Source organism: Eschrichtius robustus, chromosome 6 (assembly GCF_028021215.1).
Source record: "Eschrichtius robustus isolate mEscRob2 chromosome 6, mEscRob2.pri, whole genome shotgun sequence".
NCBI lineage: Eukaryota > Metazoa > Chordata > Mammalia > Artiodactyla > Eschrichtiidae > Eschrichtius > Eschrichtius robustus.
Genome location: NC_090829.1, coordinates 141,389,445 through 141,461,187, shown reverse-complemented (window position 1 = coordinate 141,461,187; position 71,743 = coordinate 141,389,445). Strand labels below are relative to the sequence as shown.

The window sequence follows — 71,743 nt, the reverse complement described above, 5'->3', positions numbered from 1 at the left end:
GATCTTGTGTGCCGCAAATAAGACCCAACACAGCCAAATAAATAAATAAATAACAAATAAATCTTTAAAAAAATAATAAAAATAAACTCAAAATGGATTAAAGACCTAAGTGCAAGACTGGAAACCATAAAACTCCAGAAGAAAACATAGGTGGGATGCTTTTCTTTTTTTGGCCGCACCATACAGCATGTGGGATCTTAGTTCCCCGACCAGGGATCGAATCTATGCCCCCCCTGTAGGAAGTGTGAAGTCTTAACTACTGGACCACCAAGGAAGTCCAGGTGGGACACTCTGACATAAATTGTAGCAATATTTTTTTTGATCTGTCTCCTAAGGCAAAGGAAACAAAAACAAGAATAAACAAGTGGGACCTAATTAAACTTAAAAGCTTATGCACAGCCAGGGAAGCCACTGACAAAACAAAAAGACAACCTACGGACTGGGAGAAAATATATGCAAATGACATAACCTATAAGGGGTTAATATCTAAAATATATAAACAGCTCATACAACTCAATGTCAGAAAAACAAACAACCCCATTAAAAAATGGGCAAAAGATCTGAATAGAATTTCTTCAAAGGAGATATACAAATGGCCAAAAGGCACATGAAAAGATGCTCAGCATCATTAATCATCTGAGAAATGCAAATCGAAACCACAATGAGATATCACCTCATGCCTGTTAGAATGGCTATGATCAAGAAGACCATAAACAACAAATGTTGGGGAGGATGTGGAGAAAAGGGAGCCCTTGTGCACTGCTGATAAAAAGGCAGGTTGGTGCAGCCACTGTGGAAAACAGTATGGAATTTCCTCAAAAAACAAAAAATAGAACTACCATATGACCCAGCAATTCTACTCCTGGCTATATATCTGAAGAGAATGAAAACATCAATTCAAAAACATCTATGCACCCCAATGTTCATAGCAGCATTATGTACAATAGCCAAGATTTGGATGCAACTTAAGTGTCCATTACCAAATGAATGGATAAAGAAGATGTGGTATATATGTGTGTGTATACACACACACACACACACACACACACACATACATATACATATACATGGAATACTACTCAGTCATAAAAAAGATGGATGGACTTGGAGGTTATTATGCTAAGTAAAATTAGACAGAGAAAGACAAATATTGTATGGTATCACTTATACGTGGAATCTAAAAAATAAAATAAGCTAGTAAATATAACAAAAAAGAAACAGACTCACAGATATAGAGAACAAACTAGTGGTTATCAGTGAGGAGAGGGAGTGGAGAAGGGACAAGAGAGGGGTAGGTGATAAGTACAAATTATCATGTATAAAATAAATAAGCTACAAGGCTATATTGTACAGCACAGGGAATATAGCCAAAAATTTATAATAACTATAAATGGAGTATAACCTTTAAAAATTGTGAGAATCACTATGTTGTACACATGAAACATATAATATTGTAAATCAACTATACCTGAATAAAAAAACTTTTTAAAAATTTTATGCAGCCATTTTTACTAATTGTTTCCTTTGTGGTTTGTGAGCTTTATTTCTTACCACACTCCATGTTTTCTTTTAAGATTTGTTTTTAACATTTACATTTTAATTCATCTAATATTTAAGTGTAAGAAATGTAGTAAGAATTCACTTTTGTTCTGATTTCCAGACAGATGTCTAGCCTGTTGCCCCACACCATCATTTCTTGAATGTCTGCTTTTCTCCACCTTTATCTTATACTAGGTTTCCGTATGTTTCTGTTTCTGAACTCTTTATTTCATTATATTGTTCCGTCTATTCAAGCACTATTATCAGGCTCTTTTAATGACTATAGCTTTATATCACAATATCTGATAGAGGTAGTCCCTTCTCATCATTTTTTTAAAATCCTTTTGTTCTCATGTATTTTTCATATTCATAATTATATGAATTTAGTATGATCTTGTCAAATTTCCAAAAAACATTACTCTTGACATTTTTACTAGGAATACTGTGATTATGTACATTAAATTAGGGAGAATTTACATCTTTATCACCTTGGTCCTTCTTATATAAGAATACTATATGTCTGTCCACTTACATAAATCTTTTATTTCTTTCAGTAGTTTTAAAGATTTTTTCATATTATTTGTATTAAACCTGTATCAGATGTTTTAAATTTTTAGCTGATATATAGTTAGTGGGATCTTTTCATCTATTTTCCAAGTCATTTCAGTTAACATATAGAAAAGATTGATTTTTATATCCATTTAATAGCCAATAGTTTTATTGAATTCCCTTTATTTTATACTGTTGTATGGGGTTTTATAAATTTAAAATCATGTTACCTGCACATAATAAATGATTTGCCCTTTCTTTTCCGATATGTATACGCATTATTTCTTTCTCATGTCTAATTTCATTGGCTAGTACCTCCAGAGCAATATTAATTAGCAGAAGTGATCGTTGGCATCTTTATCTAAATCCTTACAGTAATGTAAATTAATGTTCCACTGTTAAGCATGAGATTAGCTTTTAGTTTGAGATATGTATTAATATTTCTTTATCATATTGGGAAAGCATTCATTTAGGGCATTTTGAGTTGGGTCAGCACTAGTGAGAAGTTTTTCAGGAGTAATGGATATGGAGAAAGGACTTAAGAAGCATAGAGGCACCCTGAACGTTCATTTATTTAGTCAGTCTTTATTGAACACATTATTTCCCAGGAACTCCTCTAGGCACAGGAGATAACAGCAGTAGACAAAACAGTCAAAAATACTGCCATTATGAAGCATACAATTTAATTGAGAAGTCGGGCAACAAATCAGATGAATAAGTAAAATATGTATGAAATTAGACTAGTGATATGTTCTAAGAGGAAATATAAAGTGGGAAAGAGAATAGGAAATGTTGAAAATGGGTGAGAAAAGAGGGGAAACTTGTAAGTCAAACTACCGTTTCCCACGAAGCAGGACTGAGAATACAGTTAAGAATACAGTTACCTACCCACACAGTAATTTGGGTTGGGAAACATAGCCGTAACCGTGTGAAAACTAAATGGTCCCTATGAATTAATTATAACTTCACTACAGAATATTTACCTTTAAGAATTAGGATTTTCTGGTTGTAATAAAAGCCAAGAATCTGACAATTTGTGAGACAGACTGTTGAGTCAGAAGGATACATTTCAGTACATAATACTAAAGTCTATCAATATCAGTGCTTCTAAGATAAGATCCAGTGCCCACCGGTAGTACCTGTTGCTTTCAGGCAAGTAACACATAATCCAAAAACTTTCATTATTCATGTTCAAGTTTTCATTAGAAAGAAAGAACAGGCAGGTGGGCCACACGATCTTTTGTTTTGTGCCCCAAATTTTGAGACGCACTGCTCTGCTGTGGCCCCTTCACATCTTATTTCAGCAGGACTGTTTGATAACTACAACCAAGAATTTCCCAATCAACTGCCAATAACTGATTCACTTTGATAGAGAGAAAGCCTTATAGTGTGTGAAGTATAAAGCAATCCATATGCAAATGAATATACATAAATTAATACTGGTTCAAAACTTTTAACTTCCTATTATATAAATGTTTACTGATGAGCTCTTAACATTTGCCTTTTGTAATATCATTCTAGGTTTTTTGAAATGTATTATTTTCTTTTTTTTAATATAAATTTATTTATTTATCTGTTTATTTATTTAATTTTGGCTGCATTGGGTCTTCGTTGCTGCACGCGGGCTTTCTCTAGTTGCGGCGAGCGGGGGCTACTCTTCGTTGCGGTGCGCAGGCTTCTCATTGCGGTGGCTTCTCTTGTTGCGGAGCACGGGCTCTAGGCATGTGGGCTGCGGTAGCTGTGGCTCGCAGGCTCAGTAGTTGTGGCTCGCAGGCTCTAGAGCGCAGGTTCAGTAGTTGTGGCACACTGGGCTTAGTTGCTCCATGGCATGTGGGATCTTCCCAGACGAGGGCTTGAACCCGTGTCCCCTGCACTGGCAGGCGGATTCTTAACCCACTGAGCCACCAGGGAAGTCCCTGAAATATATTATTTTCCTAAAAAGAGACCAAAGAATGTCAGAAAACACTACCCTGGAAACTTCATAAATACTACAGTGTGAAGAACCCTCCACTCAGGACATAAAGTTGATTTTTCATACATCTTAGAAACATTTGGTAAAGAACGGCAGGTACACATTAATTCATTTTAAAACATTTTTGCATGTGTTTAGTTTTTGGTCCGCCTTGTTGTAAAAGCAGAATTGAAGGCAACTACACAACATTGTAGTATTCAGAATTATTCAGATGTATATCTCGATCTTGAACATTCTCATTTCTCATTCTATAATTAAATGAATGTGATACACAAACTTATTGTATTTATAAGCAGCCACCCCTTTTCACCATGGTGGATTCCAGAAAAAACATATCATCAACAGGGTCACATTTTTCCATTAGGTTTTTAATTGTGGGTTGTATTCCTGAGTCATACACAACAGCAAAGAAACTACTATAAACCCTATAATGATAGCAATATAGTGAAATCATGCTTCAAGTGCAATAAAATGGGCACCGTTGTACTGTAAACACTAATTGTTTAAAATATAAATGGTGTCAAAAATCTGAACTATACACTATCATAAATTTGATATCAAAAACTGGTATGCTAACTATATAGTGAGCATTAATTACATAATTACTAACTTTATTTTCAAATCCTTGAAGGCAGAGTTTGCCTTTTTCCTAACCCCAGTGCCTAACAGACACTAAATAAATGACTTTTGACTGAACATTTTAAATTAATTAATTAATCAATTAATTAAAAAGAACATTAGATGGTTGGCTTAAAGCCTAGACTTTTAAATAATATACCACATAATCAGAAATCCATGTATGTGGAGCCTGCTTACATTTTTTTATTGATAACAATGTGGTGTAGCCTACTTATATTAATACAAATATACTCTAAAACAATTTAATCAACTTAAAGGTAGTTACAGGCCTGATACTAGTCCTCTTACCAGTTTTCAACAGATCAATGAGAAAACTACCATTTAACAGATTGAATATTCCAGAGAGCTGCTTGATATATGCTTTCAAGGTACATGCTAACTAGGAATAGCCAAAAATCAAACTTGGTTTTACCTTGCTGATGACTCTCAGATTCAGTTTCATGAATTAGAATGGAATTCTCACAGGTGAACCCAAACAAACCCATATTCCAGTTACATAGGTAGAAATTTTAGAACAGTTCTGGGTCCTGGGACTTTCAGAATTCTAAAAATGTTCTCTCTTGGGGGACTTCCCTGGTGGTCCAGTGGTTAAGAATCTGCCTTTCAATGCATGGGACGCAGGTTCGATCCCTGGCCTGGGAACTAAGATCCCACATGCCTCGGGGCAACTAAGCCTGTGAGCCGCAACTAAGACCTGACACAGCCAAATAAATTTAAAAAAAAAAAAAATTAAAATGTTCTCTCCCTCTGGTGGGTATAATTTGTGTTTAGCCCAAGTAACTCTTTTGGAAACTGAACCACCCTGGGAAGATACATCTGAGTGTATGAGTGACCTACACCTGTGTAACAAATCCCCCCAAAACTTAACAGCTTAAAACAACAGTGTGGTCGGCCACCGCTCCAAAAAACTACTTTGATAAGATCATGATTTGATTAAAATTAATGGATTAGAGATAGAGAAAATATGGCATTATATAGATTTTTTCAAAATTAAGTAAATACACATTCTAGAAAGCATCTATTAATCTAAATAAACTAAGTTGTTTAGCATAAAATCCCGTTCTTCCATTTTTCTGCAAGATCACTGTTGGTTTCATAACCTCCTGGGGTCGATTCACACGGAAGTTTGCAGTTTTATAAGTCTGTCTCCCGTTCTCAAATGAACACCTACTGGCTGGAAAAACAACGAATGTTTTTTATCCGGTGGGTCAGGAATCCGGGCACAGCTGGGTCCTTTGGCTCAGGATGTCTCGCAAGGCTGCTTCAGCATGTCGGCTGGGGCTGCAGTTACCTCCAGACTCGGGGGGAAGTTCCAAGCTCACCCGAATGGTTGGTGGTAGGATTCCTCTCCCGCAGCCCGCTCGACGGAGGGCCTCAGGTCCTCCCTGGCTGTGGGCCTGAGGCCTCAGTTTTCTGCCATGTGTGCTTCCCCGTGGGTCAGCTTACAACAGGGCAATTGGCTTCCATCAATGTGAGCAAATGATAGAAAAAGCGAGGGTGATTAAGAAGGAAGTCAGAATCCTTTAGTTACCTTACCTTGGAAGCGACACCTGAGTCACACTCGAGGCGACAGGATTATACCAGGAAGTGGGGGTCAGCGGAGGCCCTTAGAAGCTGCCCCTCACGCTGTGTGCATTCCAAAGACAGCCTCAGAAAGGTGCATGATATCTCCCTTCTTTATCACTCTCCAGGGAAGGAAAAGTGACTGACTACACATGGAGGAATCACATGGTTGTTTTCCCAGCTGAATGAACATCTGCAGTTAGGTGACCCTCGGCATCCGGTAGGCAACAGTGAGGTGCTACTTCTGCCTCTTGATAAACAGTGGAGAGGCCTTGGTATCTTCCAGACAATGCCTGATCACCCTTTCCCAAAGCCAAACACACTTCAGACTGAGTCTAAGGAAGCTCAAAGTGGTTCCTACAGAAAGATTCGGGAATAGAACTGGTTTGGGAACTTAACGCATTCTTTTTTTTGTTCTAGCATGTATATATATATATGTATGTACGACTGAATCACTTTGCTGTACACCTGAAACTAACACAACATTGTAAGTCAACTATACTTAAATTAAAAAAAAAAAAAACAGTCAGCCTTAGAGAATGAGACTGTAATTCACTAACTTTTAAATTGTTGTCATTGTTGTTACCTGATGTGAACTTTATATTTCCTGTGAATATAATCTCCCCAAAGTCCAGTCTCAGGAGTCTTACATTTTAGGTAGAAAAAAATATAAAAACCAAACTGAAAATTTTTCCAGAAAATACTTCAAAATAGTGTGTTGTTTTGTATTCCTAATTATTCATTTATAGTTAAATATATTAAAGCACAGGTTCATTTCAATGTCAGTAGCTATAAATCTAAAGATACTTTTCTTCTATTAGGTTGTTTACTATGTCATTGGCTGATCTAACAGAAACAAATCTAGATGGACATTTCCCCAGTGTGGCCTTAGAAAACGGCAGGAGGTCTGCAAAATGCCAGAGCAGCAGCCCAGGTTTTCCCAGGAACAGCAACGATTCCGATAAGAGTGTTGACTACAGGAGATCTCAGTGTTCCTGCAGAAGTTCAAGTTCTCACTCCGATTATTCAGAAGACTTTCTCTCTGAATGTTCAGAAACCGCGGCTAAAAAGAATTACTTAGAGAAGCCTGTAGTAAAAGAAAAAAAGGAGAAGAAAAAGTATAATGTTTCTAAAATCTCCCAACCTAAAGGTAAGAAGCAAAATTTCCCAACCAAGACCAAATTTCTGGTTATAATGACATTATTATTTAATGCACTACTATCTGAAGTGGTCCATATTCAGTTTTATTGTTTTTCCAGATTGTAAATTATAAACATTATAAGTGAGTTTTTATAGAAGGAATGGGAAATAGAGAAATTAAGGATAATTACAAAATAACAGAAAGCTAGGCTTAAAACATAAAGCCTAGCCCTCTTGCACGGCTTACCCTCCTGGAACCCCCTAGTGAGGTTAGTTCCGTTTTTAGTTAACAGGTGGACTTGTTACAGAATACCACAGTACTTGGAACTCACTGGCCTCTTGCCTTTCATCTCAGCTGAAGAATCAAGGTTTCAGTCACCAGTGAAATGTAAATATCTGTCTCAGCACCCCAGGAAGATGGTCTTCGCGTCCGGTGAGGCATATTGGCAAAGATACTCTTTAGAAACAAGGATGGTTCAAAAGGCCGTTAATAATGTCATTTCCTTGTGGATTTTAAAAGTACTCCATCAGCTCCTAACTATCCAAATTGGGATTAGCTTTGCAACACCCTAGACCTCCTAACTCCCCGCCCCCTGCCCAGGCGGTGATTATTCCCAGGCAGGCAGTCCTAGGCTTATAAATATTCCCTATGTAGAAATAGCTGGAACTCTTTTCCCGCTGTGACCGTCAGAACTGCCCAGTCAGTAGCTGGAAAATAGTTAAGAGCCTACTCTCACTGGAGCACATGTAGTGTCACATTTACCCAGTACCTGCCTCCCATCCCCAGCCTGCCATGACCAGCTCTGCCTGGGACCCCCAGTGAAGATCTAGAATCTTCGATTGCCCTTCTTCCCAGCTATAGAGCAGGGATTTTGCGTCTAAGACCCACATCTGCAAACCCCAGGGAATCCTTTGCATTTTTGTGTGTATTTATTTGCGTTTGTGAACTTTCTAGGCAGAAGGACCCATAGTTTTCATCCAGATTCTCAAAAGATTAACAGCCCTTTCTCTGGCGAGGTGGGAGTCCCGCACATCCTGGCAAGGCCCAGGGCAGAAGACTCTGTCATGGGAAGTCTGTTCGGGCATTTGTAGAGATAATCACAACAGCACATAATCATGGACAGGCTCTACAGTCATACTCCCTCGGCCACACTTGAAATTTACGAAACTCTGAAAACCAAACGTTTTTTGTATCTTTGGCACCAACACTGATTTGGCAACAAAAGCCTGATTTGAACTGACATGAGACTGATCTTTATTTATTTCACTTTGCGTGAAATATAATCATATAAATTTCACTACAAAAATATTCACTACAAAAACAAAGCGTGATGTCCCCAGCCCTACTGGGCGTACTTTGGAAAATACTATATGTGCATCACAAAGAATAAACCCCCCAAAATTCAGAAACAGCTTGGCCCCAGGGGTTTATGACAAGAAATCCTCAAACGATATACTACATCTTACATGGAGTCTGGGCTTTTGTGGGACTGCGTGAGAATGCAGTTAGCATTTATAAAACCATTTCTACAAGAAACGAACTGTATTTTGAGTTCTAAGCACCTTATAATTTGACTTTTAAAAACTGATTCCTCGTTTATTTATGCCACAAATATTTATTGTGTCCTTTATGCAAGATACCTGTTCATAAATTGGGAGCAGCCTAAATGAAGTCACTTCACAGTGGACTAGAGCCTAAATTCCATGATCCGAGTGAGGGCTTGCTCTCCCTTGGGTACGCTTTCGTGTATGAATACTCTGAAATTATTTTAAGTAAATCTTGGCTGCATCATTAACCCAAATTATATGTCCCTGAGGATCCTCATACCGGTGTCTGATGACCTTAAAACACTCATTGTAACATCAAGCTTTGTCACAGAATGATGAAAGTGTCTCTTGGTTTATTCTTTTATTCTTTTGTTCTCTCCCAGCTCATGTTTTACAAGTGGTTGCCAAAAAAATTTAATCGGCAAGTAATTGATGAATTAATGCTGGGGTAATGTAATTCTAACCCAAAGCAAAAAGGCGTTACGTTTTAGCCGGTGCAGTCCGTTCTCCAGTGAAGGTTCAATTTCTGTTCAGCTTTCTTATATATAAAAGTAGACCTCTGACCCTCAGGGGCTGGTAACACTGGATCAGGAACCACCACTACAGACCCAGAATTCACTCAAGAATAATAACATCAGAGATTATTTTCAATTCCCATCTTAGAAAAGCAAGTTTTATAGCAGAAAAACATTTCATAGAGAAAAATTATAGGGATAAAAAGAGGACTTCAATATGATAGGATATTTGCTCTGGTCAGATATTGGAGATTTACTTAAATCAATGTAAATAGCGAGCAATATATTTCTATAATTTGATTTTCAAAACATGGTTCTTTCTTTCTTTTGTAGAAAAATGTACTTTCAGAATTCCTTCAATTATATATCCTTCCTTGATGTGTTTTGTGTTTAACACAATGCTAAAATATGTGATAGTCATTCAAAAACTGGTACACAAAAAAGAAGTTATTTTACTGCATTCAATTGTTCTGGACAGCTTTTGCCCTGTTGTCTTTAGTCGGGGGAAGGTGGAAGCCCTACGGTGGGGTTGAGGAGATGCCCTCTCCACTAATGCCAGGGCTCTGGAGAACAGGAAGGGGAAAGGCCTGCCTTTGAACCTCTTCTTACCCTGGTCCTTGAAGGAAGTGAGCTACATCTTTTAAGGTGACCTGGAAGAGAGCGAGAACCCGGCAGAGGGCAGAGCCAGCGCCAGCAGGGACATGGCTCAGGCTAAGTTCCAGAACCAGATTGAGGGTGTGGACGACTTCGGGAACGGAACGGGACCGAGAGACCAAAGAGGAAAGTGGCCAGGAGACGGGCCTACGACGGGGCCAGGGAAAATGGGGGAAGAGACAGCATGGGTACAGCAGTGAGACAGGAGGACAATCGTGCTTTTAAGAGGAGGGGCTGAGGGTGAGGACACACCTGGGGAAACGGACGGGCTGGAGCCAGTGAAGAGGCGAGTGCGGGGCTGTCCTTAGGTCTGTTCAAAAGAGCACAGTTCACTCGTAGTGGGAAGCACACCTGCTCTTAAGCAATGAGAAGAGTCCCTTTTTGGCTAACATGGACTTAAATGTACATGTTTTTGGTGAATTAAGTGTTTTAGCTTAGTGGTTTAACAATTAGTTATCTTAAGAGTAGCTTAATCATTCAGCTAAATCTGCCTTATTTTGTGAAATGGGACAGAAATTGTAAGCTTTACCATTCTTATGTATAGGTTAGGATAATGAGATATAAATCTTTAAGGATTAAACCCTATTTCAAGTTTCCTAACCTTTATTATTATACAAGTATGCATGACATATATGGTATGAATTTATTCTACATCACTCAAATGCAAGTGGGATATTTACCTTTCTGAAGCAAAACAATCTGGTTCTTTCTCTCACACGCACCCTCTAGGGTAGATAAGACATTGGCTCTCAGTCATGTTTGGGGAATGAAGGGAGTATGGGGGGCCTTACACAGACAAGGACATTCGGGGAAGGGTCTCTGGCCCTTCCATCTTCACCACGTCTGTGTTTCTTGTCCAGGCCCGTGTGATTTTTTTTTTTTTAATAAATTTATTTATTTATTTATTTATTTATTTTTGGCTGTGTTGGGTCTTTGTTGCTGCACGCGGGCTTTCTCTAGTTGCAGTGAGCGGGGCTACTGTTCGTTGCGGTGCACAGGCTTCTCACTGTCGTGGCTTCTCTTGTTGCACGGGCTCTAGGTGCGCAGGCTTCAGTAGTTGTGACACGTGGGCTCAGTAGTTGTGGCTCGCGGGCTCTAGAGCACAGGCTCAGTAGTTGTGGCGCACGGTCTTAGTTGCTCTGCGGCATGTGGGATCTTCCCGGGCCAGGGCTTGAACCCATGTCCCTTGCATTGGCAGGCGGATTCTTAACCACTGCGCCACCAGGGAAGCCCGGCCCATGTGATCTTTAAAAGGCCGACACCTCCTGTTTTCGAAGCGCCCAGGCCCTCGGTGCACATCTCGACCTGGGGCCTTGGCCAGTGCCCCGTGCCCGTGGGGTTTAGTCCCCACTCATGCTGACTCTGCCCTCCCATCACTCGAGTCCAGTGTGAGGTGGGGACACAAGCCTCCAGTGCCCACGGAACCCACCACCCCTCATCCCTCCAGGCTCAGGAAAATCTCTTTCTCCTCCACGGTCACACCACCCAAGAGCTGGAAGGCATTACAAGTTGGGGTCAAGTTCAATCATGCTGTACATGGTGTGGAGCCTGAGAGCCCTCACCCACCCCTGTTTTCATCCAGCCTGATCCACACTGCCTGGGTCTAGAACTCCCCCAGCCAGTGCCCAAGGTACTAGAGTGTCCAGCCTGATACAACCACAGACACCTCTTCTCTGGCCTTCTAGTAGGTGTCTTAGAGTCTGACCTCTGCTTCCCAGTTTTCAGTGTGCTCAAAAGTCTATTCCAAGATACTCAAATATTCAACCATAGCCCCTACTACATTGTTCCCAGTGGGAAAATAAAAACCTCTGGAGGCATAGTTGTAAAGACAGTCCATTGGTTATTGATTTGATACCGATCCTATGATCATTGTGAAATCTGTGTGGTCTGTCATGCTCAAGATTCACATGCTTTATCCTCAGAAAGCATCTTCTGTTTCTCTTGACTCGTTGTTTCCACCACAGTTAGAACTGCCTTTCCCACCACCTAGACCAAACACGCTAAGCCATGTCTCAGATGATGTGTGCACACTTGGCCAATAGCTTAGGGTTAGGACTCCAGTGACATTGGCCACTAAGAGCCTTTCTCTCTCCAGGAAGAGGACCATATTTTTTTAGATTCTAGAATCCAGTTTCAATCTCTCTTTCTCAGAGTATAGATATACTAATATGTGCACATGCACGCACACATATATTTACATACACAGATGCACATATGAATATCATACAGATGCACATACAATACATATAGCGCAGTGACAAAGGCACATAGACGTGGGTCTGTCTCACCACTTACCAGCTGTGTGCCCATTGATAAGTGACATCACTCAGCACAGTTTTTTCATCTTTAAAATGGGATAATAATACAATGAGGTTACACATACATTTGACATACTCAAATTCAGTTACATAAGCTTCATGTAATATCATTTAGATGCTTTTTGTTCAAAATAGACTCCCAAATACAAACCATCTAACTAGTTAATTTAGTGCTCACCCAAAAGTAACAGAGGAAAAATTGGTTGTGTTGGGTTTATTGAGAGATGGAATCCTTATATGAATATTCTAAGCAGTTTAATGGCTTTTTAAGGTTCTTTTTAAATATATGAGATCATCATATATATAACATTAGGCTCTAATGTTACACTCTAATTGCCTTGTAACGTTTTGTTGGAAGAATTACATCAGATAATCTACATAAAGCATTTAATTCAATGCTTCACATATGGTAAACCCTTAGTAAATGTTATCGATTATTATGGTTTTTAGTATACCTTTTATGATAGAAATAAGTACAGGTTTCAGAGTCAGAGAAGACCTGGTTTTCAGCTCATTTTATGTCACTTTGTGGTTATGTAACCTTGGACAAATGACTTATAATCTCCAGCTATAAAATAGACTACTACTGACCTTAAAGGATTGTATTAAATGAGATACCTAAACATAAAGTACCTAGCCTAAAGCATGGGTATTTATTCAGTGTTAGTTCCTTCCCCTTCTAGTTTGCGTGTGTGTATGTATATGTGTGAGGGCAGGGGGCAGGGGGTATTACACACGCCTGCATATTTACATATCTACATATCTATATACACATTACTAGTAACAAACTGGATTATCTGCTTACACAGGCCAGAAGGAAATCTCGGGGGAGAAAAAGCACAACTGGAATGCACCATTTTTAAATTCTCAGATCAGCGTGGCTGCCCAGAGACGAGATGCCATGGCTCACCGCATACTCTCAGCGAGGCTTCATAAGATTAAAGAACTGAAAAATGAAGTAGCTGATCTACACCGCAAACTGGAGGCCACAGTCATAGAAAACCAATTTCTGAAACAACTCCAGCTTAAGCACCTGAAAGCTATAGGAAAATACGAGAATTCACAAAATAATCTACCTCAAATTATGGTTAAACATCAGAACGAAGTAAAAAATTTAAGGCAGCTACTCAGGAAATCCCAGGAAAAGGAAAGAGCCGTGTCTGGGAAACTTAGAGAAACAGATAGCGAGCTGTTGAAGACTAAAGATGCCTTGCAGGCACTGCAGAAACTTTCTGAAGACAAAAATCTTGCAGAGAGGGATGAGCTTACTCAAAGATTGTCTGTTCTTACAACAAAAATGGAGGGAAATGACAAACAAATACAGGTCTGTATTTCAGAGGTCTAGAAACATTAAGTTTCCAAAGTTAATAGAGAGAGGGTGCACATTCATCATATATGCCTGTGGAATGAAGCACTACCAGCTGCTGTGCTGAGCAAGAACTCACAGATGGTGGTGTCTGATGGGGAGGGGGCGGGGAAGGGGAAGGGGAGGGCCACAGGAGAGAGAGAAACAGCGCCTTCTGTTGTGCACTGAGCCAGAGGTCCTGTGGCTGTGTTACCCAACCTAACTCGGGTCCGCTTGCCTGCTCACAGTAAAGCCAATCTACTGACACCGGGCTGTAGTGAAGGAAGGTGTTTATTGCAGAGCACCAAGCAAGGAGTCCAGGCAGCTAGTGCTCAAAAGGCCCAAACTCCCTGATGGCTTTCAGGGAAAGGTTTTTAAAGACAGGGTGAGGGAGGGGGGACGTGGGCTGTGTGATCACCTCGTGGACATTCTTCTGATTGGTTGGTGGTGAGGTAATCGGGAGTCAGCATCATCAACCTTCTGGTTCCAACCCGACTGCGGTCTCCATGCTGGTGGGCAGCATGCAGTTAACTTCTTCCACCTGATGGGGTTTCAGTATCTACAGAACAGCTCACAGGACATGGCTCAGAATATTAACTGTAGCCCCTGAGGAGGGACTAAAGGTCCTTGACTTTGTTTAATGACTAAACTGTTATTATTTTGTCTTTCTTGACTATTTGCCTTTCTTTCTGCATTTTCTCATGTCTCTGATTAAATTTACTCTTTGGAACTCAGGAAAGGCCTAAGAGGATAAAGTTTTTCTACAGACCAGAGGCAGACGGAGGACATTGCAGGGGGTGGGGTGAGGGATTCTGTCCTGGGAAGGCCCTGTGTGGTTCTGCTCAGCTACAGCTGGGCTCATTTATCTGGAAATGACCGTTCTCTCAGTCAGTCCAGCTGCTGAGGTCAGGGGAGTTTGTTCACATGCTGAAGGGGGTTGTGCTGTGCTGTGTTGTGGGAAACCTCTCCTAGAAAGCAAGCCTCTACTCCAAACTGCCTTCTTAAAAGGCTACTTCCCTAAACCCTGAGTGCATCTCCTCGCCACCCCCCTCCTTGTTCTCTCCCTCATCAGTCTGTCGAGACATTTCTAATGTCCTAGAAATAGAAAATTTCCCCAGGTAATATTCCTGGGGACAGATAGGGAAAAGGAATTTAAATAATTTTAGAAATGAATAGATAGATATTCCTCAAGGGTGCATGGTGGTCAAAAGCCTGGGGATTACATTGCAAGGGATGATTTGGGAGAACACTCTGATCATATTGAGAATTCTGCCTATTTTACATTAGGTAGTTTTGGTCTCTATGGACATAAACACACATGGAAGTAATTTACTGTTTAATTCCCTAATGGTGAGAGACAAGTATTTTCAATGATCTTGAAATAATAATAAGATGTGAAGTTCATTTCAGCCACTTTTTTTTCTGTTATTTCTTTTTTGGTAAAACCCTCCTCTATTTTCAAAGAGAATTTTCTCACATAAAATGGATATGGGAGCTACAGGAAATAATGAGCCACCTCATTTTTCATTCATGTAAATAGTGTACCAAACTTCTAACGTTTGGCCTTTCAGGTAGGATTGGATCCATCTTAGCATCTGTCTGTCATGTGAAAGTAAATGTATTTGTATCTCATCTACATATTTTTTACACAAACATGTTTAAGTAGCTCATGTTTTTATACTACAACCAAAACCAAAAAGAATTTGAGAACTAATCAGCTATTTTCTTATCGGAGGCACTTGGTTGTATGGGAAATTTCATTTGGTTGTAGGGCATTTGGTGGGAGAAAAAGTTTGTGGGCCAAAACATGTCGGTATTTTTTTTAATGTTAATATGTTAGGAAATGGGATTTTTAGCGATTATTTCGTCCTATTAGCTTACCATGTTTTCCACTTTAATGAGAAAGTATTAATGTTGTAATGAGGGAAACCACACTTTATGGAAAAGAAGGAAAGAAAAGGCCTTTTGGCCAAGCTCCTGTCAAAGTCCCGCTCAAACGGTTCTCCAGTAAAACAGTTCTTGTTCCACAGAGAAGGCGAATATGCAACAGTGAGTCCTTCGTATTTATAGATGGTTACTGTGCTAAGTCAGTCGTTTCATTGGCTTATAATCCATCCACGTGGTGTGGCTCTGTGAGACCCCATCATAACTTCCCGTCTCAGTTATCTGAGAATCATAGTCCGAGTGTGATGGTCTGCACTGACGCTGGTCAACTCTTTGGCAAGAGAGACTTGAAAGGTTTTCACGGAGTGCACCATGCCAAGTTAGCGGTATACTTCATTTCAACAGAACTGCTTAGGTTTAGTTGTAAAGTATAACGTTGATTTTATTTATTGATTTTTCAGGATCTGTTCCAAAAATTTTTTTTACCAAATTCCAGAGTGTAAAAAACATTAGGCTGGAAACATGATATTTATTCCCTAGAGTTGGGATCTGGAATTTTTTGGCTTTTTGTGTGTGTGGTAATATTTAGTTCTAATATGTGTCCTCTAGATAAGCCATCCACTAAAATTGTATTAAAATTTTGCACTTTTCATAAATGTAATTAGTTCCATTACAGTCGAAGATTTTTATGATACTGCACTGGTTCCAGAGAGTTGAAATATATACTATTTTCAGAGCTTGGAGAAACAACTGAGGCTGAACAATAAAGCCTTTACTCAGCAGTTGGCCTTTGAGAACCGGAAGACCTCAGCAGCTCAAGCAGCTACAAAGACTCTGCAAATGGAAGTAAAACACCTTCAACAAAAACTTAAGGTACTTCTTTTAAAGCAAAATGTAACAAAATTTGTGAAATGCTGCTTCCCAAAATATCAGAGCTATTTATGCCTAATACATCTTTAAATTACTTAACTTCAAGTATAGCTTTCTCAAATTAACTTTTTTCCCTACAACCATATGAACAGAGGATCTGAAATTATGAGAATCAGTTAACAGCCTGGTGAATATGTAATTAGAAAAATTAAAACTCTTGTCTATTCATTCACAAGACTTCTTATTATCATTTTTATCTCATCACATGAAGTAATATTGTACTTTGTTAACATTTTAGTGGAACCCAAAATAAGTTTTTCTATTTAAAAAATTCACTTATAACATTAAAATATTTAGAGTAATTTTTGTGGCCCATAAATTCATTTTTTCATTTTTTTTATTGAAGTATAGTTGATTTACAATATTGTGTTAGTTTCGGGTATACAGCAAAGTGATGCAGTTATATTTTTTTCAGGTTATTTTCCATTATCGTTTATTACAAGATATTGAATATTGTTCTCTGTGTTGTACAGTAAATCCTTGTTGCTTATCTACTTTATATATACATAAATTCATTTTAAAGCCTCACTTGCAAATATGCTTACAAAACTGTCTTTTAAAATGTGCCCGGGCTTCCCTGGTAGCGCAGCGGTTGAGAATCTGCCTGCCAATGCAGGGGACACGGGTTCGAGCCTTGGTCTGGGAAGATCCCACATGCCGCGGAGCAACTAAGCCCGTGCGCCACAACTACTGAGCCTGCGCGTCTGGAGCCTGTGCTCCGCAACAAGAGAGGCCACGATAGTGAGAGGCCACGATAGTGAGAGGCCCGCGCACCGCAATGAAGAGTGGCCCCCGCTTGCCGCAACTAGAGAAAGCCCTTGCACAGAAACGAAGACCCAACACAGCCATAAATTAATTAATTAATTAATTAATTAATTTTTTAAAAAAAAGTGCCCTCACTTGGAGAGTATTATGCTAAGTGAAACAAGTCAGACAGAGAAAGACAAATACTCTATGATAGCACTTATTTGTGGAATCTAAAAAATACAACAAACTAGTGAATATAACAAAAAAGAAGCAGACTCACAGAACAAACTAGTGGTTACCAGTGGGGAGAGGGAAGGGGTAGGGGCATTATAGGAGTAGGGGAGTAAGAGGTTCAAATTATTAGGTATAAAATAAGCTACAAGGATGTATTCTACAACACAGGGAATATACCCAATATTTTATAATAACTATAAATGGAGTTTAACCCTTAAAAATTGTGAATCACTATACTGTACACCTGTAACATATAATATTGTACAGCAACTACACTTCAATTTTTTAAAAATCTGCCCTAAAAATGAGAATTAAAAATATTTTCTTTGGGGAGTTCCCTGGCGGTCCAGTGGTTCCATCCCTGGTTGAGGAACTAAGATCCCACAAGCTGTGCAGCTCCGCCAAAAGAAAAAAAAAACATTAAAAAAAATTTACTTTTCAGACTTTTGTTCTTTCTGCCTTCAAGATTTCTAAAATGCGCAACAAGTTGGAAAAGCTAGATAAAATACTTAGGAAATATAGGTCGTTCAAGCCTCAGTCAGTAAATCTTAAGCATGATTCTTTAAGACAAGAATCTTTAACTTTTATGATAAACAGGAAATACAGGTTTCCCGGGAGCCTTCAGAGCACTCAGAGACAGGGAAGAAAGTTGGATGTAAACTCTCCCTTTGTAAAGCAGGGAAAAGAGTTCTGTTTCATTCTTCTCTGGAGCCTCAGGAAACTTCAGAGAGAAGAATATGCCAGAAAATGGGCGTGGCTATAGGAACTACCTTAGAAGTCTAACAGAAGAGGCTTCAAGATCCACTGGTCAAAGCAAACACACACACACATATGTAGACACAATCAGGGAATTTTAAAATAAAGTTTGTGCTTTCATATGCAGCCATGTGCACATATATACTATACAGTCATTAAAAAACAATTTTGACAGGAGAAAAGCTTAATAATTAATGAAATGCTTAATGAAAAGAAGGAAACAAAATTCTATATACAGTAAGATCCTAATTTATTTTTAAAAAGAAAAGTAAATATACGCAATGGATTTCTGTGCATCTGTAAAATGGAATGAGGGTTCTTTATATTGTAATATGGAGCAATCGCCAGGATATATTGATAAGTGAAAAAAGGAAGGCAGAGGGAAGTGTGTAGCATGCCATCATGCAAGAAAAGGAGACAATACAAATATATCTACAAATTTCCTTATATTTTGAAAAAAGCATAGTAGGATAATAATGGAAATGGGGAGAAAATAGAGTAGAAGGGACAGCTATAGAACCTAGATTTCCTTGAATATCTTTTTGGTAGATTTGACTTTGGAAATATGTAAATATTTTGTGTAATTATGAAGCAGAATGAAATGTAAAAAAAAAAAAAAAAAAAAATCAAAAAACGTTCCCTAAAAATCCAGAGTAAAATGAAAAAAAAAAATGAGCCCACTGTGTATTCCGGTGTAGGCATAATGTCACAGAGAGACACCACTCCAAGAGACTTAAAACACATCAATTTCACTGCATATGCCTAGTGAAATACACTCTGATGACAGAGTTGGTACGGTTATTTTGAGACTGTTGTATATATCTTATGGGATAAAGCACATAATGAACTATGTTGGTGTCATTGAGAACTGGGATTTGGGGGATGGAAGAAAGAAAATACAGAAGTAAGATAAGGTCAAATAAAAATTCTGTAGTCCTGACTGTGAAGTGAAGTGAAAGTATGATTTTATGATACATTTTATCTTTACAAATAAATACATATTTCCTAATGTGACCCACTCACTAACAATGAATACCCCTAGTGACATACTATGGTCTTCAAAATCCATAACCCACTAAAAAGAACTAAGGCACCTTAAAAAAATTCTAGGTCTGGAGCATGAACTATACTATGTGAGCCTGGGACATATAGAGAAGCAAGGAAAGCAAAGTTTACAAAGCAAGGTTTACAAAGAACCATTAGGGTACTGTCAAAGAGATTCAGGAGCCAAAGATGGTTCTTACTGGCCAAAGATGGGGCAATTTAGGATCAGTAAAGATAACTGTGTGGATTGAAACTTAGCAAATATACAGAAATCAGAAAGTTCATAAGGATATTTACAAAACAAAACACCTCAGTGATTACTCAGTCACCTTTAGAGGATACTAGGGAACCAGCACACTATTTCAAAAACTGGTAAATAAAGGAAAAGAAACAATTACTTTTACCTTTCCTATACTCAGAGTAAACAAGTAATTTGTGAGAAGGGAAGACCTTCCATGTAAAGGCATTCCCATCGATAATGAAGAAGAAATGAAAGGATGAGAATATCACTATTTTGGAACTTCTAATGAAATAGTGGATCTGAGCAATGATCGTCACAAAGGGAAACCATCTGATGCTATGCACTTCCTGACAGACATACACACCTCCACCTAGGGAGTACTATTGCCAGAAAAAACATACGTAGATCTGATTAAACATTTAGCTCTAACAACCAATTTAAGAGAAATATGGTAGCAGGGGAACATGACAAGCAACACCTCAGGGATGCAATCAGCAACATCAGACTGTGGCAAACTCTACAGCACAAACTACCCAGTTTCCACAACAAATAAATATCAAAGTGAAACAAATAAAAGAGATGAGGGTGGGAACTTATAGATTAACAGAGACTGTGAGGAAAAACTCAACAACCAAAAAACAACCCAACTCAAAGATGGGGCTTCCCTGGTGGCTCAGTGGTTAAGAATCCGCCTGCCAATGCAGGGGACACGGGTTCGAGCCCTGGTCCGGGAAGATCCCACATGCCGCAGAGCAACTAAGCCCATGCGCCACAACTACTGAGCCTGCACTCTAGAGCCCGCGAGCCACAACTACTGAGCCCACGTGCCACAACTACTGAAGCCCTTGCGCCTAGAGCCTGTGCTCCGCAACAAGAGAAGCCACCGCAATGAGAAGCCTGCGCACCACAACAAAGAGTAGCCTCCGCTCGCCGCAACTAGAGAAAGCCCGTGCACGGCAACGAAGACCCAACACAGCCAAAAATTAAATAATTAATTAATTAATTTAAAAATATATATATTGTCCACGTCACAATGGTTTATCACTCTGTTAAAAAGCTAGTGCTTTTTTTTTTTTTTTTTTTCTAAAGCTAGTGCTTTTGGATGTCGGGAATGATATATAATGATCTGGCCCATTTCTGTTTCTGCTGGAACCTATAGATTTTATTCAAAGAACACTGAGCTCACTTTAAATTGTTTTTTTACAAGAAATCAAGGTTGATAAAAGCAAACAATTATAGAAATATTGGTATTGTGCTTCTCTTTAGGAGAAAGGTCGAGAGCTGGAAATTAGAAACATCTATACTAACCAGATACTTAGAAATTTACGTGACAAAGAAGATTACCCAAAAGGTAAGGTATGTTTTAATTATTTTTGCTCGAAATCTATTTTGAAGTATCTAGTCAGATTTTCTAACTTATATCACCAAGATAACAGACATTTAAAAAAATTGTTTTGTTAGGCATTGAGACACATTTTGTGATTCTAGAATAACAAAACTGTGACATAGTTGAAACAGCTAGAAGAGAATAGAGAGGCTTTCCCATGTTCCCATCCTCCACTCGGGCTTTTATGTCCTTACTCGGGTGAATGAGAGGGTAACTTTCAACTTGATGCAAAATGTCTGCCAAATGCTGGACTTTCTAGGTAGATCTGTTGGCCACTGTGTGTATTTTTAAGGTTAACTTTATTTAGGTACAGTTTACCCCAATACGATGCACCCGTTTTAAGCGTGCAATTCCATGGGTTTTGACAAGTGCTTATACCCATGTAACCACCACCTCCCTCAAGATTTAGAACACCCGCCCATCTCCTCAGGAGGTGCCCCTCATGCCCCTGGCAGTCAGGGGTCCCCCAGCCCCAGCCCAAGACAACCTCGGATTTCCTCAGTCACAATAGCTCAGTTTGCCTGTTCTAGAATTTCATGAGTGGGATCATACAGCAGGTCCTCTTTGGTGTCTGGCTTCTCTTGGCCAGCATGTTTTTGAGACTCATCTATGCTGTGCTACCGTCATTAGTTTGTACCTTTTTATTGCTGAGTAGTATCTTTTCCTTCAAGACAGGATGTACTTATTCCCTCCCCGCCAAGATCTCCCAGGGTAAGATTCTGCTCAGAAGAGGCACAATAGGAACACTTGCCTCTCATTTTGCTACAAGTAACTATGTGTTTACTTTTCAAGGCAACAACCTCAGATTTCCTTGCCTGCCTTTGTTTGCTTTTGGTTTACAATCCAGAACAACAGCCAGCAGAGAAGGTGATAAAATCAAACATGGGGTCATTTAAATGGGATAACACTTCAAGGAAAGTGGCTGCTGGGTTTAGCGTTCATGCCCTTTAGCGTGGGCAATCCAACCATCGATAACCAAGAGCTCTGACACAGGAGACAGGATGGCGCACCCTCTCACAACTGCGCGGCTAGGTTTTGAATCCCTTCTGCCAGCAGGGACAGCCGTGTCCTCCAATGGCAATGCCGACCCATCCTAACGCCTGCTTCTTTGGTACTTTACCACTGTGAAAGCCATAACCTCTGGGGCCCACAATAAGGCAAAACAGGCGAGATGCTACGGGAAAAAGTGCAACTGGCAAATGTTATATATTTACTGAAAATCTTTAGAAAACATCTACTATACTTTGTTTTATTATTACATTACAAACTTCAGTTGTTATTTTATATTTAAAGTCAATATTGCTTCCAAACGTAAAATATGTTTCTAACATATAATATACCTGTTCTGTAGTTTCTTCAACAAAGTCAGTACAAGCAGACAGGAAAAGTGTTTCATTTACAAGTATGCGACACCAGGAAACCCAAAAATCGGAAGATGTTCCATCTTTGACAACTAAGGTACAGCAAATTTGAATTCTTGCAGTGTCTAATTAAACATATCTTTACAAAAATAAGCTTTACTCACTTGTTCTATACAAAAAGTATTTGTATTCATTAAATAAAACACAATTTTAAATTACTTCTACTGCCAAAAATATGTTTTTGCCACTTTTCTAAATTATAGGGTAAAAAGACAAGAGGAAACATTGGTCATAAAGAAAAATCGATTGAAATAATCCATGCAATTCCTCACTGTATCAGTAAACTACCAAACCAAGAGGACTCCAAGAGAAAATATGAAGGTAATTTTAACAACTTTCAAAAGTTTCCTTTACTTTTTTTTTTTGTGGGGGGGGGGCGCTGCATTGGGTCTTCGTTGCTGTGCGCGGGCTTTTCTCTAGCTGCAGCAAGCAGGGGCTACTCTTCGTTGCGGTGCGCGGGCTTCTCGTTGCAGTGGCGTCTCTTGTTGCAGAGCACAGGCTCTAGGCGCGAGGGCTTCAGTAGTTGTGGCACGTGGGCTCAGTAGTTGTGGCTCGCGGGCTCTAGAGTGCAGGCTCAGTAGTTGTGGCTCACGGGCCTGGTTGCTCCGCGGCATGTGGGATCTTCCAGGACCAGGGCTCAAACCCGTGCCCCCTGCATTGGCAGGCGGATTCTTAACCACTGCGCCACCAGGGAAGCCCCATTTTGGTAATTCTTACTGTCCTAGAAAGTTTCCTCATTCACTTGACAAATATTTTCTGCGCATATACTGTGTCAGGCACTGCTCCGGGCCCTGGGGACAAAATGCCCCGCCCTCGGGAGCCTGTGCCCTTGGGGAAGACCTGTGGGGCTGCCAGAGGGCGGTGGGTGCTGGAAAGAAGGTCCCCTCCGAGGAGGGGGCAGGGAAGGGGCTGAGGGTGAGCTGACAGCAGCTCAGGAGACTAGAAGGAAGTGATCCACGCGGAACCTCGAGAAGAGAAGGTCCCACGGACGCTGGGCCCAGAGGAGGGGTCGCACAGGGGGCGACGAAGTAGGAGGTGGCGTGTCGGAGGGGGCGGTGGGCAGGGCGCTTCGGCCACGGTGAGGACCGTGGAGCCGGGAAGGAGCTGGAGCGGAGGAGGGACCAGACCCGCTCCTGGGCGGCGGCGGGGAGGCCAGGCGGCGCTGGGGAGGTCGTGGAAGGTAAGTACTTTCCCCCACGTTCTCAAATGCTAACATTCTCATCAGGTATCACAGGGCAGAACATTAACAGCTATTCAGAGTCAATTGTACGTTTGACTGGCTTCCAGGCTCAGCATTAATTCTTTTTTTTATCTACTTTTTTTTTTTACTTTTTATTTTATATTGGAGTACACCATTCTTGAAACATACTTCTTTCTCCTGCTAGTATTATTTTCATTTTCCTAGAGTATAAGTGAATAATTTTATTCCAGAATGTAGTCACATGAGGAAATGTTCCAACTCTTTGCACACCCGATATTGTCCCCATCCTCCCTCACAAATGATGGCCTCACTGAGCGGTTCGCTGTTAGCGAAGCTGTTTGCTCAGAACCCGCGAGGGTCTGGTCCTCTGAGGAGGGGAGAGCTGCACACAGGCCTTCCTCGGCGCCTGGGGAAGGATCTGCAGGGGAAGGGACATCTTTCCACACAACAGTATTCTGCGATCATCTCCTCCTGGCAGTGCACGCTCACCTCCTCATTCAGTAACTCAGTTTCCACAGTCCCATGCGCTCTAATCCATTTAACCAGGAATCCTTGAACAGATGTTCAGGATGTTTCACTCTTACTAAACCAGGCTACAGGACTTCACTGGTGGTGCAGTGGTTAAGAATCTGCCTGCCAACGCAGGGGACATGGCTTTGAGCCCTGGTCCAGGAAGATCCCACATGCCGTGGAGCAACTAAGCCGGTGTGCCACCACTACTGAGCCTGCGCTCTAGAGCCTGCGAGCCACAACTACTGAGCCTTTGTGCTGCAACTACTGAAGCCCGCGCGCCTAGAACCCATGCTCCACAACGAGAAGCCACTGCAGTGAGAAGCCCGCGCACCACAACAAAGAGTAGCCCCCGCTCGCCACAACTAGAGAAAGCCCACACGCAGCAACGAAGACCCAATGCGTCAAAAATTAAATAAATAAATAAATAAATTTATTGGCGGAGAAAAAAACAACAGGCTGCAGTGAACATCTTTAGACTCATCTTTGTGTATTTCTGTAGGGTTTGGTTCTACAAGTGAAGTTGCTGGGTCTAAGACCATGTTCACTTAAAATTTTTATAGATACTACCAAATTGCCATCCAAACTACATACCAGCTTACAAAGCCACCAATGCGGAACCAAAGTTCCAACTTCCCCATATTCTCTCCAACTCTGGAAATTATTTGCCAATTGGATGGGTAAAAAATATTCTCTTGTTTTAACGGGCACTACATCTAGCTGGTGGTGTTGAACATCTATTAATAACATATTGGCAAAGTTTATGAATATCATTGTCTTTTGGTTTCATAATTCTCACTTATCTGGTATGTTCTAGGAAAGTATAACATTTCAAGCTCGTTAACAGCACCTTTCCCTGTATTTTCTTTCCTTTTTGTCAGTAGGTGTAAATAACTGTGCTCAACATGCCATCTTGAAATAGAAGTCCATTAATTTTAAACATCAGTAAATTAACTATTTTTCTACTACAGATTTATCAAAGGAAGAGGAACATTTGGAAGCACAGCCATCTCTGGAGAATATTGGACGACAGAGAGAGAGAACAGAAGATCAAGAAAAGAAAACCACTTTAGTGAAAGAAGAACAGGAACTACCACCAAAAAGAATTCAAGTAATCCATCCCGAAGGGGAAAGTGGTCAGGAAGACGATACAGTAAATGAAAAGTCTAAAAGAAGTCCAGAAATAAGGGAAATGGGCGAAATGCCAGCTAAAAATGCTGCTCCAAATATCAAAATACCCTTCAGACAAAGAAAGCATTATTCATTCACAGAAGCGGTCGAAAACTTGCATCATGGGCTTCCTGCCTCAGGCGGGCTGGCCAATGCAGGCAGCACGAGGTGCACTCATAGCACAGGCAAGCACCACAGCCACGGGGAAGAACTGAGGCTGGAGCATCCTACTGTCACCTATGAACCCTCTTTTGGTAAATCTTCCAGAACAAAAGCAAAAGACACAACTTTCAGAGAGAAGAAAAGCAGTCTCATGGAAGAACTCTTTGGATCAGGCTATGTCTTAAAAAATAACCAAACAAGCACTGCTGTTATGAAGGGGCCTGAGGAGACTTTGCAGAGTAAGATGATGCATCATTTACCCCCTAGTCAGGCCTCCACCAGCAATGCTTTCGGAGATTCTAAAGTAACTGTGGTAAATTCTATTAAGTCATCTTCACCTACAGAAGGAAAGAGAAAAATAATTATTTAAATACATTCCAATATCCTAATCCACTCTGGTTTGATATTCTGGTTTTATGTGCCTTTAATCTCGTAGTTTTAATGTGTGTGTGTGTGTGTGTGTGTGTGTGTATGTGTGTTTTCAGTACTTAAAGTGACTTTGAATAATTAAGGTTTTGTTTTATTGCTAATCTAATTTTTAAAAGTTCATGGTATATTAGCCAATGACAACATTTCAAATACAAAATTACATATTTTTTCTTCTACAACTGTAACATGTCCATTATCTTTTGGAAGACTGATTTATTACATGGCTTCAATATACTATGGGATTCCATAGCTAGTAAGTGTAAGTTAGTCAACCTAAGACATACACATATCATGCATGTAAGAACCTTATCAGGAATCAAATTACATTGTAACTTAAAAACATGGAAGCAGCTCTGAAAGGAAACAATATAAGAAGCCTCTCGTTATTTAAAAAAAAAAAGCACAGCAATTACCAAACTTGGTTTTATGAAAATTACTTTTGAGCATTCTCTTATTCAGCTAAACTGGGCATCTAATATCCTGCCCTTGTGGGTGACACCTTCCTCATATACACCCAAGACTCAGTATTTTTTATCTGTTGCACACCCTGTACGCTGACCCTTTTTCTGTTAATCTTGCTCTTTAAAAAGAGCACATTGGTATAATCAGCGTCCACGCAAGTTAGCTGCTCAGTCCTAATGAATATATTCATTATACTTAGAATATTTTATATTAGGACTATACAGAGGAGGCTGTCCTCCCAATGTTAGTCAATTAACTTACTTTCATTTATTTATAAGGGCAACTTATTTGCAATGTAGACCATACTATTTCCAAACATGTTTATGGGTTGGTGTGTAATACTGTCAATGAAAAAAATTAATCAATAGTTGATCTAAGAAAGAAATGGAAAATTTTATTCAAGCCAACCTAAGGATTATAACCTGGCAGTCCTTTAGAAAGTTCTGAGAACTGTTCCGCCCATTAGAGGTCGAAGTGCAGTTATATGTAAGTTTTTCAGGCAGAGGGCTATATATCAAATGATGTATTATTGACAGTTTACACAATCCAGATCTACACGTACAAAGCGAGTAGTGTGAATCATCATGACCCCTTATAAGATTAAGAAGGAAGGTTATCTCCTAAGAAGTTGTGACCCTTCCTGAGATTAAGAAGGAATGTTATCTCCTAAGGAGGTCTGGTTAATGCAGATGCACAACGCACACTAAAGGGGAGAGAGAAGGCCCAAATGGGCAGAGAAAATTTTTATGTTTAAAGTCTTGCCATAAAATGTGAATTTTATTTCATTAATATCAACACACTTTTGAAAATTGAGAATAGTAAACTTTCAAAAGGGAATGAAAGTCATGGTGGGAAAAAGTTGTATTTAAAACCAAAGATGAGATAAATACTACAATTGGCATAAGCTTTGATCTTTATGAAAATCACAGTGGGGAAAAAAAAAAAAAAGTAAAGGGGAGAGAGGGAGGGAGGAGAGTTAGAATTCGCAGAGGCTTACATGGGGAGATACACAAATACACATGAAATGACACAACTGCCAAGCTCAAAACTCTAGAGAAATGTACTAAAAGGATTCTTAGAAATGGTGTACAGAGTAATATTATAATATTGCAATGCCTACTCCTGCTTTATAGTGGATGGAGGATTCTTCAAGGGATCTTTTCTTATGCCTACTCACAACAGAAGCACAAATGATAACATGAAATCAAAGCAGTCCAGAAGTGCTTCTGGGGAATTCCCTGGCAGTCTAGTGGTTATGACTCCACACTTATCACTGAAGAAGGCCCGGGTTCAATCCCTGGTCATGGAACTAAGATCCCACAAGCCATGAGGGGCACGGCCAAAAAAAAAAAAAATTAAAATAATAAAAGTGCTTCTGTACAGAATAACTTAATTAAAATATAATCTAAGCCTGTTACCTTCTGGTCATCTTGTTTAAAAAATTATATGCAGGGCTCCCCTGGTGGCGCAGTGGTTGAGAGTCTGCTTGCCAATGCAGGAGACACGGGTTCGAGCCCTGGTCTGGGAGGATCCCACATGCCGTGGAGCAACTGGGCCCGTGAGCCACAATTACTGAGCCTGCGCGTCTGGAGCCTGTGCTCCCCAACAAGAGAGGCCGCGACAGTGAAAGGCCCGCGCACCGCGATGAAGAGTGGTCCCCACTTGCCGCAACTAGAGAAACCCCCGCACAGAAACGAAGACCTAACACAGCCATAAATAAAATAAATAAATAAATAATTTTTAAAAAAATTATATGCATAGGAAGTTGCAGGGTAATAAATTAAAATGCTAACTTTTTATCTCTGAGGAATGAGATTGTGGCCAATTTTTAAATTTATTCTTGGTTTTTTTTTTTTTTACTATGATTTTCTATAATGAACATAACCTTGTAATCAGGAGGAAAAAAGGTTTCAAAATAAAAACAAGAGATCCATTTCCTGTAGTTTGGTAGACAAGGTACTCTGGCACTACTGCTGTAAAAAAGCTAAAAATGCCATATTAACTATACAAACATGTTTTTTAATCAGTTGTTCAGCTGGTAAACACTCAGGAAAGTGGGCATCAGGGAGGCAGGTAAACAGAGCTCTGAAGTCAGCTCACCTAATGGGCTGTCAACTGAAAAAGAAAAAAAAAAAATGAACAAACTAAAAATTGAGCGTTATATTTTATTCGGCGGACAAAATTGAAGACCTAAGCCCAGGACACAGCATCTCAGATGGCTCTGAGGGACTGCTCTGAAGAGGCAAAGGGGGGGCCAGGATATACACGAGTTTTTGCAGCAAAGACCAGGTAGTAGGAACATCAAAAGATTACTGTTAATTAAAGAAAACCAGACATCTCAAGTTAAGGAATTTAGTACTTTTCTGTATACGGGAAGATGCAAGTCTGGGCTCACTGAAATCATTCCCTTGATGTGCACCTGTTCTGTCTGGAGCCAATAGCCTGTGTTTTCCCATCCTGAGTCTCCTCAGGAAATGTACTGAGGGTGTAATGCACCCTGTGGGGGACCGGGGGGGGGGGGGGGGGGGCTGCAGTGGCTGACAGCTTGATGGTGGGCATCCTGTTTCCATCCTGAGTTCCCTCAGGGCTCACCTTCAGGGAGGCTGTATTGTGATGGCGTGATGGCTGCAACATTCTTTGTTTACTGATATGGCAGGCGACATTTTTAGTTCACAAGGCATTTGCTGAGCATCCAAAAAGCCTCCAGGACAAAACCCAGGGAACAAAATCAGCCTAAGTAGCGGCCTAAGAGGAGGTCCCTCCCACAAACTGGGACATCCAACCTGAGTGAGCTACCAAACTTAAACTCTGTAGCCATAATCAGCCCTCATCCTATTGGAGAGCCTGAAATTGGGTTACCCGGTCTCTGTAACTTAAAGTTTAAAGCGATTTAGGCTGGTAGTACCCCCAGGGCAGTGGAGATGCAAACCGTCTCCGGAAGAAACTACCTTTAATCCAGGCCTCAAGAAATTCCCCTAGAGAGGTCAGAGAAAGACACAAGAAAACAAGGTGCTATGAGAACCAACAGAAACAACAGATATCTGGGTCAGATCTACAAAGACTTCACATATTAGCGTTATTACACTGTGGACAAAGAATGCGCCTGACGTTTCAGTAAACGAAGGATGCTGTGGCCAGAAAACCATCAGCCACTGCAGCTGCCCCTGACTGCTGAGGGGATTCAGGATGGAGGAAAACAGGACACAGGCCCTAGATAGTAAAGATGCATATCAAAGGAATAATTTCAATAAGCCCAGACACCTCAGGATATGGCTGCATTCCAATAAAATAAACACACTTCAGCCTATAGGCCAAGTCCAGCTGCTGCCTGCAAATAGTGGTTTGTTAACCCTGTTCTAACAGATAAACTTCAAGCAGGAGGAAAGTGATTTGAGATAAAAGGTCTCGTACGCAAGAGACTGGTAATTCTAAGAGAACATTACCGTTTTATACAATTGATCCCTCGTGGGGTTACAAATATAGCTAAAGTATCATGTATCTATCACATAGGTTTATGACAAGAGTAGCATATACATCGGGAGGGAAAGACCGGAGTTAAACTGTTTTGAGTCTTACACTGCTGATGAGGAGAGTAAAATATTAACTTTAAGCACTGATAAATTTTCTAGTATAAGCAGTAAAGCAAAAATCAAATAACTTCAAAACGTATGGGCGAGAGGGATGCGAAAAACAAAAGGTAACTGTGAGAGAACAGAGTGTATGCATTGGTCTCTGCCCCAGTTCCCGGCACAGGGCTCCTGAAACCTGGTAACTCCTGAGTGATGAGACCACCAGGAGCATCTTTTGTTCTAGTATTTCATCCTTGACCCCAGGTCCTGACACAGAGCTCCTAAAACCCTTGTCATTTCCTGGGTGATAGTAGTGTCTTTTGTCCTAAGAACACGACTCTGGGTGGGCTCCTGAATGGCTCCTGGATGGGGGCTGATCATGGCAAAGAACAAGCCATGGTTAGAAGCTTAGACTGTAGCTCCGCACCCCGTTGTCTTGAGAGGGAGAGAGGCTGAAAGTGGAGTTAATGATCAAACATGCCTACGTGATGGAGCCTCCATAAAATCCCAAAAGTACAGGGTTGGGGAGCTTCCGGGTTGGTGACCCCATGAAGATCTGGGGAGACCAGTGTGCCCAGAGAGGGCACGGAAGCTCCTGCCCCTCCCCACATACCTTGCCCTATGCTTCTCTTCCTCCGGATGTGCATCTGTGTCCTTTATCCTATCCTTCATAATGAACTGGTAAACAGTAAGTAAATGGTTTTCCTGAGTTCTGTGAGCTGCTCTAGCAAATTAACTGAACCTGAGGAGGGGGTCGTGGGAACCTCTGAGTTCTAGCTGGTCGGTCAGAAGCACAGGTGACAACCTGGACTTGGGGCTGGCATCTGAACTGGGAGGGGGGGGGGGAGGGCAGTCTTGTGGGACTGAGCCCTCAACCTGTGGGATCTGATGCCATCTCCAGGTAAAGAGTATCAGAACTGAGTTAAACTGTTGGACACCCAGCTGGTGTCCCAGAGAACTGCTTGTTACGGGGTAAAACCCACACGCATTTGGTTATCAGAATTGTCAGGAGTGAAGTATTCTGTGTGTGTCGTAAAGGGGACAGAGAAGAAATGCAGGAGGAGGAAAGAACTATAGGTTCTCCTAAAACAACAAATAAGGAGGAAAAAGAAAACAGAAAAGTGGAACGAATACAAACAAAAGTACAAAATAATATGACATAAATCCAAATATATCAGTAATTTCAATAAGTGTAAATGGGCTATATGTTCCAATTAAATGACAATATAGATTGGATTTTTAAAATACAGCCATGTGCTCTTTATACACATATCTAAGCCACTGAGATACAGGAAGTCAAAGGGTGAGAAAACGTCTGCCAGGCAAATACCATCCAAATGAAAGTTGGTGTAAAAAAAAAAAAAAAAAGACCTGAAGGCAAAAATTATTGCTAGAGATAACATAGGTTACTATAACACAACAAAGAGTTCAATCCACCAGGAAGCTGTATGAGTTCTAAACATGCATACATTTAATAATAACTTAAAAACATAAAGCAAAATTGACATAACTACAAGTCTGCATCATAATGGCAGACTTTTATATACCTTTCTCAGTAATGGACAGCTCAGGAAATAAAAGAACAGCAGTAAAGATAAAGATTTGAATAAGACAACTGGTAAGTCTGACCTAATGGACATATACAGAAGCCATACCCCAAAACTTTAAAACTTGTATTTTCCACCACCTACAGAGTATTTACAAAAATTCTATCCCAATATATTTGAAAGTTGAAAAGAAATGGATAAATCCCTACCCTAACATGCCTAATATGACTCAAGAAGAAATATAAAACTGAATAACCCCAGAATCACTATTAAGACATTGAAATCAGTAGTTAAAAATCTTCCAATAAAAATAAGAGAAAACCCAAGCAAGTTTTTACGAGCAAGTTCATCATATATTCAAAGAATAAATAATTCAGATCTTAAGCAATCTAGTCCAGAATATAGAAAAAGGAGGAACACTCTCCAACCCATTCTTATGAGGCTTGCAGAACCTTGATACCAAACCAGATGAGGAAAAAGGCAGTAAGTCCACACTCATCATTTCTACTCAGCATCATACCAAACACCCCGGCCAGAGCAATTAGGCAAAAAAAGAAATAAAAGGCATTAATTGGAAAGGAAGAAGTAAAACTACCTATATTCACAGATTACATGATTTTTACATGGAAAATCCTAAGGAATCCACTAAAAAACTGTTGAATTGCTAAATGAGTTCTGAAGGTTACATAAACAAGATCAGTGTACAAAAATCAATTTCTGTACACTTGTAACCATCTGAAATGAAATTTTAAAACAATCCCATTTGTAATAGCTTCAAAACAAGAGACGTGGGACTTCCCTGGTGGCGCAGTGGTTAAGAATCCGCCTGCCAATGCAGGGAACACGGGTTCGATCCCTGGTCCGGGAAGATCCCACATGCCGTGGAGCAACTAAGCCCGTGGGCCACAACTACCAAGCCTGTGCTCCAGAGCCCACGAGCCACAACTACTGAGCCTGGTGCTGCAACTACTGAAGCCCGTGCTCTGCAACAAGAGAAGCCACCGTAGTAAGAATCCCGCGCACCGCAACCAAGAGTAGCCCCCACTCGCCGCAGCAACAAAGACCCAACACAGTATTGAAAACCCAACGCAGCCAAAAATAATTTATTAAAAAAATTTTAAAATAGTGACACGTTTAAAAATTAAAAAAAAAAAAAAAGATTGAACTCATCGGCAAGAGTCAGTATTCTGAGTGTTGAAAGAGGGATGCATACACTTTACATTCCAAACATGCAGGCAGAAAAGCTGACCCACACAAACAATAGTGAACCCAGAGAGAAAATGAACCGTCTGCGCTGCGATCCACATGGTGTGCAAACCAATTACACACAGAGCTTTGGATCTTGTGACACCACCAAAAGGCTCCGTCATGAAGGACTTGTAAGAAAACAGCACCCTAGAAAATTTCCCTGTTAACTGGTAACCCCCCAACTATGAAAATGTATTCCCTGTAAAAGGTATACGTGGCCCTACTGGAAAACCATTATGTGTATTTTTTTCAAGTTAAATATCCCTGGGTACTGACTTAACACGCTGGGAGGGGTATAAAACAGTCTAAGGAACAGTCTCTGGCCCTAAAGGCACTTGCAGCATCGACAGAAAACCCTTTATCACAAAAATATCTAAAACATTAGAAATAAAAACACACAACAGTAGACACCACAAGTCAATACAAAATTAGTTGACAGAGCAGTCATATTGATATACTTAAGATGTTCTGACAAGGAAGGGAAGAAAAAAGAAATCACTATTATGTAAAGCAGTCAGAGAAGGCTTAAAGGTCCAATAAAATATAAATAGATTGGACAGGAGGGGCCAGTGTGCGCACCACACGCATGTACACGTGCGCGCGCGCGCACACACACACACACACACACACACACACACACTGCCCCCCCAGAGAGCTATGTATGTGTAAGAAAAACCATGGGAGGCCACAAAGTCTGGCCAGGTCAGGGAAAAGGAAACTAGTTGAGTTAGCATTCCACCCACTTGCACTGGCAACAGAACCCCATACAAAAATGACTGTGGGTTTGTACATAAAGATTTCCCTGCTTGATTCACCATAAATATAAAGCAAACAAAACTGGCATGATGAGAGCTTTAGATGTATTTTTTTAATATAAATTTATTTTATTTTATTTTTGGCTGCTTTGGGTCTTCGTTGCTGTGCGCGGGCTTTCTCTAATTGCGGCGAGCGGGGGCTACTCTTTGTTGCGGTGCGCGGGCTTCTCATTGCGGTGGCTTCTCTTGTTGCGGAGCACAGGCTCTAGGCGCGTGGGCTTCAGTAGTTGTGGCTCGCGGGCTCTAGAGCGCAGGCTCAGTAGGTGTGGCGCATGGGCTTAGCTGCTCGGCGGCATGTGGGATCTTCCCGGACCAGGGCTCGAACCCGTGTCCCCTGCATTGGCAGGCGGATTCTTAACCACTGTGCCACCAGGGAAGCCCACTTTAGATGTATTTTAAATCAAACAGATGTCTATTCTCACATGAAACTATAAACTATACCCAGTAATTTTAAATAGAAACACAAAACCTACAGCTATCCATAAAATTTTAGAAAAGAGCGAAAAGCACAAATGTTAACACCAGTCGTCCCACTTCTGTGGAATCACAGGAGACTTTCTGTACTTTCCAGGTAGGATTTAAAAAAAAAAAAAAGCAAACAGTTTTTGTGGGGTTTTTTTTTAGGTATTACTTTTTAAAAGCTATTTTAAAAGCGCATACATCGATATTCATAAATGTATGGAATATCATGGGAAGAATCGTAAAGAAACTAGGAATAGTGGAAAACTCTGGAAAACTAGGTAACACAACAGTAGAAGGTCAGAAGATGTACTTTCATCACATCCCTTTCTGTATCTTTTGAATTCAGTGCCACGTTTACTACCTATTTAAAAACAAACACCGGGGAATTCCCACCGCAGGGGGCACAGGTTTGATCCCTGGTCGGGGACCTAAGATCCCCCGCAAGCCGCGGCACAGCCAAAAATAAATAAATAAATAATTAATTAATTAAAACTTAAAAAACAAAAACAAACACCATTTTCCAAAAACCACAAGAATGTGAAATGTGACGGATATTTAAATTTCCCTTATTTAATCCTCACAAACTATTAATGTATGTGGAAAGAGTGAACAGCTGTGAATTATAAATCTTTTCCTCTAGCCTCAGTGAAATCTGTCAAAAGTCTTGCAGTATTAGTTGCAAGAATATATCCTTAGGAGATAAATAAGGGTCTCGTCAGGGAGACTTTCACCAATTAGTGATCCCAGGACGGTCCAGAGTGTGCGTACCAGGCCACCTGACTGTTGACTGTGTGACCTGCCATTCACGCCACAGCTCACGAATCACGGAGGGCCTGTGGCCTCGAAGGGGCCCGAGACCCCGAAGCTTCCTTCTGCTGCTGTCATGTCCTCAGCAGGTCGGCTGCTCATCCTCTGTGGCTAAAACGTACCTGTGAGGTGACTGGACGCTGGACGCTGGTGTTTGCTGTAAATACGGCTGTATTCCCAGTTCTGCATCCTCTCCCAGAGCTGCAACAGCCTGGGGCCAGGTGAGTCTGGGTGATGAGGGGAACCCAAAACCCACTCTGGTGACCATCAACTAAAGCAGCACAATGCTCCGTCTCTACATAGCTCAATTACCAGAAATAATAACGAACGTACTATCATACCGTCAGGGAACACAAGGATACAAAAATGATCTTTTAAAAACTCGTGCTAGAAGTTCGCTTTACAGGGCTGTGGCCCACTTAGTGAACGTTGCAGGCCCTCTGCCACCGATCGGTCATAGCAAGTAAGTGGCCGTAAGGAAGGAAGTCACACAAGCACTTGCAAAATTGTAATTAGAAAAAAGTGTTTTTAAAAATACTGAGCAGAATTACACTTGACGGGGCAAACATGTAGCCGTTGAAATTAATTTAATCAGGCGTCCCAGTTTGTTTTTTAAGTTTGTTCCGTTCTACAGAGCATAAATATTAAATGCTTTAAAAATACCCTTCATTTGAAATACATTAAATATAAAACACACAGTTCAAACACAAAACAATGCATTATGGGCTCATGAATACATTTATAAAACACAGTAATGAAAAGTTAACAGCTTCAAATAAGTGGATAATACTATCCAAAGGCTTGCCCAACAAATGACATTTTAAATAGAGGAAGGAAAAAGCACAAGCAATGTCAATTAGTGTTATTCTCCCGGGAGTACTGCATGAGATTAAAAAACAAATTTTCAAATTCTAGTAGTGGTATTAAAATTAAGTTACTTTCTAATCTGGATTAAAAATAGCACAAAGTCTTTAAAGTACTTAAGTTATTAGAAAAGTTTGACTTTCCAGTTGGCAATGTGACCTTTAAAATACGCCGAGAGTGCAAATCACAAGTAACAACACGTAGCCCATAATGTCACACACTTCTTATCACAAATCTGGTGCCATGCTGGCTGGTACACACGAGACTGACTTCCATGGCTCACAACAAATGGACAGAACGGTGATTCTTCTAAGAATCTCAACATGAAGTCCAAGAACAAACACGTTCAACAACAACAACTAACCTGTGGCTTGTGTTTCCTTTTTTAAAAAAACAAACAAACAAAAATAAACAAAACAAAAAATAAAACAGTATAAATCAGATTTGTAATCTCCTAAGTGAAAATTCGTTTTTGAAAGTGCTGTAGCCAAATTCATCTTCTTTTTCAGCTGAAAGGGTGAAGCACAATGGCCACAACTTTGTTACAGACTAAAATCCAACAGGTAATTCCAACACCACCTAAAAATAAAGAAATTCAACATGAGAGCATGCCAGGAGTTCCGCCCACATTTCCTGCCTCTGCTACCTTTGACTTCTAGGAAATAGAGCACTTCAGTCCTTTTTGAGTAGTGTTGGGCTAACACCAAGTTTGTGTTTCCTGGGTTCAAACTGATCAGACTGTTTTTTTTGGCTGCGTTGGGTCTTCGTTGCTACACGCAGGCTTTCTCTAGTTGCGGCGAGCGGGGGCTACTCTTTTGTTGCGGCGCGCGGGCTTCTCACTGCGGTGGTTTCTCTTGTTGTGGAGCACGGGCTCTAGGCGCGCAGGCTTCAGTAGTTGTGGCACGTGGGCTCAGTAGTTGTGGCTCGCGGGCTCAGTAGTTGTGGCGCACGGGCTTAGTCGCTCCGCGGCATGTGGGATCTTCCCGGACCAGGGCTCGAACCCGTGTCCCCTGCATTGGCAGGCGGATTCTTAACCACTGTGCCACCAGGGAAGCCCCCAGAGTTTCTACTGATTCACAGAGCTGCCTTCTTTACTAAGGAGGAATTATTTAAAACGACAAACAATGATTTGAATTTGTCTTTCCTGCCAGAGACATGTGCATCATTATTTATGATATTAATAGACTGTAAGACCACCCTGTCAGATGATCTGTTTTTCCCTTCCCACCAAAGCATTATAAGCACGGAGGAATGTTTACCCACACCTTTCTTGCCCCACTGATGCTGAGAGACAGGAAGAGAGAGTGGCCTCTGGCTCCTCGGCTCAGCAGCGCTGAGAGCCACCAGCCATACGATCCTGGCCGGGTCCGGGAAGAGGGAGGGGGAGGGGGAGGAAGGGGCCTGGCTACATTGGAGATCTTTGACACGGTCATCCCTTTGACTTAGCAGTTCACCTCCAGCATGATCACAAATCGCAGCCAAAGACTGGCTGAGCAGGATGTGTACTGCGGCATCATCTCTACAGCAAAAACTGGGGACTTAAATAGATATCCTTTAGCAGGGAAACTCGTCAGTTATGACGCACCCAAACGGAGAACAGCTGTTCCAAGTTCCTTACTGAGGAGACTTATCAAGCTGCCCTCTCAGCACGGCCAGCGGCACGCCCGTCTCCTAACCTGAAGAAATGCATTGATGTGGGGAAAGGCTCACGTGATAAGAGGGGTGAAAAATGGTATGTGCCAGGTAACCTAAACCGTACAAAAATAAATAGAAAAAAAGACTGGAAAAAATATACCACAACGTTAAGGGGGGTTATCCATAGCTACTGAGTCTTTTTAAAAGTTTTTTTTTATATTTCTAATCATTCTACGATGACATGTACTAATTTTAACACCCAAAAGAAATTCTTTCAGAAGTGAAAGAACGACCGATACCAGGAAATGCTGCAGAGGGGCTAAGCATAGTGTGAACTGAAAGGGAGTCACAGAATTTGGGAACCAGAGGTGGTGTTTCAATAAACGGGGTATCAGACCCCAGGTATTGGGCTTGGATTACGGAGGCAGGCTTGGGTTGAGCTGTAGCCCTGCTACTTCACATTTCGGTGACACTGGACACGTCAGTTCTCTAGACGTCAGTTCCTTCGCTGCAAGCCCTGTGTGAGGCGGAGACACGGAGCTGCTCACTGTGGGCGGCAGGCTGAGCTCAGCTGACTGAACCTCCCGCCACACGCCCCTAGGTCGGCCTGGCCGCGCTCCTCCACCGCGTCTGCCAGCGCCCACGTACCTGCTACTCCGGTGGGAAACGCTACCAGGCGGTCGAGTGGAGTTATCCACCTACTCGGCACCACGGCCACAGGGACAGCATAGTACGTCCAGATGAGCGTGACCATCAGGGCAGCCTGCAAAGACACGGCTGGTGAGCGGAGACAGCCTGCCAGCCACACAAACGATCACCACGGAAGATGAGGAAACACGGAAACAAGCCAAGGAAACTCTCCACATCAGTGACCTCCAACCCTACCCATCCAGTCCTCACAGCCAGCAGATACACGCACACCATCAAATTAGCTGATAGAGTGACCAAGGTCTCCCACAGCGCGAGTGTTCCTTCCTCATCGAGCACCTCCTCTAAGCAGCCAGCTTACGCTAACTACACCTCATCAGTGACAAAAGTGATCTCACGCCTCTCAGGTCCTTGCAAAACTAGCTACCGCTCCCACCCGCACACCCAAGTGCAGAGGTGAGCCCTCTGTGAGGTTAAGTGGCGGGACGAGACGCGCTGCCTGCCCTCTCCTCCTTTCCCAGCAGCGCTCGGTCAGCTGTCTTCCATCCCCTTCGTGGCCTTGAACGTGCCACTCGAGGGAGCGGACCTCAGAGAGCGCGGCTTGCTCGACTCCTCTCCCCGTGAGACCTCGCTCGTACCAAAGTGACAACGCCTCAGGATCAACGTCCTCAAACACACCCAAACCACCTGGGCTTTGGGGGGCTGGGCGCAAATCTTTTCCCCCAGGAAAGATCACACGTAGGACTGAAACTCGGAGACCATTTAAAGCAGCCACTAAGTGTGCGTGTGGCACATCCACACCCTGGGGCGAAGGAAGCAGCAGCAGGAGCAGGGATTGTTCCGCAGCAAAGGGAACAAGTAAACATCCCCCAGGCAAGGAAGCTGGGAATCAACGGTCCTGGACTGAGGTGAGAATGACGTGTTCCCGCCTGGAGAGCAGACATCTACACGTCACCTACACGTCTGCACACCCGGTGACAAGCAACGGCCACAGTCACCGACCGCCTTAGAAAATACGATGTCTAGATAAGCTCTCTCACTCCATACCCACCCAGGCTCCCAACGCTGCACTGAAACAAAGGCAAAATGAAAGAACTCCAGAGAAGCGCATCTGCTAAAAAATCCCAACATTTAACAACTCTAAAAGACAAAGGCTAAAAGAGACTAAGAGAAACAAAGGCTTCATTTTAGTCTACCTTAGAAATTCACAGAGTGTTCAGAGTTACATGCTAGCAGGACCACACAGCACAGCAGCTGAAAGTGGAAAAGCCTGAATTCCCAGGCCCGGATTCTGGGCCACATGGTTCTGGAGGACAGTCCGTTACCAACTTCAATGACCCCAGGTGACAGAATAGGACACTTACTTGCAGTATGTAGAACGCAACACTTATAACCCATTTTATCTTGGCCAACTGAGCTGTCCGTGCTTTCACTGAAAGGAAAAACAGAATGAAATGGTATCAGTCCTTAAAAAAAATGAAGAAGATATTCAAGCACACAGAAATGTTATTTCTCCTCATAAACTATTTTCTAACTATGTATGTAACATCTGCTCAATATACTTAGACAAGGGAGTTCCCTGATGGTCCAGTGCTTGGGACTCCGCGCTCTCACTGCCGAGAACCTGGGTTTGATCCCTGGTCGGGGAACTAGGATCCCACAAGCTGCGCAGCACAGCCAAAAAGCAAACAAACAAAATATACACATACATACATACACACACACACACACACACACACACTTAGAAAATATAAAATAGGATTTCTTAAAAGTCACCCACTGTGCCATTATTTAAAATAGAATCACACACAGATTATGAGATTTGAAGCTTTCATTTTAAAAACTCTTAAAGCTATTCATCTAAATCAGAGATTCTTTTACGAGGCACTTACCAACAGGACTACCTTTTTCTTCCTGGATTTCCCAGGCCACACAGCACACTAACCCGTAAGTGGGAGTCTAGTTTGTCTCAGGCCTGGGCAGGCCCCTCTGCAGGTTTCACTAGCCACACACTCTCTCAGCACACAAGCTGACCTCCTATCCATCAAAGGAGACTGTTAGGAACAGTGGCAAACATAAAGCTGAGTAAGACCTGATCCCCAGCCTGAAGTCTACACTTGGATAAGGACACTGCTGGGCATTTTTTAGAGCATTCACAAAAGCTCCTGGGAATCCACCATGAGATTTTTCTAGGCTTCTCTCAGAAAAGTGTTGAATTTGAAAATGTCAACCTACAGAGAATGAAGAAAATCAAAGATGTTAGAGGTTTCTGTGTGGTTGTATGGGGTTTTTTTGTTTTTTGTTTTTTGTTTTTTGGCCATGACTCTCGGCTTGTGGGATCTTAGTTCCCGGACCAGGGATCGAACCTGGGCCCACAGCAGTGAAAGTGCCAAGTCCTAACAACTAAACGGCAGGGAAGTCCCCAGGCTTCTGTGTTTAGAAAGCAAAGGTTCACCAGCAAAAAAGGAGGAAGTAACAATTATTACTGGGTCTCTTCTAGACAACTTAAAACTCTCTGTCAACATCAGAACCTCAAAGATCAAAGCACATATGCAGTGCCTCTTTCTATAAAGATTTCTCTATTAATCAGCTCGTACGAAGCTTCCCACGCTACAAATGAGAACAGTACCGTGAGTTTTGAGCTTATCAGTCATCTTGTTGATCTTTCTCTCCAGCCTGGCGTATCTGGCAAACTCGTCCATCATGTTGACGGTGGAGAGCTCCTGCTTCATACCCTGGATCTCCGCTCGCATCTGTGACTCCTGCTCCACGTCCTTCTGCAGCACCCTGGACATCTGGTGGAGGTGACAGCCGGGATCAGCCTTCGCCCCCCATCCGCTTGCTGCCTCCTGCAGCTGGGCACGCTGCCCTTTACCCCCATGGCCAGGCTCTGCTGCCCGGTCCCCGTCCTGCTGCCTGCCCCCGACCACAGAAACGAAAACTCCGCCCGCCGCCATGAGTCTTTATTCAATTACGTTTTTCCTTCTGCAGATATGCCCACGGACTGCTACAGCACAAATGTATGTATCCTTCACTTTTACAGCAAAATTGTGATTACAGGGTGAAAACTGATTCCATCCCCAGAGCTTCATTCAGGTGACAAGGACCGTGCACGCCCCTCATTCCTGTAGAATTCTGTGCTAAATTAGGTGGGCAGAGCAAGGGGGGGGGGGGTGCCGGGGGTCAGGGATGAAGCGGTGGCGGGTGAAGAGGGCATTCCCGCAGAGGGGCTGCCTGGCATGAGAGTCGGGGTTCCACAGCAGGAGGGGCACATGTGACAAGAGGAGGTGGTAGTGGAGGCCGAGGGTGAGTTACAAAGGATTGAGCAAGTCATGGAGACCTACTAAGGATACTGTGAGCCAGTTTTCTCACTGTGAGCAAAGGGAGTGAGAAACATGCATTGGGAGAGAACCAGAATGAATCCCGTGGGACTGGATGAGAACTGGAGGTGCAGGTGTGAACTTGTGGTTTTCCATAGATACACACAGACAGATGAAATAACAGACGTAAATGTTTGTGAAGAGCAGCCTCTGACAGCCAGGCCCCACATGGGACACGACCGGCCCAGGCACCCTCCCCAGGGCCCTCCTGGCCGCCCGGATAGTGGAGGGGACCCAAGTGTGAGGGCACCTGCCCACGCCGGCCCCAGACGCCCCCCACAGACACACACACCGGCCAGGACACTGCCAGCGGCCCGGGCTACACATGCAGTGGCTGCCAGGTAGCGCCCAACAACCCCCCGGGGACAGGTGAAGGTCCCAGGAGAGCGAGGGGAGAGCAAGGGGACCACCCTCGCACCAGAGCAGGAAGGTCCAAGGGGCGACCTCATAGGGGACTGAGAATTCCTCAGGGACTGACCCGGAGTGATGAGTGTACCTCCCCAAATCAACGCCCACGGTACCTGGTGAGATGCAAAGAGAACACAGCATCCTTTATGTGACATCCTCGCCAAACACTGGACAAGGATGTCCACAGAAGGCCATTGTGCAAAATCACTGCCCTGCGATATTTGGAAATGTCATCCTCGCAATTCAAGGAAAGACCAAGACTCCTTCTAGACTGAAGAGACATGACAAGTATGTGCTATGCATGGTGCTGACTGGGGTCCTTCTGCTATAAAGGACGTCACTGGGACGAGGAAACCCTGAACGGGACAGGAGGATTGTACCTGACAGCTGTACTGCGGGCAAGGCCACTGTTTATACACTAAAGTATTGGGGAAAGAGGGCACTCGGGTTGACAACTTACTTTCAAATGGTTCAGGAAACAAAACCAGTTCTTTCTAATGAATGTATAACTTTTCTGCACGTTTGTGTTTGTTTCACATTTTTAAAAATATATTAATAAAGATACGTTAATAAACTATATTAATGTATTTCCCTGTACTGGTACATAGCAGGTGCACAATAAATCAGTCTGTTCCTCTAGCCCCCGACCCCCCCTGCCTGGTGCACAGTAGGGTGACGCTTCAGTTCGAGCTGGCCAGCCGCGCCCCTCTTGCGGGTCTCCCAGGGACGCCCGCACAGCCTCACGGAACACCAGCTGAGGCCCCTTTCCAGCGCCCGAGCAATGAGGCCCTTCGGTCTCCAGAGGGCGCCTGTGCAGCAGCACAGTGTGCTTGCCACTGCGCAGCCTCCTGGAGTAGGGGGGTCTTCAAACTCAGCTGTCGTGTCCCCACTACCGAACACTCTAACTAAAGGACATACACGCTAGCCAGATCCACCCTAGAGCAGAAAACAGGAATGCACCAAATTATCTTTAAAAATCACAGAATCATCTTAAAGAGCAAGGAGTTCATAGATGCTGCTTAAACTGTGTAAATCAAGAAACAGGTGCAGGGACTTCCCTGGCGATCCAGTGGTTAAGACTCCGCGCTTCCATTGCAGGGGGCGTGGGTTCAATCCCTGGTCCAGGAACTAAGATTCCCGAATGCCATGTGAAACGGTGCGGCACAGCCAAAAAATCAATTAAAGGTGTATTTTTTTTTTTTAAATTTGATTTAAAAAAAACAGGTGCAGGGTGGGGAAAGGACTTTCGGAGGTGATGGAGATATTCTTTACCTTGATTGTTTCGGTGGTTACCCTGATTAAGTGTGCCAAAACTCATCAAACTGCCCATGTACAAGAAGTGAATTTCACTGAATGCAAATTACACATCAATAAACCTGACTTTTAAAAGTAGGATTTAAAAAGAAATAGAGGGGGGACTTCCCTGGTGGCGCAATGGTTAAGAATCTGCCTGCCAATGCAGGCAACACAGGTTCGAGCCCTGGTCCAGGAAGATCCCACATGCCACGGAGCAACTAAGCCCGTGCACCACAACTACTGAACCTGTGCCCTAGAGCCCGCGAGCCACAACCACTGAGCCCGTGAACCACAACTACCGAAGCCCACGCGCCTAGAGCCCGTGCTCCACAAAAAGAGAAGCCACTGCAATGAGAAGCCCTCGCACAGCAACAAAGACCCAACACAGCCAAAAATAAATTAAAAAAAAAAAAAAAAAAAAAGAAATAGAGGGGCAAACACATTACATACATAGCATTATAGAGAATACAGGCTGTGCTTCACAGATTTTTTTAATTGAAGGCTTGTAGCAACCCTGCATCAACCAAGTTTATTGGCACCATTTTTCCAACAGTATTTGCTCATTTCATGTCTCTGTGTTACATTCTGGTAGTTCTCATAATATTTCAAACTTTTTTATTATTGTTATATTTGTTATGGTGATCTTTGATTAGTGATTTTTTTTTTTTTTTTTTAGGCCACACCACGCGGCTTGCGGGATATTAGTTCCTGGACCAGGGATCGAATCCCGGCCCTCAGCAGTGAAACGGCAGAGTCCTAACCACTGGATCAGCAGGGAATCCCCTGATTAGTGATCTCTGATGTTACTACTACAACTCACTAAAGGCTCAGATGATGGTTAGCATTTTTTAGCAATAAACAATTTTTTAATTAAGGCATGTACACTTTTTTTACACAATGCTATGCTATTGCACACTTAATAGACTCTAGTGTAAACATAACTTTTTTATGCACTGGCAAACCAGAAATTGCATGTGACTCACTTTACTTCGATATTCACTTTATTGCAGTAGCCTGGAACCAAACCCGCAATATTTCCGAGGTACGCTGTACATAAAACAATTAAAAACTGGAAAGGCCAAAAATGGTTACTCAGGAGTGGAAAGTGAGTGAGGGCAGGAGAATAAACTTGAGGGGAACTGAAGAGATTTGTGGTTAAAATTAGGAAATGCAGTGCTTGAAGAAAAACTGAACGTATCACATCTACAAGTACAAAAAAAGAAAATTTGGAAGTGTTTAAGTTTGCAAATGGGTACCAACATTAATCCAAGACCTCCTTACAAATAACTGTTAAAATATACTAGAATTATGAGTTGAAATGTAAGATTTAAGGAGATCTAAATTTTTTAAATGTTCTTAGTATTAATTTTTTAACATATTTATTTATTTGGCTGCACCGGGTTTTAGTTGTGGCATGTGGGATCCAGTTCCCCAACCAGGGATCGAACCTGGGCCCCCTACACTGGGAGCACGGAGCCCTAGCCACTGGGCCACCAGGGAAGTTCCAATATTAATTTTTAAAACATAAACGTCTGGGGCTTCCCTGGTGGCGCGGTGGTTAAGAATCCGCCTGCCAATGCAGGGGACATGGGTTTCAGCCCTGGTCCGGGAAGATCCCACATGCCACGGAGCAACTAAGCCCGTGCGCCACAGCTACTGAGCCTGCACTCTAGAGCCCGTGAGCCACAACTACTGAGCCCGTGCGCCTAGAGCCCGAGCTCTGCAACAAGAGGAGCCACCACAATGAGAAGCCCACGCACCACAACAAAGAGTAGACCCTGCTCTCCGTAACTAGAGAAAGCCCGCGCGCAGCAACGAAGACCCAAAGCAGCCAAAAATAAATAAATAAAATAAATTTAAAAAACATATATCTGAAGTCTTTTTTTTTTTAATTTCTATCAGGTTTTTAATTTGTTTTTTTCAGCTGCGTTGGGTCTTTGTTGCTGCATGTGCACTTTCTCTAGTTGCCGCGAGCGGGGGCTACTCTTCCTTGCAGTGCGCGGGCTTCTCATTGCAGTGGCTTCTCCTGTTGCGGAGCACGGGCTCTAGGCACGCAGGCTTCAGTAGTCTCTTAACCACTGTGCCACCAGGGAAGTCCCCTGAAGTTTTTATGTACTCACAGGCGTATTAAATCTCCCACCTGACAGAAGCTGATAAGCTTTGCAGGGTACGGTTTTTCAAAGACCTGGAGATGGGTCCACAAATAATTCTAAAGCAAAAAAGAAAATAAGTTTTTAAAGACCAGTGAGGCAATACCCCAGCGGTCCAGTGGTTAGGGCTTGGCACTTTCACTGCCTGCTGCCCAGGATCAAATCCTGGTCAGGGAACTGAGATCCCGCAAGCGCGGGAGGAGGCCATGAATCAATAAACAAACAAACAAAATTTGCTTATCACGAAAAAAAAGCCGGTGGGAGAATCTGGAGAGCAAACAAGGGCAGAACCAATCCTTCGTTTCTCTTGTCCCCAGACGCTGGCCCTCTGCCTGTGTGACATCCCAGTGTCCTCCTCAGTCACCCTCTGATCCTGTCCAAGTTGGAAACTCCCTCTGCCAACAAAATGCCAGGACTTGCGGTGGCACTGGGGTTGTTCAAATGCTCACTCCCCCGCTCACTGGCTGGCAACTCTCTGGACCAGACCCATCTGAAAATCGTGCCCGACGACATTTACAGCCCAAAGGCTCCTCCCTCCCGGAACACAGCAGGCATCCCTGGGAGTGGCGGCTCAGGCGTGTCCCTAACACCGCAGGGAGACCCCCTCACCCCGGGAAGGGCCCAAGGCCCAGAACAACCCCACATGCCCCTCAGCCAGGACCGGCCAAGTCGGGCCCACTCCTCGGGGCCCTGGTCTCTGGCACGTGGGAGTCCGCATCTGCCAGGCCGCACCTGCTCGTGCGCCCTCAACCCCCGTCGCCGCCTTTGTCCCCTCCTCAACCAGCACTTGGGGCCCATCCTAATGCCTGGTCCACAGCAAGAACTCACTAGGCGACCGTGCTCCCTGGAAACGGGCAGGGTCTCAGCAAGGCCCGCAGCGGCAGGCCCTGCAGTATCCACCCCTCACCGCAGTGGCCCGGGCCCCTAGAGGGAAAAGGGAAGCGGCCACTTTTTAGAGCAGAAAGTTAAGTGTGATTTTGAAGTTGTCAAACACAAAAGTGGCGGCCAGTCCCACACACCAAATCCCTGAGGACAGCCTGCGCTGCACCTATGCTCAAAGTCTGCAAAGCAGGGGGTCTGTGAAGAAGGGGCCCCTGGCGCCTGAAGCCGCCCTCCACCGCGTAGGTCCTGGGGCGCCTGCGCAGGGCACGTGCCTCACCCAGACCCTCACCCCTCCCTCCGCCACACCAGTCCTAGGGCGCCTGCGCAGTGCACGCACGCATCTCTCCGGGACCCGCAGGCCGCCTTCCAGCGCATCGGCCCTGGCACGCCTGCGCACGGCACGTGGCTAACTAGGAGCTCCTCCCGCCCTCGGCCACGCCAGTCCTGGGGCCCGGGGCGCCTGCACAGCGCGCCTCCGCGCAGCCGGCACGGAGCGGGGCGCTCCGCAAGGTGGTCTTTGTCCCCTCTGCCTCCGCCTTTGGCTGTGTTGGATCGCAAATGCGTCCTGTGACCAGCTAGAAAGGAAACATGAAAGAACTCGCAGGAAAATTCTAACCAAGTCAACGCCAAGGAATTGGCGTCCTCATCCAGGCCCCCAGCCCCCACCCCAGTATTTGGCTGAGGTCCCATCCCAGGACCTTGCAGCACTCTGCTGGGAGAGGACTTCTTGCACTTGAGAGACTTCCTCAAGGGCCTCTCCTGACTAATGGGAAGGTGCGCCCCTTCCCTGCTCTGGCTGAAGGGAAGGAGCTTCGGAAACCCTGGAAGGAAGGCTACAGTCTGAGGTGCAGGGGCATGGCCCGTTCCCAAACTGATCCTCACTGGAGTCTTTCCCACGTGCATCCTCACATCAGCGCCTGCGATGGGGCGGCCTCTAATGGTCGAGACAGAGCAGCGTTTTACCCTACACGGGACCAGTGCGTTCCTTACAGCTCTTCACTGACCCTCAACACAAACCAGATCTCTTTATTACTTCTCCCTGTTTTGAACACCAGCAACTGTACTCTGCTAGGATAATGTTATCCTTCTGAACCTGGCTAACAATTCTGACAGTGTTACAACCAAGGGAAAACGGGTCTAAGAAGGCTAACTGGTTGGAGGTTAGAGAGGTTACACAGCCTGTAGGATGCAGCAGAGGAAGTGACACAGGTCCAAGGACAAACCCAGGGCTCATTCACCTGAACGACAAACAGCCACCCTGATAAGGCACAAACCTCGTGCATGTGTGGACTGCAGCAATAACTTCTTATGAGAGTGTGCTAGCTGCAGGGCACAGGTTTGGTGAAAGCTTGGTGAAGGAGCCAGAGATGATGACAGTTCTTATTTACAGCCGTTGCCATATCCCAAACTCTCTCCTCCTTCCCCCTCAGCTTATGAGAAACTAGGAACAATTCACAGAGGAACACAAAACCAACACAGCCTCTTTCAGCAATTGAGGTTAGTTTTGTGTGTGGTTCCAATATAAGGTGAAATGAGATGGGGTACATAGGAAGAATCGAAGTGATACTGCAAGTAAGATGGGCAGGCAACCCACAGAATGGGAGAAGATGTTTGCAAATCATATATCTGATAAGGCGTTAATATCCAGACTATATAAAGAACTCCTAACTTAACCACAAAAACGCAGCCACTCACTCTCGATGTGGGCCTCCAGAGAGCGCCCTTCCCCTAGGGACAGCTCCTGAAGCCCCATTAGAAAAGGGGCCACAGACCTGAATAGACGTTTTTCAAAGATATACAGATGGCCAATAAGCAAATGAAATGATGTTCAACATCACTAATCATTAGGAAAATGCAAATCAAAACCACAAAGAGAAGCCACTTTGCATCCATTAGGATGGCAATTATCCAAAAAGGAAAAATAATAACTAAAAATACCAATGTTGGAGAATGTGGAGAAACTGGAACACTTGTGCATTGCTGGTGAGAATTTACATGATGCAGCCGCTGTGGAAAACAGTGCAGCAGTTTCTCAAAAAAATTAAAAACAGAATTACCATATGATCCAGCAATTCCACTTCTGGGTATTTACCCAAAAGAACTGAAAGCAGAGATTTGAATACACTTGTACACCAATGTTCTAGCAGCATTATTCACAATGGTCAAAAGGCAGAAACAATCCAAATGTCCATCAAAAGATGAATGAACAAACAAAATGTGGTATATACATACAGTGGAATATTATTCAGCCTTAAAAAGGACAGAAATCCTAACACAGGCTACAACAGGGATGAACCCTAAGGACATTATGCTGAGTGAAATAAGCCAGACATAAAAGGACAAATATTATATGATTTCACTTATATGAGGTGCCTAGGAATAGTCAGATTCATAGAGATGGAAAGTAAAATGGTGGTTGCCAGGGACTGGGGAAGGGGCATGCGGATAACACCCCATGTTTACTGGGGACAAAATCTCAGTTTAGGAAGCTGCAGTTCTGGAGACGAAGGGTGATGAACAGTTGCACAACAATGTGAATGTACTCAATGCCACTGAACTATATACGTTAAAATGGTAAATTTTATGTTATGTATATTTTACCACAGTTTTTAAAAAATAAGAAGAAAGAAAAGTGGGCTGGGGCCTACTCTTCAAGGGTCTTTTATGCAATGCTGAGTACTTCGGACACCATCTTAAAGACAAGGAAGCATCAGGAAAGATTCTGAACGGGGGATGGGATTAAGACAGAACTGCCTCAGGACAACTTGGGTGATAAGGTCCTAGAATAGAGTTTTACACAAAACAGGCACCCAATGGATACCAGTAGAGTAGAACAAAAAGAAGTAGAAACCCTGTCTAGTCTTAAATACCCCACCACCACCACCAATTTATACCAGGAGAGAAAAGCAGAACTGAGTTCCCAGAATACTGCTCCAGTGTGTGCACCCCATCTTTGAGTCTTGGTCTAAGTCAGACAGCCCCTCACTCCCACTGTCGGCCTACAGAGGGCGCCCTTCCGCGGCTCCTCACCTTCTCCACAGGCACCTCCCATCAAATATGCCACCAAACCCCCTATTCAGGCTCCAACAGGCAGAGGGGCAGACCTCGGAGAATCACAAACCAAGGATCAAACCTCCACCCCAGCAATCAATAGCTGGATGTCTTAGGACAACTACTAGACTCTGAATCAAACACACCTCCTCTGGGAGGTACAGGAAGATGGCATGACAGTCACAGCAGCCGTGGCGACTGGACACGAGGAAATTACTCACGATGGACACAACGCCCCGCAGGGAGTACTCCCAAGTGCCCGTCGCTCCTCTGGGTACAGGAAACATCACAGAGCACTGGGATTCTAAGTCTACACTGTCTCCAACCCCTCCCGCCCCAAGAATGGGGGTCCCTGCATCCTGAGACTCGTCCCCAGGGACCCTGCACAGCTGCACTGCACGCAAGAAGGCGAGACTTCCCGGAGCCCCGACGCCGTGCTGCAGGCACTGGCCCTCCCCACGCCCCCACCCCAGCAGCCTGAGGCCGCTCGACGCCCCCAGGAACCAGAGAATAACGGAAATGAGTGCGGCTGGCAGAAGGGCACTGAGAACTCCAGACCGCTGCCACGCGAAAACGTGGCCACGCGTTATCAGGCATTTTTTTTTTCTCCCCAAAAATCCAGAAAACCGGATATGGGGGTAAAGCGTTGCCACTTGACGCTAGCAACTCACTCAAAAACATCTTAAAACACAGAACGGCCCAACCAAGATGCCTCTGCAGGCCGAATCCGGCCGTCGGGCGGCCAGTTTGAGACCCCTGTGTCTACGGCACGCTGGGGCGGCGACCCCACCGGCCCCTGGAAGGCCAGATAGCCACTTACGAAGGAGGAGAAGGACGGGAGGAGGATCCTGAGTACATTGCATCCAAACACGAAGCTGAGCACCAGCAGCCAAGCCCACCGGTCGGCCTCGGCCGCGCTCATCTCGGAAGCTCACGGCGGCGCCAGCTCAGCTAAAGCAGCTCCACCTGGGACCAAGCCGACGGCCGCGCGTGCGCAGTGAGCCCAGCGCCCCGCAGAGGCGGGCCGCCGCGCCTGCGCACTGCGCCGCACTCGGGGAGGCGGGGCCGTCTTTTGCTCCGGGCTCGGGTTCACGCCAGCCTTGCCCTTGGCCTTCCCGGCTTCCGTAGAGTTCTCGCACCTGCCCCACCACCCCGTGGAACCTGTTTTCCAAATTCGGCTTCCACCGTGTCTCTGGTTTTGTTGTATCTGCAAACCACTTGTGTGATTATGTAATTAATACTGTCTTTAAACTGACTCACCTTTATTCCTAAATAAATGTATTTTTAAATAAACCTTTCCGTAAATAGAAAGCTACGGTAATGATAGTAGCAAGTAACCGTGAAAAGAAAAACGTTTTGTAAGTAGTTTTTAGTAAGTAGTGTTTACATTTCAGAGCTAAACATTGTAATAAATGTAAGTAATTTACAAAAGTGCATACCTGAGGTCCTGGTTACATTCAGCCTGTAATAAAGTAGCCTACATTTATGGGAAGATGAGGTTTTACAGCAAAAGAATCCCAACTCACAGTTATGTGTAGTAGGTAAAGCAAAAGATGATTAGCTGCCTCTTCTGCCCTGGTTGGAGTCTGAGAACTAACTCCCAGTCAGAATGAATCGAGGAGCTGTGGTTCTACAAATTTCTGATTAAAGAAAACATGTGAAGCGAAACTATTCGATAGCGGTAGAGGGAATTATTTCCATGGAGAGGTTTCTTGGCCGGTAGGTGATGCTGAACTGACCAAAACAAAAGACAGGCTTGGAGCCTGCTTCTCCTCCATAGCCTTCCCCTCCAGCTGGACCATCCAAGGCAGCCTGGCTACTAGCTCTACTACCCACTAAAGGTTTGGAAGGATTGGAAGTAGAAACCACCTCGTGAAAAGTGATGGCAGATCCTCCGGCCTCCATCTCCCGGCCCCCAGTCTCTGCTTTTCAGGCGGAAGAGGAGAGCATCGCCTGCTCCCCACCCGTACCACACCCCATCCCAGTACCACATCCCCCCAGGAGGAGGATCACCAATTCCTGGTGAGACGAGAATTTGACAAAAAACGCTGGAGAATGTCCTTGACTGTACAAGAGTGGTAGGAGAGGACCAGCAGTACCTGGCCAGTGTGAACAACTCAGCTCTCTCCTATTGCTCCATTTAGGCAGCTCTTAAGAAGAGCACTAACGGTTAAAGGCTGCCAACACCATCCGAGTACCACACTAGGCCGTCAGGTTAAAAAGAAAAAAAAAAAAAGTATCCGTCCCATAGAAAATAAAGATTGTGATAATGTCACAAATGGATTTCAGTCCAGAGCAAGACCCGCAGAAAATACTAACACCATTGGGGGTTTTCATCAAACCATTTCTTGTTCAGAACAAACAGATCTTGGAACCTCTGACATAATACAACAATTCCTCTTCGTAGGACTTCAGAGAATGTGTTTAGCAAGCCCTATATCAGTGACTTTTATGTTGATTTTAAACCAATCACGACTGAGATTGGAGAAATGAGTACTCTAATAGAGACCAACTCTCCGTCAGAGACTCAGAGGAGTGTCAGCAGGGACCAGAGACGTGCCCAGAACTGAGCGATTTAGGGCCAGTGACTGAGGGTGGCCCACCTGAGGCAGAGTCTTCTCAAGACAGGCACACCCAGAAGGCAACACTGAAATGCAAAGTGAAAATGAGATTGCCTCAACTATTCCCAAAACAGGGAAAACAGAGCGGACAAAGAGAAGAAACAATTTAGCGGGAACTGAATTTACCTCTTCTTAGCTTTGCCCTCTTGGTTTTACTAAATGAAAATGATGATGATGATCACATACCAGGTTGAATCAAAGAACAGACTGACGATCTTTCCACCGGGAACTAGGGGTACAACAATATTCAGAGTAACTTAGGTAAAATCTGCGGTGTTTATTTCAGTAACTGGCTGTCACAAACTAAGTGAAGGCAGATACCTCACTTGCACAAATTTTATAGCCAGCATATTGCTCAGTGGCTGTCAGAGGATTGGACATGTCTATATGTTGGCAGCCAGTTTTAGGTCCAGGATAGCTAACAATGAATGAAGTATTAGGATCTCTTGGAAAACTGCATTTTAGCGTAGTTGAATATTTGAGCATTCTTGTGTGTGTGTGTGGTGTGTAGGTGTGTGAGGAAGTAATCAGAGTGGAAAATATCACAGATTGTAATTCAAGCTATTTTGTTGTTTTTTAAACTTGTTAAACTTGTTTAACAAGTTTTAAAAAAGCATTTCTGCAAAATTTTAAAATGCAAATGTTAAGTATCTTTAAAAGCAGCGAGGTTTTTGATAGATGGTGGTCGAACAACATTGTGAATGTACTAAATGCCACTGGACTGTATGCTTTAAAATGGTTAATTCATGTCATGTGGATTTCACCTCAATTTAAGAAAAATATTGCTACAGCCAAATAACCTTTAAAATGTTTTTATTTTTGTCTCTTTGTTATGCTAGGCCCTTCTGAATATGCAAAATTCAACAGGTTAAAAATTAATCTTCTTATTGTTATTAGTGCAATAAATTTCATTTAGACCTCAAATTTTCACAGGCTTTTACTATGTCCAGAAATTTATCCCTAAATAAAACTGTCATGAGCTTTTTCTTTTTAAAAAATTATTCTAAAATAATTTCAAACTGAGAAAAATTACAAAAAATATAAATGGTATCAAGAACACCCAATACCCTTTTTTTATATTCACCTACTTTAACGTTAACATTTTAGCCCATTTGCTTTATCTCTTTCAAAATATCACTAAGAATATTACCTTATATAATCACAGTACATTCATCAACTTCAGTGAAGTTGACATTGATACAATACTTTAATCTGCCATTTGTGTTCATTCCAGTTTTGTCAGTCCACTGAATAATGTCCTTTGTAACATTTTCCCTCCATTACAAGATCTAGCCCAGGGCCAGGCATTGCATTTAATTAACATGTCTCTTTGGCCTCCTTTAATCTGGACCATTTCCATAGCCTTGCTTTGTCTTTTATTACATTAACATTTTGGAAGAATTCGAGTCCAGTTCCTCTACATTCTCGCCAATACTCGCATGGTCAGTCTTTTAAATCTTAGTCATTCTAATAGGTGTGTAGTAGTATCTCACTATAGTTTTTTGCTATATTTGCATTTCCCTAGCGACTACTGATATCGAGCAGGTTTTCACATGCCTATTTGTCATTCTCATATCTTCCTTGATGAAGTATCTGTTCAAATCTTTTGCCCCCTTTTTTACTGAGTTGTTTATTTTCTTAGTATAGAGTTTTGAGTTCATTCTGGACACAAGTCCTCTATCTGGTATATCCTTCACAAATATTTTCTCGGTCTGTGGCTTATCGTTTCATTCTTTTAGAGGTGTCTTTTGAGGAGTAGATTTTAAACTATAGTAACAGAAATCTGCCTGGGGCTGAGGATGTGATCAAGACTGGCTGAGAAAGGACAGCAGGGATTTTTTTCCAGGTGATTTACATGTTCTAAAACTGGTTGTGGTGATGATTGCACAACTGTGTCGATTTATTAAGAATTATTGAATTTTAAACTTAAGGCAGGTGAGTTTTATGCAGTGGGTTTTTACCACAATTTAAATTATTTTTCAACTTTTAAAGATTAAAAAATTTTTTAATTTAAAGGAATTAAAGGCTTCTGTGTGTCAGACACTTTACTAACTGCAGGATATAATATTTTTTTAATAGAATATTTATTTATTTTTTTATCTTTGGCTGCGATGGGTCTTCGTTGCTGCACGCAGGCTTTCTCTAGTTGTGGCGAGCGGGGGCTACTCTTCGTTGCAGCACGCGGGCTTCTCATTGCGATGGCCCCTCTTGTTGTGGAGCTTGGGCCCTAGAGCGCAGGCTCAGTAGTTGTGGTGCACCGGCTTAGTTGCTCCGCGGCATGTGGGATCTTCGCGGACCAGGGCTCGAACCCGTGTCCCCTGCCTTGGCAGGCGGATTCTTAACCACTGCGCCACCAGGGAAGCCCTGCAGGGTATAATATGTTGATGAACCAAATGTCCTCAGTCCTTGTTCTCCTGGGGCTTAACTAAACAAATAACTGTTAAGTACTGTCAATAATTGCCAGCATACAAAGTTTTTAGAAGGGACACACAGATTTATCTAAGCAACTGCCTCTGTCCTAGTTCCAAGGTTGGATGACAGGTTTATGGGTGCCCACTAGATTGTTAGTAAAGACCATAAAATAAAAGAGGGTGGGAATTCCCTGGCGGTCCAGTGGTTAGGACTCTGTGCTTTCCCTGCCGAGGGAGCAGGTTCTATCCCCGGTTGGGGAACTAGGATCCCCCAAGCCGCGCATGGCACGGCCAAAAAAATAAAAAATAAAAATAAATAAATAAAAGACCTCTAAACTGGTCTCCCTGCTTCTGCCCTTGAGCCCCTAAGACCCAGAGCAGTCAGAGTGGTCCTTTAAAAGAAATAAAATAAAATATAATAGGGTTATGGATGAAATAATAATGTTATGTGCACCATTTAAAATTTTTTTTCAAAAATGTAGTACGAGGAGGGGGCTTCCCCGGTGGCGCAGTGGATAAGACTCTGTGCTCCCAACGAAGGGGGCCCTGGTTCGATCCCTGGTCAGGGAACTAGATCCCACACGCATGCCGAAACTAAGAGTTCACATGCCACAAACTAAGGAACCCACGTGCTGCAACTAAGGGGCCCACCAGCCACAACTAAGGAGCCCGCCTGTCACAACTAAGACCCTGTGCAACCAAATAAATAAATAATTTTTTTTAACGTAGTATGAGGAGGGAGGGATAAATTAGGAGTTTGGGATTAACATTTACACACTGCTATATATAAAATAGATAACTAACAGGACCTACTGTATAGCACAGGGAACCGTACGCAATATTTTGTAACAACCTATAAGGGAAAAGGAGGTATATATATATATATATATATATATATATATATATATATATATATATAAGTGAGTCACCTTGCTGTACACCTGAAACTAACACAACCTTGTAAATCACCTATACTTCAACTTTAAAAATGTAGTACAGGATGCTATTAAATAGAAAGGGGCCTGATCTAGTGTGCGGCTTGAGCATGTAAGAACTAATGAAGGACTTCATGTACTTCACTCTTCATCTCACACCCCTGGAAAAACACACTAGATTGATGAATGGGTCTCTGTTAGAAATTTCCAAAAGAAAAAGAGAAAAATACAGCCTTCTGATCCCCTGCACCACCCCCGCCCTCCCACCAACCGTGAACTCACTAGCACTACACCGGAAGAGGCAATTCTCTTTTCCCTTAGGTTGGCTCAGAGATGAGAGAGGTGGAAGGTTCCACATCAAGTTTCACCACGTCTTGTATACAAGACAAGCACACAAGTAGTAGATTCAGTGAATCTACAAGTCTGAGATCACTCATCCCACTTAGGGCTGTTACTGGCAAGAATAACTTTGCTGGGGACTTCCCTGGTGGCGCAGTGGTTAAGAATCCGCCTGCCAGTGCAGGGGACACGTGTTCAGTCCCTGGTCCGGGAAGATCCCACATGCCGCGGAGCAGTTAAGCCCGTGCGCCACAACTACCGAGCCTGTGCTCTAGAGCCCGTGAGCCACAATTACTGAAGCCCGCGCACCTAGAGCCCGTGCTCTGCAACAAAAGAAGCCACTGCAATGAGAAGCCCAGGCACCGTTATGAAGAGTAGCCCCCGCTCTCCACAACTAGAGAAAGCCCACGCGCAGCAACAAAGACCCAACACAGCCAAAAATAAATAAGTAAATTTAAAAAAAGAAAAAAAAAAAAAAAAAAAAAAAGAATAACTTTGCTGGTCCAGCTAACAGGACAGGTAATTTTTGGCAATAGGAAAGCTCTTTTTAGATCGAACCTAAATTTATGGTATTTCATACACAACGTGGTAGGCTGAGCTGATTACATAGCCTAGTATCACTGAAAGGAGCAAAGAGCGTTGTACGACGTGCAAATATGATCAATACAAGCGACAGGAGAATGATGCCAAATGATGTGAAGTAAAGACTATAAGCCAGAGAATTAAACTGGATTACACTGGGGCTCGAAAAGCAGGAAAAGATATCCAAGACTCATCTATTTTTGCTAATTGTTCTCTGGATGGAAAGGAAAATGAGAGGTCATTCAGATGGGAATCACATTGTGTATCATTTAAGTGTAATGGAATGTCACATTCTGATCCCTCTCTTCCCGTTTTTCCCTTCATGAAAGTTACAGCAAAGGGAGTTCATCAATTACAATGCATCCGTTACCATCTAAGAGAGGATTCAGAACGAAATCTTTTTTATTATTATTATTATCTGAAAAACGTAAAAGTAGAATTAAGAAAACATTTTTTTCCTGCTCTTAATTGTTGTTCTAGCCAACACTCCAAACCACAGGTGTGGGGCAACATCTCAGCAACTTTGAGACGGCTTCCTCCTGTAGGTTTATGAATGGGGCAACCCTCAAACCGTGTCAGCCGAACACATCTGTACCATTGCCTCTGCGTTTATTTCATTTAATTAATTTATTACTATTGTTTTGCCTCTGTTTTTAGAGTTCACACAAGCCAGGGAAACCTTGAACACTTTCATGTGATTTCAAGACTTGGGTAGAACAAGTGCCCCTTACTGATGGAGTAGACTCTTTCTGCTCAAGCCCCAAATATTACAAAGTGGCTGCCCATTTGAAGGGGTGACTCTTTTCTGAAGCCACAGAAGCTGAGCAATCTGGAAGAGACGCAGGGAGTGTTCCTGCTATGGACAGAATATTTGTGTTCCTCCAAAACTCAAAAGTTGAAACCTAATCCTTAATGTGACGGTGTCAGGAGGTGGGGCCTTGGGGGTGATCAGGTAATGGGTGTGGAGCCTTCATGAATAGGATTAGTGCCCTTATAAAAGAGACCCCAGAGAGCTGCCTTCCCCCTCCCGCCACTTGAGGACACAGCTCAAGACAGCAGTCTGTGAACCAGGAAGTGGGTTCTCACCAGACAGTGAATCTGCCAGCACGTTGATCTTGAACTTTCTAGCCTCCAGAATGGTGAGAAATATAGTTCTGTCGTTTATAAGCCATCCAGTCTCTGGCATTTTTGTTATAGCAGCCCAAACAGATTAAGACATTTCCTTTTCATATTTGGAAAGCCAAACTCAGCTAGGGAGCAGGAAAGAATACTGTGACCATTTTCCAGTTTCCAATTGTTTTCTTAGTGTTCTTTCTAAAATAACAATCGATACTATGGACTGCTGGAAGGGAAAGCTTATAACCATAATTCCAGTGATCTTATCTAATAACAAGTATTCATATAGTCATGTATCCATAACGTTTGCAAGCAGGCTAGAAAAATACACTGCATGGTAAGTTCTATGCCTATTGGTCATCTTTGGGCTCTTTGTTTGTGTTGGGGCATTTGTGGCCAACTCATTGAGCATAGTGGTCCTTGAGAGCTCCTGTATCAGGGCCTGCATCTTTGCTTTCATCTGCATACTTTGCGTCTCATCGTTCTGCAGCAACTGGGATATCCAGCAGAGTAGTGAACAATAGGCATTCAAGTGCTCTGACCATCATCTCCCTTCGCACCTTTTGCTCACAGGCTCACGCCTGCCCTAGTTTATCTCCCGTCTTCACCACATGGACAAACTGGCCCAGACACTGGGCTTCTTGGGATACAGTACAATTCAGCACAGTGCAATAGGGTCTGGAACTCTTCCCACTTCTGCCCTTCCTTTCTACTCTCTTTAAGTCTGGTTCCCTCTCTACCACTCACTAAAACTGCTCCATCAGGACAGTTGGTGACATCCTTAGTTGTCAGTGTGGTAGACACTCTCCAATCCCTATTCGACTATCCACATCCCTGTGCTCTCAGCCCTCACAGCACATCACTTCTTTCAGCTGTGTCCTTCCCCAAAGCTCCAGACCTGTAGATCCAACTGCCTGCTGAACACTGGACGTTCCCTAAGCACTTCAAACTCAATGCGTCAACACCAAACCCACTGCTTCCCCTCAAGCCCCCTGTGTCCCCAACCTGGTGAGTGGCTCCCCATCCACACAGCCTACTGGACGCAGATGATGATCAGCCCATCCCCCTCTTTGTCCTTCCCCACGGGGCCCTTATTTTGTTCAGGCATCCACGCCCTCTACTTCTGGCCCTACCCCCGACTCCAGGGGTGGACTTGATTTGCTCTAAGAGAATCCCATCCCCCCTTGCATGTGACCCCGTTCTGACCAGTAAGTAAAGGCAATCGAGTGAGGGCTTCTGGGAAAAGAGACACGCTTTGCCTGGATGCTGTAAATCTGGATGTGACATCTGGAATTGCACTTCCAGACTGAGGATGAAGCCAACTCACAAGGAGGAGTCTATAGCAGTCAGAAGCACAGCAAAAGGCAGAGAAGAACCTGAGACTGTGATAATACAGTCAGCCGCTGAATCCCCCAGTCTGGAACACTCTGTCATGGGAGATAATCCATCTTCTTATTGTTTATGTTGATTTCGGTTTCTACTACTCCTAGCCAAAACTCTCTCTCCTCTCCCTCCCACCCAATCCACTGAAGAATCCCGTCAGCTACCTCCACCAAAACACATCCCAAATCCCTCCCTCCACCGATCTCCATCCCCACAGCCAACATCCTGGTCATTCGTTGCCTAGACAACATTAAAACGTCTCCTCTGGTCTCCCATGCCTCCTCCCAGCAACCGGACTTCACATCCCAGCCTCTCAGCCTGACCTCTACTTGGAGTCCAGATCAGTGACATAAGTCCCCTTCATAGCTCCGCCACTGCTCTCACATCCTGGCCACTGCTTTCTTCTCTAACTACAACACGTTTCCCTCCTTCCAACACGCCAAGGTCAATCGTACCTCAGGACCTTTGTAGGAGCTGTCTCCTCTGTCCAGAGGCTTCTCCCTCAGATCCCCCCCGAGGCCAGGTCATCTTACCCTTCACTTCTCTCCCCAGAGACCCCTCCTGACTATCCCATCTACTAGCCCCATTCGGCGTGCCTCCAGCACATTCTATATTGTGACAGTTTTCTTCCTTCAAGGCACTGTCACCCTGTGAAAGAATCTCGTTACCTTTTTTATATGTACTCCCACTAGAATGGAAGCCCCATGAGGACAGGCAGCTTGACTCTTGTGTTCACCACTATATCCCTAGGTCTAGGACAGCACCTGGCACGGGGTAGGCAAACTGTTTAACTTTGTCTATCACCACCAATTCTGCCCTACATTATGCTTGTAATTCTTTTCTCTAAAATCCCTTGGGAAAAAAAAAAAAAAAAAGAGACTTCCCTGGTGGTCCAGTGGTTAAGACTCCACGCTTCCACTGCAGCAGGCACAGGTTCATTCCTGGTTAGGGAACTAAGATCCTGTATGCTGTGCGGCGCAGCCAAAATAAATAAATGAATAAAATAAACTAAAATTCCTGCAAGCACCTCTTCATTGACCAGCCTGAATTAATGTGTGATTTTCCAAAGTGGGACACGTGGACCCCGGGGTGGAGTGGTGGTAAGCATACTTCTGTGAATGTATACAAAGGTCCTGAAGGTTCTTGGGGATTTTTTAAAATTTTGTGTGTTCAGGTGATCATCGACATTCAGCATCACCCAGCATAGATTGCTACTTTTGACCAAGCATTGCCTATCTTTTGCCTGTGTTGGGTGCGTGTTTAGGTTTGGCCCCAAGTGGGACCAGCTTTCTACAGTTTTACAGGTAATTATAAAGGCATCTATAAAATTATAGATGATTTTAATTCATGAATAGTGTTATCTAGGCTTCCCTGGCGGCACAGTGGTTGAGAATCTGCCTGCCAATGCACGGGACACGGGTTCGAGCCCTGGTCTGGGAAGATCCCACATGCCGCGGAGCAACTAGGCCCGTGAGTCACAACTACCGAGCCTGCGCGTCTGGAGCCTGTGCTCCGCAACAAGAGAGGCCGCGATAGTGAGAGGCCCGCGCACCGCGATGAAGAGTGGCCCCCGCTCGCCGCAACTAGAGAAAGCCCTCGCACAGAAACGAAGACCCAACACAGCCAAAAATAAATAAATAAATAAATAAATAATAATTAAAGGTGCTAATAATTAAAAAAAAAAAAAGTGTTATCTATATCACATGAAACCTAAGTCACACCACAAAGGGCTGAATGAAAGCTTGTCAATTGTACACATAAGGTGCCAGAACAATCACCACAGAGATCATATGGGCCAAACACCATAGGCATGCAGCAGTTTGCTTTTAGCAAAACTCATTCTTCATGTTAATGCTGTTGGTTTAAATTTTATTGGTTTTGTAGAGATTTTGGGGTTCAAAAGTTAGTTTTAGATTTATAGTTGTTTAAAACCTCTAAGTATTAAACATTCCAACCTTATCTTAAGTTTTCAAAGACGTAAGTGAACTTTATAACAGAAATAATTTAAGTCAGGGCTTGCAAGAACATTCTGTTGTTTTATACAATGTGCCATGTGACGTGTACATACGTGGTTATTCATTGCAGCATCCTTTGTGGGAACGAAAGACTGGGTGCAATTTGAAAAGTCCAGTCAATAGAGAATGGGTTTTAAAATGTTTGGCACATCTACACAGTGGACTACAGTGCAGCAATAAAAAGGAGGAGGAATAGTACTCATAGGAAACAAACGCCATTAGGTGAAAAATGCAAGTTGTCAAAGTGTGAAAAATGAGAAAAAGGAAGAAAAAAATATATATACACACGTATTTGCTTGTATGTGCATAAAATATGTCTGGAAGGATCCACAAGAAGCAGCAACATTGGCTCCTCCTTGAGAGAACCAGACATCTGGGGGGGACAGAAGTGGAATGGAGACTTCACCGGCAATCATTTTGCACTTTTGGAATTTTGAGCCACATAAATATTTCTTCCAAAAATAAACAGAAATATAAAAGGTGGCATGTATAATCACGCATGCTCACACACAGGCATCTCAAACTAAAAAGCCTCTGGAGGCTCGGCAGAAGACACAGGTGAGAAAAATCAGCAGCGATGGGACCCTGGCACTCTGGAGAAAGGAAGCCTCCTTGCAAGTTAGAAAGTCAAGTGCAGCCTGTGGAATGCACACACGAGGGAGGCCAGGAGAAGCTGAAGAGCTCAATTTGGATGCGAAATCATCTGATTTTGACATGTTGCCAAAAAAGTCTTTAAAACTTTACTGCTGATATCTAGCCAGAAATGTATACATAAGCGCACAGCTCGATGAATATTCACAAGGCGAACACAACAGTACAAGTAACATCCAGATCAAGAAATGGAAGATGGCCAGCTCCCTAAAGCCCTCCGCTGCTCTGTTCCGGTCACTAGCCCCCCACCTACCCCCGCTACTATCCTGACTTCAGACAGACTAGATTCGTTGTGCCTGCCTTAGTACAGTGTACGAACACGACCACAAGTACTGTGGTCTGGCATCTTTCTCTCAACACTGCTCTTGCAAGATTCATCCACCTCTCGTGTGGAGTTGCAGACAGCTCTTTCTTATTGTTCATACTTCTCCATGTATTCATCCATTCTCCTGTTGGTGGGTATTTAAGTTGCTGCCAGTTTGGGCCTATAAAATAGTTCAGATATGAATATTCTATTTCATGTCTTCTTGTGAACAGACGTAAGCATTTTTGTTGGGTATGTTTCTAGGAGTGGCATTACTGAGTCATGGAGTATCTGTTTTGCTTTTAAAAGATACTAACAGTTTTCCTACTGTGTTCCCGGTTGCTCCACGTGCTTGTTTTGGCAACTTTAAAAAAAATCCCAACCAAAGCAAACATCTGTAGGCCACGAGTCTCTCACCTCTGGCCTAGCGCATCTTCAGTTCTCATGGAAGAAAGATCTTCATGAGGTTGAGATCTCAGCACATCATCTCTTGATTAAGACCGTACGGGATTCCCTGGCGGTCCAGCGGTTAGGACTCCGAACTCTCACTGCTGAGGGCCCGGGTTCAGTCCCTGGTCAGGGGACTAAGATCCCGCAAACCGCACAGCAAAAAAACAAAACAAAAAACAAAACAAACAAACCCAAACCTTGCAATGTCTCCCAATCCTTGCATAATGGCCAAACCCCTTAGCCTGGCATCAAATGCTTTCTGCAGGCTGCCCTTCTTTTTTCTGCCTCTTTTCTTTAATCTTCACTTTCCACCGTCGATGTGCCCATCCGTGCCATTCTGAGGGCTCTGGACGGCCGTCACGTTCCGTTAAGTCTGCACGCCTTGAGATGTGCTGTCCCTCTTCCTCTGGCTTCCCCTTTCCCTTACTAGGCCAGGCCAATTTGTGTACTTTATTCTCTCCACTAAACTATCACCCCAAGTCCTTGGGAATAGTGTCCTGCCTTCAGTCTCTCTACCCCAGGGCCTATCACAATGACTGGCACAGGGCAGGTGCTCACTACATGTTTGTGCCACAAACTTGGACTCTCTGATGCTGTTATTTTTTAATGCAAATAGGAGAGGGGAAAAATAAAGAAAAATAACCTATAAGGGAAAAGCATCTGAAAAAGAATATATGCACATGTATAACTGAATCACTGTGCTGTACACCTGAAACTAACACAACACTGTAAATCAACTATACTTCAATTTAAAAAAATTACTAATTCAACAAACATGTAATAGTTTCTGGGAACGAAGTGGTGTCAAGATTAACAGGGTTCCTACCATCATGGAACTCATACTCCTGTGAGGGAGACAGGCAACAAATAACTAAACACATAAAGCAATTACAGAATGTGATCAGAGCCATAAAGGAAATATGCAAGGTGATGTGAAAGGAAGAAACAGAAAAAGGGGAGATTATATTAGAGAGGGATAGGATTGCCAGAATGCATCTCAAGAAGAAGAAAAGAAAAAAATTAGTGTTCTCATCAAAAAAAAAAGAGAGAAAAGGATAAATTTCCATCTTACCCTACTCCCCCCAATTGTTCTTCCCAAAGGCAACCACTGGCACCACGTCCTTGTGCATCTTCCTGAAATATACAATGAACGTATAACTTTATACTCAATATAGCTATTTAGTCTCAATAGATGCTGTGCCGATAACTGGAGATGGGGAGTTGCAATCCTGAACTGAAAGGTCAAGAAAGGCCTCAATGAGACGGTGACATCTGTGCAAAGATCCAAAGGGGATGAGGAATAGAGCAGCTCTGGTCTGACGCAGTGCATGAAGCATTCCAGGCAGAGGCAGCAGCAGGTGACAAGTCCTGAAGCAGGACTGCCCCGCCTACTTGAGGCTGGAAAGGTGAACCGAGGGTAGCAGCGGTGAAAACCGTTTGAAGTGGGCCAGATGGCAGAGGAGTATATAAGTATATAAGCCACTTTAAGGACTTGAGATTTTATTTTCATTTTTTTGGCGGCGTAGACCCCCCCACCCACCACCAGGAACCCGCGACCCCTGCAGTGGAAGCGTAGAGTCTTAACCACTGGACCACTAGGGAAGTCCAAGAATTTCTTGAATGAGAAGGGAAGGCACTAGAGTTACTGATCAGGAGTCAGAGTCTGACTAGTCGTTTTCAAAATTCACTTCTTCCGTGAAGAGAGGCCTCATTCTTTTTCGAATCACTAGAATACGTAGCTCATTAATCTACTACGTGAAGGGGAAGGTGTCATAGTTTCTCCGGGCCTTTCAAATGGTGGTCATTCAGTCTGTTTCCAAATTTTCGGACTCAAAGTACTCCAGTGTTTCTTCTTCTCCATGAATTCCAGCTGACAATTTTCCGATTAAAAACTTTTTCTGCATTAACCCAACTGAATCGGTCCTTCTAAACATAATTTTCTTATTCATTAAAGAAACTGGGTAACATGTGACCTCACAGGTTCCGGGGTTCCCAGCTCAGACCCCCAGCCTGAAGCTCTTTCCACCTCAGAAAGGTGTTTAGGTGAGCCACGTGGTTAAAAAACAGGCAGGAGCCGGATGGGCGTGCTTCCTGTTTCACTTCTGCGCAGGAGTGGATCAGCCGGCCAGGGGGTCCGAGAGTGGGTCCGCGTCCTAGGGGTGGTGGGGGCTGGGACTCAGACGCCCACTATGCTCCTGAGACGAACCGCCTGCACCCCCGACCCCCAATGAACGGATGACTTAACAGAAGCTACAGAAAGGCCCGACCGCGAGCAACCTTGTATGGTAGACGGGCTGCAATTCCAGGGCCTTCGCAAAGACCCGCGCCTGCGCACTGGAGCCCCGCGCGTGCCCGCGCCGACTTTCCTTCCCACGGACTCCCTTCCCGCTCCTGCGCACTAGGACCCACTTCCCGCGGGCCAGCGAGACGGGAGACCTATTAGATAGCCTTTCTTACTGACTGAGGTGGGAGAAATTGGTTCGTACTTGAACCTGTTGTCTCTCCCTTCCCAGTGTGTGCGACCCAATTGACTCTAGAGGGGAGAGACCCTGTCCTGGGGCTTTCCGGGCGCTCAGGTATCCAGCAGGGTGGTGGGCGGGCTCACCCGGCGACCACGTGGCGGGCCTCCGCCAATCGGCGCGCAGACCGCACTTTGCAGCTCAGCTTCAAACAAACTACCGTGAGGCGAGAGCTGCCTGTGGGGCCCCGCCGCCCCGCCCCCTCGCCTGGGTCTGGGGCCCTGCGAGACGGCGGGCGGGTAGGGGCGCCGAGAGCGGGGGCGGGGCGCAGTGGTCGAGTGACGGCCCGCCTCACCTATTCGGGGCGCGGGCCGCGGCGCGGTGGGCCCTGTAGCCAATGGGCGGGGGCGGGGGGCGGCCCGGCCGACGGGGAGGGGGAGCCCGCGGCTGGGGGACGCGGGGGGAGGAGGGGGCGGGCTTCCCAATCCGGTTCCATCCGGTTTTCCCACCGCCCCCGCCGCGGGTCCCAGCAGCTCGGGCGGCGGGAGGAGCGGCGGGAGGAGCGGCAGCGGCCAGGCAGCCCAGCTTCGCGAAGGCTCTCGGCGCGCCGCGGCCCGCAGGCACCCGGCACGCGCCCGCCCCGCCGCCACGATGCCCAAGAGGAAGGTGAGCGGCGGCCACGGCCCGCACACGCCCCCCTCCGCCGCCCGACCGGCCCCGGCGCCCCGCGAGGCCCAGGCCCGCCGCGCTCTCGGCAGCGCTGGGCCCGGGAGGCGCCCGGACCTGCGGCGGGCGGGCGCGCGGCGGCCCCGGGCGCGCCGTTCTGGAACGTTCGGCGGCCCGAGGAGCAGGGTGGGAGATTCGAACGCGGCGGCGGGAAGCCGCTGACGTCACGCGGCCGGGCATTGTTCTCGCGGGCGGGCGGGCGCGGGGCGCGCGGGCACTTTTGTTTGCGGGCTGCGTCCACTCGCCGTCTGCTTTCTCCCGCAGGTCAGCTCCGCCGAGGGGGCGGCGAAGGAGGAGGTAAGACCGCGCTCCTCTCCCGGGGGTGGTTTCGGTTTGCACCGCACCCCGCATTCCTTGCTCATTTTCCTTTTTTTCTCCCATAGCCCAAGAGGAGATCGGCGAGGTTGTCAGCTGTAAGTAAAGCGAGCCCTCTGACCTTTCTTTTCCGTGGGATCGTACCCAGGGAAGAAACTCAGTCCTACCTTTGCCTTTCAGAAACCAGCTCTTGCAAAAGTGGAAACGAAGCCAAAAAAGGCGGCAGGAAAGGTAGGTTTCACACTCAACCTTAAGAGATCGTAGTGTCTTCGAAATGCTGCAGTGCTACCTAACGCGCATTGCCAGCAGCTGAGGTCGTGACTTTGAGAATCTCGAAATCAACTACAGTTTGATGTCCTAGTCTCCTAAAAAGTCGTAGTGTTACCTTATTTATCACTTTAATTTTATGTTATAGTAACTTCAGTAAACAATGTTTTTTTCTGGTTTGGGTAAAATACAGTAGATGTAGTGATATTCCCGGTTTACGGGAACATAATGTATCACCTTAATGCTGCTGCAGAATTTGGGAAACTTAAGACGGCTAAAACTATTGGAGAATAAGTTTCGCTTACCAGGGAAATCCATTCTTTGTGTTGTGTACGTTTTGGTTAGTGGTCCTCTGTTGGTTGCATGCTTGTACTTCCTCTTTTGACAATATCAGCAACGCTAGGACTGAGGCCAGGAGATGGGGAATGTGTAAGTTTTTGCATATAAGGTGCTCGAGGCAAGGTAGGGGGACATAACTTATGTCCAGGGGTAGATCAAGAGCTGTGTTCTCTGAAAACATGATTAACAGTCTTCTAAAAGTATTTTATATACCATTATATGTATAGGAGTTCACTAAGTTACTTTATCGTAAATAGCATGACGGTTGCTGCTCTAGAATAGATTCATGATTGCTTTATTCACATTGCCGGTCTTTGGGTAGTTGTTGGATATATACATGTAGGTTTGAAAACTTTAAGTTGGAAAAGCTAAATGTGTGCATGTTATTTGTGACTTTGTGTTTGGATCTAGCATTGATAACCACCCTCTGTAAAGCTCTTCCTTGTTCTTCAGGGGAAATTCATGGTGTGATTAATTTCTGTTTACTCAAAACTTAAGTGAGAGTTTGCTATTAGAAGTCTTCTCTCCCCAAAATCCTTATCATCATTACTCCTTTCCTAAGAGTGTAGGTGAAAGGTAAACACTGCATAATCAAAGATTTCTTCCATTTCTTTAAACATTGTACAGAGCTGAGTGTAAAAATCTTAACGTTTTTTCAATAGAAAGTTCTGTTTTGTGATCCTTTTTAAGAGGGTTCAAGTGAGGTGTAGGCGTAGTATGTCAACTTGAAATTTCTTACACCAGAAAATAATGGGATAATTCTGTAGGAGAAATAAGAGTAGGCGGGAAAAATAGTGGCTCTTGTTGCAAAAGGTCTGCTTGAACAGTGTACTATTATTACACGTTTTATTATTTGCTTTTTTAAATAAACTGATTGGCTGGAATACTATGCCTGTTTTCTCTTAAATTTTTCATTAATTTTTTAAAAAATTTATTTTTATTGGCAGTCGTGGGTCTTCGTTGATGCGTGCAGGCTTTCTCTAGTTGTGGCGAGCGGGGACTACTCTTCGTTGCAGTGTGCGGGCTTCTCATTGCGGTGGCTTCTCTTGTTGCAGAGCACGGGCTCTAGGAGCGCGAGCTTCAGTAGTTGCAGCACGCGGGCTCAGTAGTTGCGGCTCGCGGGCTCTAGGGCACAGGCTCAGTAGTTGTGGCACACGGGCTTAGTTGCTCCACGGCATGTGGGATCTTCCCAGACCAGGTCTCGAACCCGTGTCCCCTGCGTTGGCAGGCGTATTCTTAATCACTGTGCCACCAGGGAAGCCCAAATTTTTCTTTCTTTCTTTATTTACCTGCATCTGTATTTTGATTTGCCCTAAAATATTTTTTTAATGAAAACAGTTCAAATTTTACCTCCAGTTGGGTTTGGGACGTCAGATATAATCAACAGGTAAGTTTTCACGTCAGTGTTCCTTGAGAAACAAACCTGTCAGTTCAGTGTTCCCAAAGGAAAAATGATGGGGAGGGGGAGGAGCCTTTTTCCCCTTTTAGTTTCAATAATATACCTTTGTCTTCACAACCGAATCATTTTAAAGCCTTAAACAGAAGGTAAAACTTTTGATATATTGATTACCATACTACAGACGTGTTGATTTATTTTGTTTTGTCTCACTTTCCAGCTGTTAATAGTTAAAATGGTATTATTTCAGTCCAGGCTATTGCATAATTCTGTTTTCACATTTCAGGTTTTATGTTTTTATGTTACTGTGATAATGGTTGTTAAATTAATGAGAAATCTAAAGAAATCAGATTATAAAAGAATCGTTTTTAAATACAGAAACGATTGTCACACTTCATGGTGGCAATGTATGTAGTGGTGTTGTCCCAAATATATTTGTTTAGGTAATTTATTATTTATTCTAAAGATACTGAATTACTAGTAGTTGTCATGCATTCATGTATGGAATGCCATTATAGAAGTTTCAGTTACTATTGGTCTTATCTAAGTCGACTGTTAACTAACTACATTCTCAACTTATAGGAAATACTTAAGTGTCTCCTTCCCAGTTGATGGATGGTGTCCAGAAATACTGTTTTATATTACTTTAAAGCGGCTTAACCTTTGAATCTCTTTTATCATCATACTAACACCTGTGCTTTTCAGGTTCTTCAAACACCTAAATGAAAACGATAAACTCAAAATTGATCCTTTTAGCTACTCATTATATGATACCAAGGGACTAACTGTAGCAGAACTGTAGTAGGATAGTCAGTCTGACCTTAACAACATGGTGCTTTTCTCAGGTGAATGGTCTTACTGTGAGGGTAACCATCTCGTCAAGACAGTGGTTATTTGACAATTTGATTATTGTTCCTGCTTAAAGAGTTTGGGGGTGGGTAGGGTTACAGTGGGGAAGAGATTCCTCCAGCGGTTCTTCACTTCATTTGTTCTCTCATGTGGAACTTTAGAGAATAGCGGGTAATTGAGAAAGTGGAGAAGGGTCGTAGCTGATGCTTTAGGTTTAATTAGGTTTAATTGTCGTAAGTCTGATGACGCTTGGTGTGCAGGTGCTGTTAGGGGTCTCCTCAGTGTGCTGTGTGGTCCTGGTTACTGGGGGTGGACCTTAAGGTGTGTCCTGTAACTCGGAGTGACACGCGACCTCGTTAACGTTGCAACTGTGGTGGATGCAATCTCTCTAGCAAGTCAAAATGTTAGTAAGTGCAGAGTTGATACTTAAAATATACTCTTGTTCTGTCACAGGATAAATCTTCCGACAAAAAAGGGCAAACAAAAGGGAAAAGGGGAGCAAAGGGAAAACAGGCTGAAGTGGCTAACCAAGAGACTAAAGAAGACTTACCTGCAGAAAATGGAGAAACTAAAAATGAGGAGGTCAGAAGTGTTTGTGTGTTGTTCGTTTTGACTCTGAAGAGTGGATAATAAACTGTATATTTTTATGTAGCAGATAAGGCAGTCTTTATCCTTTATGATATTGAACAAAGTTTTGTACAGTAACTCCCAAGTGAATGGACAGATATTAGATCATATTTGAAAATACATGTGTAAATGGGTTTTTTTAAGTGAGTGAACAAGAAATTGTAATGTACTCAGAATTTCAAACTCAGATTCGTGATCTTTATTGTATATGGGGTTCATTAATTTAATTGCTGGTGTGAGTTTTTAAAAAGATTTAATTTACTAAATGGTATAACACATTTTTCTTTCTTTAACATGACATAGAGGTTTTCTTTAAACAAATATTCTAGGCTTTTTTTTTTTTTTTTTTCCTCCAAATTGCCATCTGTAGAACTGTTAATAATCTTGTTTGGTTTTTATATTCTGGATATTGCTTTAAATTTTTTTTTAATCGATTCCCTTCGTTTGTCATATTTTTCCCACTTTCTAATAAAGAAGGCTTATTTTTCTTAAAAGCCACTTGTCTAGGATTAAGTAGTAACTTAGATTAAGCAATTAAAAAGATTGATGTCCTTAATCTTCATCCTTTTAAGCTCTGAGAAAAAGAGGTTTTACCTTAAAAAAAAGTGTGTTGCAAGGTTGTGGTAAATAACTTTTTAAGCCAAGCCTTTTTTTTTTTTAACATTGGCTAAGCAGAAAATATAAATAGAGTATTAATTTTTAGACTGTTATATTTATAGATCAGATTTTAAAGTAATAACTACTTACTCCCCCGATTTGCAGTCACAAATTCCTAAATCTAACCCCAAGTCAAATATTATGTGAAAGTAAGATGAAATTAACTAATCCAGTTATAAGGGGAGAATGAGGCCTTCTGATCCCTTTTATCAACTACAGTTGATTCTCGTTATTCATGATGGTTGTGTTCTGTAAGGTTGCTCTGTATACTGGACAGTTGCTCATAGTGGAAATTCTCAAAATGTTCTCATCACAACATTTCCATCAACAGATCAAACCATAACCTATTTTATGTGTGTCTGTTTAATGTATGTTTTTGGTAAGTTAATATTGAACTCAGGGCCAACAGAAACAGCACTGTAACTCGTGCCTCAGTGAAGCTGTCTAATGTGTGTCTTCTCCATATGGCACGTCACAACCTTCTTGCACAGCACATAGTACTGGACGACACTACACTTGTCTAGTCAACATTGTTGACCAAAAGCACAAAAAAAATGTGAAATGTGTGGCACTAAATAGACTGTGAAAAAGACACCTGTTTACAGTGTTAACAGCTGAAACAAGGCAGAAGGGCCTCAGCTGGGAATGTCTGTGTCAGGTGACTCATTTTTTTGCTGGTCTGTATCTGCACATACATGACCATGGAACATGAAACATAAGTATTGATTTTGGGGTTACAAATAAATTTTAGTGAGTCAGTAAATTTATAAATACAGAATCTACAAATAATGAGGATTGAATGTATTGTTAAGACTTAATAATAGTTGTAATGAGTAAAACTTACACTGTGTTAAATGCTAAATATCTCTAACGTTATAACACTGACACAGAAGTCAAACGTTCAGTCACTGTTTTTCCTTTGATTTTGCAGAGCCCAGCTTCTGATGAAGCAGGAGAGAAAGAAGCCAAGTCTGATTAATATCACACACCTGGTCCTATCAGTGGTCCCTGTTTCCCTTCTTGTACAATCCAGAGGAATATTTTTATCAACTATTTTGTAAATGCAAGTTTTTTAGTAGCTCTAGAAACATTTTTAAAAAGGAAGGAATCCCACCTCATCCCATTTTTTAAGTGTAAATGCTTTTTTTTAAGAGGTGAAATCATTTGCTGGTTGTTTATTTTTTGGTACAACCAGAAGATAGTGGGATATTGAATATGGGAGGCTTTGATTGTCTTGGGTGTCAGCTTAACATTCCACAGATGGAGGGTAGCTTTTATATCCTATAATACAAAGCATACTAAATGGCAGTTTGGAGTCAGGTGTGCATTTAATGTCTTAAACACTTTAAATTACTTCTCTTCCCATGTTGTTTTTGGTAGAATTGTTTCCTAAAGCAAACCACTCACCCCTTGATCTTGGCTCTCCTGGGCACAATTTTGTGCATTCTGTAACAACTTTGGTCGTGGTAGTCCAGTTCTTCTAGTAACTGTTAATGTGCTGTGAACGATTGACAATTTGAGTATGTAGTGTATATGATATTAAATTGTGAATTAGTGGGACTTACGATGTAACAGCGTATCAATATTTGAAGATATTGGTACTTGATATCCTGCGAAGGAAAATTTGCCCCCAAATTTTAAGCTGGAAAGTCACTGGAATAACTGTTCAGAAAAGAATCACAACTACATGATTTTTTAGGTTTTTGGTACGTATGTTGAGAATTGTGTACAAATTGAAATGTCTGTGTACTGATCCTCAAAACAACCAATAAAATCTCAATTATGAAAGAATTTCTTGAAGCACATGAATTAAGTTGTGGTTTAAATTTCATTTTAAAGAATTTTCACATTTCTTCCAAAGTCAATAAAATTTTGGAAGAGTGGAATACTTCATTTTTTCTATAATACTTCAACAGTGTACTTTGAAGATGCTTTTGTGACTAAATTGGCTTAATGGGAAATCAGTCCCCTGTTCTCTGAAGCAAAATAGATACGTAATTATTCACTCTTCTTATGAAGTAAGCTTATAAATACTGAATAAGCTAGCACTAGATCTAGTAGGTTTGTATTTGTGTATTTCGAGATTCGCTTTCATGCAAGTCCTTGTCCTGTTTTGCCATCTAAATAGTCTTTAGAGGTGGTACTGGACACTGCTGATTTGGCACATGCAGAAGTGGAG

At 43.2% G+C, this 71,743-nt stretch overlaps 3 protein-coding genes across 4 annotated transcripts; 2 read left to right on the top strand and 1 right to left on the bottom strand.

Annotated features, from left to right (window-relative positions):
- The first annotated feature begins 7,093 nt into the window (after window positions 1-7,093).
- On the top strand, window positions 7,094-25,839 carry LCA5L (lebercilin LCA5 like). Its single transcript, XM_068545775.1, has 7 exons — window positions 7,094-7,412; window positions 13,247-13,761; window positions 16,402-16,539; window positions 20,885-20,969; window positions 22,357-22,463; window positions 22,630-22,747; window positions 25,109-25,839. Exons 1-7 carry the CDS (start codon window positions 7,094-7,096, stop codon window positions 25,837-25,839), a joined length of 2,013 nt encoding a protein of 670 aa, XP_068401876.1.
- Window positions 25,840-35,314: 9,475 nt separating this feature from the next.
- GET1 (guided entry of tail-anchored proteins factor 1) lies at window positions 35,315-50,121 on the bottom strand. 2 transcript variants are annotated; one of them, XM_068547105.1, is made up of 5 exons: window positions 49,943-50,121; window positions 40,585-40,750; window positions 39,320-39,387; window positions 37,956-38,070; window positions 35,315-36,251 (listed from the first exon to the last, which is right to left on the bottom strand). In XM_068547105.1, the coding sequence occupies exons 1-5, from the start codon at window positions 50,042-50,044 to the stop codon at window positions 36,178-36,180; spliced, it is 525 nt and encodes a 174-aa protein (XP_068403206.1). In that variant the 5' UTR covers window positions 50,045-50,121; the 3' UTR covers window positions 35,315-36,177. The 2 variants fall into 2 exon arrangements, with proteins under 2 accessions (XP_068403206.1, XP_068403205.1); XM_068547104.1 differs by lacking the exon at window positions 35,315-36,251 and adding an exon at window positions 37,551-37,824.
- Window positions 50,122-51,004: 883 nt separating this feature from the next.
- HMGN1 (high mobility group nucleosome binding domain 1) lies at window positions 51,005-71,360 on the top strand. The gene is given in 11 exon segments (XM_068545700.1): window positions 51,005-51,144; window positions 51,530-51,678; window positions 64,443-64,505; window positions 64,615-64,687; window positions 64,919-65,054; window positions 65,379-65,411; window positions 65,498-65,527; window positions 65,610-65,660; window positions 68,734-68,862; window positions 70,496-70,531; window positions 70,533-71,360. Coding segments are annotated over 11 exon segments (933 nt in total). The 3' UTR covers window positions 70,626-71,360.
- Window positions 71,361-71,743: the final 383 nt, after the last annotated feature.

What these genes read in the sequence shown, in the direction of transcription:
- LCA5L (XM_068545775.1), top strand. Translation starts at nt 7,094, where the DNA reads ATGTCATTGGCTGATCTAACAGAAACAAATCTAGATGGACATTTCCCC. An exon ending in TTCCATCTTTGACAACTAAG is followed by an intron (nt 22,464 to 22,629) that starts GTACAGCAAATT and finishes TCTAAATTATAG; the next exon opens with GGTAAAAAGACAAGAGGAAA. An exon ending in CTCCAAGAGAAAATATGAAG is followed by an intron (nt 22,748 to 25,108) that starts GTAATTTTAACA and finishes TTTCTACTACAG; the next exon opens with ATTTATCAAAGGAAGAGGAA.
- GET1 (XM_068547104.1), bottom strand. Translation starts at nt 50,044, where the DNA reads ATGAGCGCGGCCGAGGCCGACCGGTGGGCTTGGCTGCTGGTGCTCAGC. An exon ending in TGATAAGCTCAAAACTCACG is followed by an intron (nt 39,388 to 40,584) that starts GTACTGTTCTCA and finishes TTTTCCTTTCAG; the next exon opens with TGAAAGCACGGACAGCTCAG. An exon ending in TTGCGTTCTACATACTGCAA is followed by an intron (nt 38,071 to 39,319) that starts GTAAGTGTCCTA and finishes GTGTCTTTGCAG; the next exon opens with GCTGCCCTGATGGTCACGCT.